The sequence below is a fragment of the Solea solea genome, chromosome 1, assembly GCF_958295425.1.
Source record: "Solea solea chromosome 1, fSolSol10.1, whole genome shotgun sequence".
In the NCBI taxonomy this organism is placed as follows: Eukaryota; Metazoa; Chordata; class Actinopteri; order Pleuronectiformes; family Soleidae; genus Solea; species Solea solea.
In genome coordinates, this window is record NC_081134.1 from 659682 (window position 1) to 719259 (window position 59578).

Sequence of the window (59578 nt, forward strand, 5' to 3'; positions counted from 1 at the left end):
CAGCGACGCAGAGTGCATGTTGCTCGTTCTCCATTCAGCTGGATTATGAGCTCCATCTCCGCGACGCACTATTAAACTTCCAGTCACTCTACTGGTCAGTGCTGCCACCTACTGTCTGTTCGGTGCAACAGCATGTTACTATGTTTCTATTCAACATGTGGGCTAATACAAAAACAACACAATAAATCAAATAGTGACTTTCACATTAACTAAATAAATGATATCTCAACAAAACCATCATAGTTTATTTTGTGAGTATCACATAAAGATTGATGTCAATTCATAGAAGTTTATTAATGTATTTATATACTTGATAAGCATTAAAGCCTCAGTGTGTGTGTGTGTGTGTGTGTGTGTGTGTACACACATGAAGATCAACATGTGGTGCTTTTGGCTGATAGAAGGAAATGAGAGTGCTGATACTTGGGGTTAGGTTGAGTTATATTAGGTTAGTTCATTCATGAAAACATGCATCGCCAGGTTAAAGGTCCAGTGTGTAAGACCTGGAGTGCAGCGTGCGTCATGAAGATTTAAATTAAAGATTTAAATGAAAGATTTAGATCTTTAAAGTTGCTAAAGCACTGGTTTAGTGCAGAAAAGTCATTTTGTGCAGTGCAACCACAAACTGTTCACAACACGACAGAGTGAGTGAAAGCATGACCTCTGTAACATGGTGATGAAGAACCTGATTTATGCACGTACACAAACATACTTGTATGTGTGGTATATAACATTTCTATGTCTGAATGATTTCAGTAATATTAAAAATGACATATGCAATAATGTCACAAGAACTGTGAGTTAAAACGTTGTTTCTTTACAGAACAAGTGTAACATTTGTCATTATTTTCACACCATTAAAACGGTATTTTAATTGTGTCTCGCTGGTTAAATCTTACTTGTCTTTATCTGAGTGTGTGTGAGTTTATTGGGTTTTTTTTCCCCCTGATTTGAGTGCATTTATCTATTCATTCATTATCTCTACTGTTCCTCCTGTGAAGCCATCGCAGCTGGTAAAATTCAACTCATCACAGCCTTCAGGGCCTTTTCCACTGTTCTCCAAAACCTTGACAGTCAAGGATGATGCAGACAGAGAGTGAGAGGCAGAGTTGTTATGTTGTGCTTGTGTGTGTGTGTGTTTGGTGTCATGGACATGGACAAAGGTCTTCATGTAGCCACGTCTCTGCATGAGCGTGTCTGAGCTCCATGTCTCTCAGTGTGCTGCACACTTTTATGAGCTATTCAAGGACCTCCCAGACCTGCGGGTGTTTGTTTGTGCACGAGTCCCTGCTGCTGAACACGGTGCCCGACAAATGGCACGCATGGCTGACTGGTCCCTGACCAGATCAGAGCGGCACAATAGTCTGCTGAACACGGCCCTCTCTCATAGCCCCGGTCCCCAGGTGGCAAGTACTGAGGAAGAGAGGAAGCTAAGTAGGTGGTTGGCAGCAACACTGAGGAGGAAGAAGAAGGAGCTGAAAAACAGGGGGAGGATGAAGGAAAACACTGAGGGCAGTAGGGGGGAGGAAGGTTTTAGGGAAATTTTGTTTGGAGGAGGAAGGAGGATGGATGTGGGAGGAGGGAGAGGAGCACAGAATCTCAAATAACCATTTGTCCCGTCTGCCGCTTGGCAGGCCAGCAGTGCTAATGAAGACTTCAGAGCAGACAGACTGTCCCACACTGCTGGAGACCAGGACCCGAGCGAGAGAGAGCGAGAGAGAGGGAGAGAGAGGGAGAAAAACAAAGAGGTGGGAGGGCGATAATGAAACAACCTGGCTGAAGGCTCCATCACAGGAGAGCTGCTTCTGGACATGAGGCTTTGTGCTTTTCTCTCCTGCATGTGTGTGTGTGTGTGTGTGTGTCAGGTGGACATGTGGACATGTGGATTGTAGGGAGCTGGATGACGACACTGGCAACGATGTGGTTTATTAACGGTTCACGAAACACATTTACTTTATATTTATCATCCTGGTCATTTCCCCTGGTTTTGTTTATGGTTCAACAAATGGAGAAAAAACCACGAATCACAGGACGGTTCAAAAGTGACTTCAGGGAACTGCAGCACTCCCCGACTCATGTGGGGACACTCGTGTGGGGGACACTCGTGTGGGGACACTCGTGTGGGGACACTCGTGTGGGGACACTCGTGTGTGGTGTGAGGGCCCTGTTTGTGTGTGTGTGTGTGTGTGTGACTTTAAAGAGCTGTTTGAGAGTGAAGACTCGGTTTTATGGTTAGAATTGGGTTTAGGTAAGGGTTCAGTTTAAGTTAAGGGTAAGGCATTTCCTTTGATGGTTAAGAGAGAGGAGACTTAGTTTGTGTCAGTATTAACATTAAGAAACAACAGGAGCGTTAACTGTCTGTGCTCCGCTCACACTCGGCGTCTGAGGGAAACGAAGCAGAGAGAAGCTGTTGAATGGAACACCAAACTGCACCAGCGCATTCTTTTGGTGATTTATTTTCCTCACTGTGTTGGCATGACAACACGTTACCATGACAATGCTCTCCTGTTCTTCTGTCTCCCGTTTGTCGACGTGGTCATTACCCGATTTGTTTCCTGGCACATTTTAATTACAATCATGTCATGTCCTGTTCTTAGTAGTTTATTTTATAAAAATAAAACATTTTGCTATAATAGTTTTATCAGACAAATACGTGTTTATGACGTATATTCATTTAGTAGTTATTCTGAAATAAAAGTGTTGTTGTTTTTGTGTTAACCGAGCGCTTGTGTTCATGTTTATCGCTCATGAGCTACATTTCCACCAAAAGCCTTTAAAAGTTGAAGTTGGAACATGAACTTAAAATGACCTTTAAGTCAACACGCATGTTATATGAGTATGGAATATATAATATATATATATATATATATAATGTAGCCTGAATTGTTGCTCAGTAAAGTTCTAAAACACTGCAGTGATTTTAGTTTCCTCTTCTTGGACATCGCTGGTGTACAGCAATCAAACTGAAAGAGGGAGGAGAGGGAGGAGAGGGAGGAGAGGGAGGAGAGGGAGGAGAGGGGGAGGGAGAGAGAGAGAGAGAGAGAGAGAGAGAGAGAGAGAGTCCCCGGGGCCTGATGTGAGTCTATCTAATGAAACAGCCCATAGAGGAAGCCCACGTCGCCATGGCAATAACTGTACATCTTGACTGTGGTCAGGACTAATCAGTCGAAGGACAGGACGAGCGCTCGTCTCAATCTTAATCTGAACACTCAGCGTTTCACAGAGCAATGTTTCCTCACTTATTCACTTATTAACTTATTACTTAAGTGATGTTTTAAATGTTAAATATGGAGTAGAACAGGTGGAATATTCATCACTCTTTTTCTCTGCAACACATTCACACTGTTTCTGAACATGTGACCCAGTCTTCTCTCATTCTGGGACATAAATGATGAAGCGCTTTCTCAGTAAAGCAACAGCATAACAGATCTATGGCAGATGAGTGTGTGAGTGGTTTCCTTCTGTGCTCATTAGAAGGTGCAGCCTCACTGAACCACTACGATGAGGTCTAAACCTCAATCTGGCCACATGAAACCAGGCCTAGTTCAATGACAGTGAGAAGCAGCGCGGGATCATGGGATTGTTGTCTTGTTGTCTCATTTGGTTCACTTGCATTTTGTTTTACAGCTCAATGAATAATCATGATCATGATGATCAAATACACATAATACAAGGCAAGAAACAAAAAGATAACACAGCAGCAAACTATTGGTACTGAAGTGAAGTGGACTCACCTCGATGTTACACCTGATGACGTCATTAAAAGGTGACCAACAGGAAATGGCCCATTACCTTGAAGAGAAATAACACATGTTATTGTGCACTGTGTATATAACCACAGCATATGTCGCTTTAATCTCACCTCATTTTTAATGTTGTCATCTTAACACATCATCATTTCAACACATCCTTCTGTTGAGTTACGCCGCCCTGCTTCTCACAAACTGAATTATTATTTGAGGACAACTGAAACCAAGTTTGACTAATATTTCACACATTTATAAATATAACTCCTCACAGATTTATGATTGAACAACAGTTATTGTACAAAAAGTATTCTCTTTAATCCACAAATGTAAATGCTTCAGAACTGAACCGTGTTTATATAATATTATTAAGAATGAGTTGAAATTACTGATTAAGCCCCTGTCAATGTTAAATGACAACATTTAATTAAATAAAATCATATCTAATTATATCTTGTTTTGTATTGTCATTATTTTGGATCGATTTAATTCATTTATTCTTTTTTTTTGCATTTGTGGTTTGCCATTTGCAAAGTCCTTGATACACAAATGCATCCTTTAAAAACTGCATTTGTCGGTGGCATGAGAACTAGCCGACGATAGGGACGATGGGGACGATGGGGACGATAGGGACGATATGGACGATAGGGATGATAGGGACGATAGGGACGATAGGGACGATGGGGACAGCCCACGGCACGGTGCTGTGACACTTGATTATTGAAACACTGCTAATAACTGGTGTACAAAAATGATCAGCTCTAATTCTCTGTTGACCATTTTGAGAGGTTCTGCTTTGCCGAGAATTCTCCTGCAACAACCTTGTTTTCTTTGTGGCTCTGCAAATGTGCAGCTCTGTGAGTGATAACACAGAGTACCTGCTGTACATGAGCCTGCAAATCTGTGCCAACGGCAATGGTGAAGGAGAGTTGCACATGGAAGCTGGCAAGTGGAGCATGTTCAGAGCCACAGCATGTGTCTCTGTGGATTGGAATCCAGATCACTGGACTGTGACAGGTAACACAAACTCAATGTTGGGCCCACTGTGCACATTTCATTTAAACTTCTTCTCCCACCTGTAAACACATGCAAAACTATTCAGGAAGTGATGTTAATACAGTCTTGTTGTTTTTTTGCTAAAGCTACATCCATCCATTTCAACCACTGACATGGTAGGGTACACTTTCACAGTCACACTGTATACGGTCAATTAACCTGTCACCAATCCACACGTCTTTGTATTATGGGAGGAAGTCGGAGTATCATCATGGAACCACAGCAAGAAGGTCCAACTGAGCAATGGCTGGAAAAAACAGCCCATCCTCCAGTTTAAAGTGAGAGTTTTTAAAGAAGATGAACTCTCACTTTTAATATCCCTCGTGTTTTCTATCGATAAGTCACTCAGACTTATCAGTTTCATCTCTGCAACATTTGAAACACATTTGTTCCATATTTACAATAACAATTGTACTTTGTCAGGCAATGTGCAATTTACATCTTTCTTCTAATTGTGAAAAGTGTTTACACAGTAATTAGCCTATGGCTGCTATCTGCCACTTTTACATTGAAATGTTTATCATTGTGAACTGTGAACTACACCATGCTGTGATGAGTCACTGTTAGGTTATACACCTGTTCAACCCAAACACATGGCAGCAACTCAACAACATGACATGGTGAAGACAAGTAGGTCCTAATCAAACTATTGTCTCTCTAAGTTAATGGCTTTAGACAAACGATACAGAAAGATCCAGAACTTCAGGAACCCACTGCTCATCGTTAACTGGACACAGGGAGGTCCCAGTTAGTCCTGGTGCCGGTCTTAGCCCGTGTAAATGGGTTAGGGTTGCATCAGGAACACACATCAGGCTGTAAAACACCTCTAGAGAGGAAGAAGCCAAAGGAGCAAAAGAAAAAACAAACATATCCAGACAAAATGTACAATGGAAAATAACTAAATGATGCCAAATGTATTTCCAATCTAAATATCCAGCCAGTATTAATTCATTTATTGTTGAAACCTATCACGTTCCATGCTTGTGCTTTGATGACAACTGTCACACATGTCGTACGTTTCTGTACATGGACGATGTTTGAAGTTCTCCCTTTAAACTGTAAACCCTCTCCCTGTCACACAGCAGTTTTTTGAATATTGCCTGGAAGTGAAATTTGCTTTGTAGATAAATATTTTGCCATTTTGAATTTTGTCATGAACATCAATTCATTTGACTTTAAAAACCTTGTTTGTGTGTTCTCTGTATCCTTTATTGTTTATTATCCTTATTGCTCTCTTCTGCAGTGTGTATAATGGTCCAACGTGGTCTTAATAAACGTCCACGCAGTATTCAGATGTGGAAAGGTGATTTAAGTGACTTTGAACATACACTGGTTGTTTGTCTGTTTGTTTGTATTTGATAAAGTGTTGATTTTTAGCATTAATTTAGCAGTTTTCTCTTGGATAAATATGCCTTGTTGATACCAAAGGTCAGAAGATCATAGAACACAGCAGAAGAACACACTGGGTGCCACATTATTAGACGGCATGTGTACCTAATAAAGTGACTGGTGAGCGTGTAGCTTGACTTTGTTGAACCGGCTGTTAAAAGTCTTGCAGTGGCTTCACGTCCTTGTATTTGAGGCAGAGAAAGACTTCTTCCTCTCATGTGGATCTTTGAATTCTTCCACTTTCTTTCATGTTCTTGTTTGTAAGGTGTCAGACTTACAAACATGCAGCATCACATATAAACGGTAACGACAAGCCCCCCCTTTTCTTATTTAATTGGCATTACAGGGGCCGGTTTGTGTGCTTTACTTCTTTTGTTTGGTGCTCGACACCAAGACTGACTCAATGTGAGCGATGACAAACTCAAGTGGGCAGAGTGCACACAGTTTGCTCATTAGCAGGAAGTTTGATTTATTTGTTGTTGTTGTTGTTTGTGAATTACTTTTACAAAAATGACTGTTGATAAGTTTCCTTCAGATCCAGGATCCTCGCCATTTCTATATGAATATTATTTGAGATTTCTTCTCTATTTTCCTTTTTTCTTTTGTTTTACTGACAGGACCAGAGCCGACAGCCTGACAGACAACAAGCTGTAGCACGGATTGCTGCATAATTTATTAAGGCAGATGTACAAGGCTGGGTTATTAGCTCCCCATGCTACACTGCTCCCCTGATTTACAGTTTAAGGAAGCAAGTATAACAAATAGAACACATAAACAAATCAAACTGGTGACAAGTTTGTTTGTCTGCGGGTGAAAATGTTTGCAAAACGGAAGAAGACGAGGTGGAAGAGAAGAGAAGAGAGGAGCAAAGGAAGAAAGAAAAACAACAATGTGGCCAATTAGCGGATGTTGGGATGATTGTTAATGACACAGAGGCACTCGGCATTGTGGGTGAAAGAGGCGTCACCTCTGCTACCTCTCATTATACGAGATGGATCTCACAAGTTTGCAGTGGCTGCAGCTATTAGGCAACAAATAGGTGGCTATCATGCAAGACACGCCACCAAGACAGCTCCGTCTTAATGAGAGCCTTTCTTATCCTTAATGAGCCTAACTGACTCTCTCCTCTTTCCTGTGTTCTCCCCTTTATCTCTCTCCTCCTCTGAGGATTTCATTCAGCTGTCTCCCTCTCTCCCTCCCTCCCTCCCTCCTCCCCCGCCTCTCTCTGCGGGCCCAGTGGTTTATGATGATGGAGCTCGGAGGGTAATATACATTTTAATGCTCCGTAATGGGAGGGGATGGAGGGATGGCAGAGGAGGGGAAAGAGGGAGAAAAGACAACAAGGGAACAGTGGGTGGATTAGAAAGAGGCCTCCTCCCCTGGATGTCTCGGCTTTAAATTAATGAGGAGGCTGAGCGCACCACGATAAATTTAGCTTTTCATGTTTAATTATGCTTTGACTGCGGTAGTTCAGTGAGGATAAATCACACAATTATTATGCTGCTCACCCATCGCCTGTGTTGTTTTTCTCCCTTTTCCTCTGTTTTTCTCCTCCCATCTATTTGTTGTTGTTGTTTATTAATAGTGCGGCATGCATGAGAGGAAATGAGGCCTAATGTTTCCATCACACAGAGTGTGCCACCGTCTGTGAGAGGGGAAGACAAATTGAGAAGTTAAAGCACAGGAAACAGATCTACAGGGTGAGGAGAGGGACGGACACGAGGGAGACAATGGGAGAGACTTAAAGGGACAGTTTGGGTTTTGACTTTTTTCATGAGCATTATTTATTACTTTGACCAAGTAGAAACCAGTCATGACGTGTTGAAGCCTCCAGAATAGTTATTTGGGTGGAGCCATGTTGTGGTTTTGCAGCTGGAAGTTCAGAGGTGTCCAGGCTCCTATTGGACGACACCAGCACCACCAGATGACAACGCTCTCTGAAGACTTTGGTGCAGGAGAGTGAGTATTTAACAAACTGTTGTTTCCAGCTGGGAACAGCAAACGGCAAAAACAAAACACGGAACATTCTCTTAAGATATTGTCGTGACGCAGCATAGATTGTAGTCTTTAAGCCTCAAGAGGGTAAAATCAGTTGTTTGTTTGTATAACACAGTGTGTGTGTGTGTGGTGAAGTCTACACTGACTTTATACAACCACACCTCATAAACCTGAGCTCTCCGTGGAAGCTGAACCACTGTAAAGCTGTTTAGTATTCAGTAAATCCAGACTAAACAGAAAAGTTTCCCTGGCACTTGTGTGAGCTGCTGATGTAGTGATAAAACCTCTTGACCATCTGCACTGTTCTCTCACAGCCTAAATGCAGTTTGCAGGGACAGATGTGAAAGACACTGTGATACAGTCAGTGTGACTCTGTGAAATGCTAAGCTACAGGTGCTGGAGTGACATAAATCTCCCCAATCTGCACTAATCCCCGATTTCACTCCAAAAGCTGAATGAGTGACTTTCCTCAGCAGGTCCCATGGTAATCACAGCGTTCTTCTTCTGCAGCAGTCAGTCACGCTGTCAGCTCAAGGCTTAGCCTCATACAGCACAAAGTGATGCTGCAGAAAGCCAAAAATCAATAGCTTCAAATTTCATAATTCACACATACAAACAGAGCTATTAAGACGTCATATACTAAGTGTTGTGTATAAGAAAGCGTTAGAAAGCATCAGGGAACGTAAGAGGACATAATCGTATGTCTTAACTGACATTGATGTTTGATTCTGTGACTGACATGTGGTTCATCTTGGTAAGATTCAGTGGTTAAAGCTGAGGTACGCACAACCTACTGTGACGTTGTCGATCAATAATTCCATAATTCAGCATAATGTAAATCTGGGTATTAAAGGAATACTCCACCTATTTGCACGTGGCTTTGTATTGCAGGGATAGCAGAAGCATTTTCTCTCCCTCAGTTTTCTACTGCGTTGTAAAAAACGTCGTTCAAGGTTTGAAAGTAGTTTGAAACTAAACGCCAGTTCTGCACTTTTTAGACTCACCCATAGAGGGACGAGACCTAAACACGGTGTCCGCCATCTTTGCTAACAGTTACGCTCACCGGCTCTTGCTGTGCAGAGGAAACCACCGGCCCCTGGTCGCGGGGGGCCGGTGGTTTACTCATCATGATGATCATAAGAGGGTTAATAAACTGGATCTTTTGAGGCCCATTTTCCAAGCTGCCTTTTCTCTCCAAACTCTTGTAGAAAATAGTTTCTGGTCAGCTGGACAATCATGATATCCTGGTGGTTTTTCAGTCTGGATTTAAAACCCTTCAAAGCACAGAATCAGCTTTGTTAAAGGTCTTCAATGACGTCCTACTGAGATATGATTCTAGTGATTATGTTATTCTTGTCTTGCTTGACCTTACCGCTGCTTTTGAAACAGAGGACCACATCCTTCTACTATTGCTTTTACAGCATCTAGTGGGAATTTGTGGTACTGCACTGGAATGGTTCAGGTCCTTGCTGGCTCTGAATCCTCATCTGCTCCCCTGTCATGTGGGGTCCCACAGGGCTCAATTTTAGGGCCCCAGCTTTTTTCACTGTGTTTACTTCCTTTGTGTTCCATCCTTAGGAAACATGTTATCTCATTCCACTGTTATGCTGATGACAGTCAGATTTATGTAGCCCTAAAGCAGAAGGATGCCCACTCTGTCAATTTAAAATTCAAAGGCAGACACAAGTGATTGAGTGTTTGGATCCAATGGATTTTAAATCCTTAAATGGCCATGCCCCGCCTTACGTCTCTGAAAACAATTACACCTCAGTTTTTCACACTGGACCTTTAAGTGTTTATAATCGTGTGTTCCTTGTATCAGTACCTCATACAACACTTACAACAAAAAAAGATTTATCACTTGAAATAATAATAAGTAAATGGCAGTTACCATTTACTCATTATCATGAAGCCTACTATGAACATAACTGTCATGTTTTCAGAGGTGAAAAACACTTCACCTGATGCTGTGTGTGTGTGTGTGTGTGTGTGTGTGTGTGTGTGTGTTTGAGTAAGTGGTCTTTAACAGACCGGTGCTCTCCTCTTGGTGTGTGTTTAAGTGGAGAAGTTTCCACTCCCTTGTTAATTCCACCAGATTAGCATATTGATGACAGTCAGGAGAGGATTGTACATGCCACTAGCCCAGAATGCTGCACACAGCTGAGTACAGCCAGAACGCCTTGGGCATGGTTCTGAGTATATGCATGTGTGTGTGTGTACTTGTGTAGCTGACACAGTGTAGTACATACACTGAGAGACGTGGGGTTAGTTGTGCGTTTTATGAAAATTGCCTTCATGCCAGGATGCCAAGTAGATCTCAGGCACAACATGCGGCCGAGGATCTGTGGAAATGCAATCAGTCGGCTCCGACAGTGGTCTCCCACCAACTCATGTGAAACTGCAAATCTCAAAAAACTGGCCAAAGTAAATTGGGTAAGACCAAGCTGGTCAGAAGCATCAACATTGATATGCCATGGAAAAAAAGCATGTTGAAAATAAGACGTAAAATCAAAGCACGTCAAAACCTCTGTGTGGAGACACGCACGGGTGCTCCAGAGTGGAGCTGAGCACAGATAAAGAGATAAAGTGATTTTTAAATGTAAATCACATGTAAGTCACACTGTCTTTGAAAGCAACAAGGTCAAATGAAATGACTGTTTAGATGCTGACACTACAGTACCCGCCTCACACGCCCTCGTTTTATTTGATTTTATTTCATCTGTGGACAGCATCCATTGTCTATACTGCTCATTCTCAGCCAAGTCATCTTTGTGATGATACTTATTATAATCATCAGGATACAGAGAGTACACAATTTAAGTACATGTAAATGTGCACTGACTGCACCAAGAACCAGCTGGAGACACAGACAAGGCCTTGTTTACACCTGGTCTTTAAAGGGGAATTCTGGTACCTGGTCCCTAGGTTTATAAATGTGGGTTTGTATGTGAGTAGTATTTGGCTGCAGTGTAATCTTAGAGTTACAGTTTATCCATAAAAAACAATAAATGGCTCTAATTGTTATTGTAAGATTGTAAGACTGTTATTCTGTTGTGTCTCCTCTGTGACTCTCGGCTGTGATGCATTCACTGATGCTTGTAAAATCCGCTCGCTCGCTCTCGCTCCCTGTTAAATATTGAGATTTAAGACATTTCTCTTTTTAACTCACAGTTTTACGATTGTTAAGTCTTTTGAACTGATCTGCAGACAGGAGAAGGGGAGGTGCATCAGTTGCAACCGTCACCAGACTCCTCCCACACAGGACCCACATACATTTGTGTGTGAAGATAACAAAAGGGTTTGAGAAATGCAGTCACTAAGTTACTCATACAACCACACTGAACCGTCGCATTAACTGTTGGTGCAGAAATGTGATATTTTGCTGTACAGCGAAAGGAGGAAGAAGGTAAAAATAATAATCTGAGAGAGAAAGAAGAGTCATTATTGAATGTGTTCTTCTCTCTATAACAGAGCTGATAAAAGCAGTGCAGTGGCCATATTGGTTCCCATCAGCTGAAAATATCACTTTGTGAGGATTTCTGAATAAAATGCTGATGTTAGCTTGATGCTACACACGAATGACCTCAGTGTAGAAGCTCCATGTTTTTGTAAGTGGGGAGAAAATAAGGTTTGAAAATGCTTTGGTTGAATAGTTGAAAATAGTCTCATCGCACAAATGGAAAAAAAAACAACCGGACAGAAATTAAAGTTTGTATCGCTTCGTCATCTGCTCACTCTCCCACACCAAAGTCCAGAGAGAAATCATAATTCATATTCATAAATCATAACACAGGTTTTGTTTTCCCCTGTTTTCCCGCTGGCAGCCATGTTTTCAGTGAGACCACGCCCCCGTGCACTGGTGACTTAAAGTCATCACAATTCAAAGAAGCTGAACTGTCACTTTAAGTGTTGCAGGTAAAACCCTCATATTCAAAAGTCTGTGACAAGTAAACAAATCAAAAATATAACAAATAAAAAACCGATGAAAAGAAAAATCCTTGCGTGGGATACCTCAGTGGCAGAATCCATTTGTAGTGAGCAGCCAGTTGCTGCTCATTCACACGTTGGCAGTGTCTTGTCTTCAGTCTGGTTGGTGAATGAATATTTTTGCAAATATATTGCATGATTTTACAGACGAGAGGCTGCGGCGGATACAAACAGTTAAAAAACAAAACAAGAACACAATATTCTGCAAGAGAAGCACAAAGTGTGACTGCGATCACCTCTTCTCTAACGTCCAGTAGCTCAAACAGGTCTGAAACATCATGTAGGATCACATGACGAGATGAAGACAGGAGGAAGGAAATGAAAGTCATTTCCATGCAGCGTGTGATCGTGTTGTTCTCTCACCTCTGCTGCGTCTCCACAGACGCTGTGTGCGCTCTTAAATGAAGAGATTCTCTGTAACTAAAAGCTTATTAGCTCATCAAAGCCTTTTGGTTTCCCGCCGCTCTCTCAAAGTGTCAATGTTAGCAGAGAGGATCTCATTAATTTTTGGTGGATGAAGAACAGTGGCCACTACTCCAGAGTAAACAGCGAGGTTTTAATAATAATGGGCCGGCAGCTGCAGCTCTTTGTCTCTGCTGCTGTTTGCTGTCCTCTGATGGCATAATAAGAAGAGTGTGGGAGCTGCTGCTCACTGGAGGAGACACTGGGAAGGTAAGGACCGTCTCCTTTGACAAGGATGCATCCTAGGAAACAGAGAGGAGAAGAACAAAAGACATCATTTCCAGCAGCACCTTCACAAACAAGACCAGTTTAGGGCGTGTGTGTGTGTGTGTGTGTACAGGTACAGAGTGAGGACGCTCACACGGATAAACTAATAACACACCTTGTCACTTACAGCAGTTGTTATGTTCTTACTCTTTGCTACACAAAAGAAGAGAGTGATGATCATAAGAATATCGATATCGATTAAATGTCCCATAGATAAAGATGCTGAAAATGACGAAGCTTCTTAACATTTAGACATTAACAAACACTTTCTGTGAAATACAGAAACATTTCCCAAATCTCCTCAGTAAATGAACTTTGTTGTATTGATAGTGAAGACAATTACATCAGGATATTTACTGTCCACTCCTCACCTTATTAAAAAGGTTTCTTGTGGACGTAACCAAACTATAATTAAAGGCCTAGACCAGACGGTGGTAGAAAGAAGACAGGCGGACATGCAGAAAGACCTGGTGAAAGACATCCTTCATCCTGCAGTGAGAGGATGAAGAGTCTGGCCTGTGGGATCACAGGACAGCACATATTAAAGGATCCATGGGACTCGTCTGCAGCTAAATAAATGTCCCCTGTAATCCATCAGCGTCCGTAAGATGAAGTAGACGAGGCCGTGTGCGTTTTATCAGGCGGGTAATTGTTCACATTGACACACATTCTCTTAGAGAAGATGGGATGGTGAGAGGCATCCTGCTTTATTAATGGCTTCTAATAAAGACAGGCATTCATCAGGCAGCATGTGGCTCCGTCTGACACACACACACACACACACATGTGTTATTTTCACTAACTACACTGCTCTAAATTCAATTTTATTAAAGAGTGAGTTCAGGGTTTTTTAAGGTTGTTGTTTGACTGTGATTTTGAGCAGGTGTTGTGTTGTGTGAGCGACACATGTGAACAGTCATCTCTACTAAAAAATCATTTCCAAAGGATTTATTTAAATCTCCAAAACGTTTTTTTTTTGTTTGTTTTAAATAAAAACATTTGCAGGAATTCCATGAGCGTGGGAATCCTGCAAGACTTTGTGGAAGTTCCTTCAGTGTTCAGGATTGTTCCCGTCGTGTCCTGTTTGTTTCTGTTTCACCTCTCGTCTCATTCGGTGTCATCTCCCCTCCATTCTCCCTTTTTCTTGCACCCTGGATTCAGGTCGGCTCATCAGCTCTGCAGAAGCCTGGAAACCCTGGTTCACAAAACAACGACGTCAGCGTCAGTTTTGCAAACATCAGTTTCTTTCCGGCACATTTTAAAATGTCTGCAGTTAAAACTTGACAATCAACTGTGTTTCCAAAGGTCTCGTCTACTGCAGCTTTAATCTCCCACTCAAGAACAAGCAGATCGTTCAAATCACTGATAAAACATGAAGCGTTTATGCTCAACTATTTTACTAAAGTCAGGTTCAAGTAAAAGAAAATACTCCCACGTGACAACAGCAACTCTTATGACCTTTCTTAAGAAGTTCTGAAATAGCTGAAGAATGAAACACTGACAAATAATTATGCAGAGTCTATTTCTGTGCATGTGGGAGTATTTTCATACTGTATCTGCAGTACAACAGAGTTTGGAAGGCGTGGCTTTAGTTTTTGTTTTTGTCGACTTTAAACAAAGATAAGTTTGCACACGTGAACAAAGCAGTGAAGCAGGTGCTGGAGAACATTAACAAGGAAAAAGACAAAAAAGAAACTGGAAGCTGGAAGTTTTCTGTTTTTTTTAAAAATGATTTCATTTACTGGCTGTGATTTTATGAAAGAGCTTTGGAAGTTCAGCTTCTGCAGACGCTCGGTTCACGTGTGCTGACTGTTTAAAAGTCGGTGGGCAAAGAATTCTGGGTCAAGAGTTTTTGTATTAACTCAAATTTACCGGCATCAACAGGAACGATGCATGATTTAACCCCAACTGTGATGCTTAAATGAGATTGTTGGCCGTCTCTACTCCACCTACTGTCTGTTAGCGCAAAACCATTCTTGCAAGATCGAGACCCAGAGTTCTCAGAATCAGGAGGTCTTGCGAAGTCTCGGGTCTCGAGAGAACACACACACACACACACACACTTATAGCCAGTGATGGGCTTCAAGATCAAGGCAAAGACAGTGTTATTTTAGACGTTCATCACGGCAGAATATTAATATATGAATATTGAATATTAATCAGTGCAGTGAAAAATGAACATATTTAAATAAATGTTTTAATCTCCTTACAGTTTTTGACATATCTATCTGAATTGTTAGGAACGGGTGAAGTATGTTAAATATTAAACATTAAATATGAAATAATACTCAAACAATGATCAAACTATGAATAGAATGTGGTATGTGTGTGCAGGGTCAGATTAGGACACTTTTCCTGCTCTGCCCTCCGTCTCATGCTCTCTCGGGACCCCAGTAATGACAGTGAAGGGGAACCGGGGGGTAATGGGGCACATTTAAATGTCCCTGTGATTCTTCCTTTGACAAGGGCTATACTTCCAAAGAAGTGCATGGATTACAGCAGACGGGTCAGATCGCCCAGCTGTAAAAACAGACATTACGGTCACTATGAGATGATCTCAAGGACAAGGGCTGGTAATGAAGAGAGACGGATGGCTGTTATTTTATTCCACCTTTGATTGGCAGCACAGATCTCTTTCCCTGTCTCTTTAAATCCCTCGCTGCCTTCCTCCTGCTCTTAATTCACCAGTTAAATACTGGTGTGTGTGTGTGTGTGTAGATGTATTTTTCCAACGCTGCAAACTCTCAGTAAACAGCTATATGTCAAGCTTGTTTAAACAGCTAATCAAACTCCCATGTTCAGCTGAAAATCCTAACAACTTCCTACAGTACCCGGACACCCTAACCACCACCACCAGCAGCAGCAGCAGCAGCAGCAGCAGCACCACTGACACCACTGACAACACTTTCCTCGCTTAATCTCGCAAATCAATGTCAATTACATACTGATTATGTTTAGCGCGCCTGAGCATTCGTCTTGATTTGGGAGCCGTGTAAGTGTGGAAATCAACAATCCGTGTACGTGCTGGTGGATATTGAGATGTTGAGAGAGTTGTTGGTGGAGGCGGTGGAGGAGGCGGTGGAGGCGGTGGAGGCGGTGGGGGGTAGTATTGTAACTTTAAAGGTCATGTTTGACTGTTTCTGCATCATTAGATATGAAGAGTAGTTGTGATTTACTGGGAAACAGAGAAAGGTCAAGCGTGACCAAACCCCCGTCCACCCCCGTCCACCCCCGTCCACCCCCCGCTCACTCGCTCTCAGGTCGAAGCTTAGCTTTAGGTTCCATGTCACACTGTGAAGACAAAATGGCAGCAGCCAAAGGGCTAAAGCAACACACACACACACACAGTGGGCACCTGTCTGACTCCTGTTCACGTGTCACTACAGCTTTGTGTTGCCATTTCATGTCCCGCACAGTTGTTATGGTCCAGTCGTATGAAGCTTAAATAAAAAATACAGACACATGGACCAACACAGCGGCGATCTGCGGCGATACGGCCTGTGAGTTCCTACACTGTGGCTGGTGACAGGGAAACATTTGCATTCATGTCATAAATGGTATTGTAAAGAATAAATAAACTTGTACTGCCAATGGAGGAGACACAACAACACAAACACAAAAGCCACAACAGAAGTCAGCAGTAGTTTTCTTATCAACCAACATCTGTGTGTGTGTGTGTGTGTGTATGACATGTTAGTTGTTGTAATGTTCAGTTCAGAGAGAGCGAGCGCTCCTATTGGCTGTGTCATTACAACTGTTTTGCATTAAAGTTCCTTCAGTGAATGAATTGGTAAAAGAGAAAGTCCAAATGAAAGACAATAAATCAAGTGTCAATCATCTGGTGAGAGAGCTGCTAATCTAAGTAGATTAATAACAATCCACTACTTCTCCAGCGGTCCTGAGTGTGCATGTCCTGTAGCTGCTCTTGGACTGCTCTCTCATTGGCTCCGCCCATAGCTGCTTCCCTGGCCAATCACATGACACTGTTGACGGTGTCATTCAAAATCACTCGCCTGGTGTCCAATCCCAAAGTGGGCAGACGTATTCGAGCGACAACATTTACATGAGACTCATGTTAATATGTTTTCCCTGTAATTCCACAAATAAGCCCCAGCAATGAATAACCACAATAACCACAATAACCACAATAACCAGAATAAGATAAATCTCCGTCTCTGTCACAGATCATGACGATCGCTCTTTAATCCACGTTTTTTTTCTTCAACTTTTCAGCTGCAGATCAGAGTGTGTAGGATTGCAATAAAGGATAATAATTACACCAATACACTCGTAGAAAGACCTTCACGACATAATGAAGTTTTCTTTCCATTCCCCAACACTTTTTATCCCCAGACACCTCAGATATTTAGCCAGCGAGCAGGAGTGATAAAGAGAAGAGGGGACGGATAAATCGCGAGAGCAGAGAATCGTGCAAACATTTGCTTCTGCATTCAATGTAAAAAAGGAAAGATAATTAGAATGACATTTAGCAGAGCAGGGTTGTCCAGCGAGCACATGCAGGCACCAGGCTTTGTTTGGCAGCACATCATTAAATATCAACATAGCATCAATTTGGCAGCTGCGACCATGAACTCCAGGCCGAACAAATGCTCATCAGTGGCTCTGTCAGTGGCAGCAGAGCCGGAGGTGGGCGGAGCATCGGCGGCTTCTCTCGGCTCCCAAATGAGGCAAAAGCGGCGCTTTCTGCTCGTATGCAGCTGACCCCTGACAAGCACTCTGTGACGGCCCGAGGTATCCGGAGAAACCCAGGATCTCACATTAGTGGGCTAGTTAGGTGTCAAATGTCTGTCAGCGCATCCTGCGCTAAAGGGTTGTAGTCCCGCGATGAGTCACGGCCGATCTGAGCTTTAATAAGTGACAACACTGGATCATCATAACGTATGTGCAACCATTTGCAAAGAGGGTAACAGGGCCAATATATGACATGATTCCCATCTCCTTTCATTCCTCCCCACACTTGAATTAATGATACAGGCACCCAGGAGAGGAAGATCTACTGCTCTCTGCATGTTATTTAAATGAGTCCTAACCCGTCTTTCCAGCCGGGGGGGGGGTTAAAAGCAGCAGAGCAATGAGAGCAGAGCATATAAGAGAACACGGCTTTAGCACGAGGGGCCAAGTGACCACTGTGTATGTTTTTGCATTAATGTGCACGGGGCATATTGATTCCAGATGCTGACTCTGAAATGGAAAATGAAGCCGGAGAGTTTGAGAAACGCTCATTAGACTCTGTGCATCCAGATAAAAGCAAGTAAAGCAAAAGAACCCTGGTCACGTACGTGTTTGTCTGAATGCTATGGAAATGCTCACGTCAATGAGAGTCTTGTTGAATGTGTGGTTGTCTCAGGAGGAAAGAGATGCATCAGCTTTCTATCTACAACCATACATACAGTAGACAAGTGGAGATGAGAGAACACAGGTACACACTGCTGCACACCTTGACTTTAACTCTCAGTGTAACTCGACACTGGCTCCATTTTCAGAAGATTTCTTCAAGAGTCTGAGGCACAGAAACATATTCAGCTGACCCTCTGCTCCTCCACCAGCAGAAGACTCTGAAAACAAGGCTGCAGCAGGAACGCAAGCAAAAACTGACTTAACAAAAATCTACACCTGTTTACGACCCGAACACATCTAGTCTTCACATTCTGAGGACACATGGACACATAAACGGGCTGTCCTCAGGACAATCAGAGACCTCCTCCTCCTCAGCTGACAAAGTAACTTTAACTTCTTACACTGTCGTATTAACACAGATCAACAGGTGATTTGTTTTTTAATGAACGCTATGGAAATCTTTTCCTCCTGCCCGGCAGCTCCATCTTCAGCATCCATATAATCACTATCCTTCCTCTGCACGTAACCAAACCATCTCAACCTTGAGCACCTTATTTTATTTGTAAACTGTTCAACCTGAGGTGTTCCTGTCTATCCTGGAGGTCTGCCACCTCCAGCTCGGTGTCCAGCAGGTCCATGGTTTGGTAGACCTTCTGTCTTGAATGGCTCCATTTCACTTTTGCTGCTGTCCTTTTGTCACACATCACTGCTGACACTCGTCTCCACCCACTCCACCATGCCTGCACATCTCTCCTGCACTGTCCATTGCATTGGATGATCATTGACCCGTCTCTGGTAATAGGTCTGCCAGGTCCTGTCTGTGTGACCTATGGTTACCTGCTCTGTCCAGTTTTCATCTTCAAATCTGTGAAGCATCCACTAAACAACTATTGGCCTTGACGGTACCACAGAATCTGGGGTCTATCGGCCTTTGCTGCTGTGATCATTCACTCACACAGTGGAGTAAAGGTCATGATCATCTCACAGCCAGTTCACTGGTCTTGATGATGTGCTTGTTATTCTCTAATGTGGAATGTTCCTGTGCTCCAGGTTCATCCAGCCTGTCCTCTGGCTTGTGTTTGTCCATCAGCCCATGTTGGACTTTCTCCTGCTTCTTCTGCTTCCACCAGACCCACAGCCTTAGATCAGGGTTGTCCTGTGTGCTGGGCTTTCATGGAATTGGTCTCTAAGTTTTGTAAAACCCACCTCCTTGACACCAAGATGGGTTTAGTTCAATGTTTCTTTGTTTGTTTTTGTGCTGAGGACCTCAAAGCAGAGACAGGTAAAACATGATTGAACACAAAATGGCTGAAATGGTAAGTGAAATGATTCTAATGAAATATAGATTGTACATTTAGTCATTTCTCTCCTTCTCTTTCTTAGTATACTAAACGTTTGGGAACCACTGCATTTGATACATGTACAGAAATTATGTTTCTAATTATTCATCCACGTGTTAGACCAACAGAAATGATGTCGTGATGAAGTTGACATGAATTGCTTTAATACTTTAATGACATGCAGCAAACAGAATAGTGTTGTGTTTCTCTCTTTAAAAAACAAGCTGCTCCATTTCATTCCTTTGCTGCTTTGACTTAAACAAAATCACTGCATTCATATCATCACATGACCGACTGTGTTGAACATTTACTTTATTCCTCCACTGACGTGCAGGCCATGGAGGTTAGTTGAAGTGAAATGCTTTGCACAATTGAGGAGATGTGTTACTATAGCAACAGTAAAAAAAGAAAGAAAGGGATGTTCCACAGAGTGAAATTCAGTAACAGGTGACATTACTTCAAACAGACAGTGTTTTCCTTTTCTCTTTGTCTCCTCCACTTTCTCCGTCTAAATATTAGTGAGGCTTTCACTGGGGTCCACATCCACCCCCGCCGCCCCCCGCCCAACCCCCGCCCCCCTCCGTCCTTGTGTCACCCCCGCACATAGAGCGCCATCACAACCTGCTGTGCAGTATTCGCTCGCCATCATTTCACAGAAGTTTACAGCGATCCAAAGTGACTCTCTGGAGCAGGCTGGAACAAAGGAAACCATGACAACAACAACAACAGCCGTGGATGTGCTCTTCCCAAACAAGTGGCACAAATCTATGACACTGAAAACCTTGAGTTTTACCAACTCAGGTCAAGACTGGTCTATAATTCTCAATTATACTCCTTTTATTCTCCCCTGAAGCCAGAGGTCTCAAACCTGCGGTTTATAAATAGGTTTTTCGTTTGTTCCATTTCAAAATGATGTTGACACACAAATATTAGTAGATTTGCAGTGAGTGGTATTTACACAAACCTGAGCTGTCCCTTTATGTTCTTTAATGTGAGATTCCAAACGCACTCAAGTGGAAAACGTGTAAATCTTTAAGACACTGATAGACATTATGAATTAGTGTTTTAGTTTTGGGGAAACACACAGTGTCCACAGAGTCTACACTCTGCCCTAACCCTCTGCTGTACTCTTCAGTCCGTTGTACATTGTGAACCGTGGCTTTTTCCAAATAATCTCATGTCAAAGACGTGAAGTGACTTTGGTGTTTCCTCCTGTGAAAGATTGACTGGCTGGAAGTTTTTGGTCTGTCATCTTTAAAATTCAGCGGTGAAAAAACAACAGTGTGGAGGATGATGGAAACTTTCTTCACTGACGGGCAGCAGGCTGTCAGTGGGAGTGTCTCAGTGACAGGCAGCCAGGCGGGGGGTGGGACGGGGTGGGACTGGGAACTGGATACTGAAACTATCTGAACCGCTGAGCCATTTATCAGGTGGACTGTAATGAACAAAAGCACTATCTCACAACTTTGTGTCTGCCGTTCGATACCATATCGGTCCATTGTCGCTATCTAGTTAGTGCTGCTCTGAGGGATCACCCTGTCTGACATTTGGGGCTTGTCACACACAGTGATTGATGATTGAGGGGGTTGCAGTAACACATCTACCTAAATGCTCTTTCTGTTAAGGGACTCTGAGGCTCTTGGTTTCCTCTCTGAACCTGAAGGAGCTGTCAGTGTTCAGTTAAAGCTGCATCGTGTTACTTTTGCTGATTTATGTTGTTGATGATATTTTTTGGGTCACATGGTGGTGAATTGGCTAGCATTGTTGCCTCACAGCAAGACGGTCACTGGTAAGGACCGTGGTTCATCTGAGGGCCTTTCTTTGTTCTCCCTGGGTTCTCCCTGGGTTCTCAGGGGTTCCTCCCACAGTCCACAACATGCAGATCAGGTAAATGAGACAAATTGAGCGAAGGTGTGAATGTTCGGTTGTCCCTGTCCAGGGTGTGACCCCCTTGTTGCCCCGTGTCAGCTGGGATTGTCTCCAGCCCCCCCAACACACTCATGTGGAGCATAAAGCAGAGGACAGTGAGTGAATGTTATTATTCTGCCTCAAGTAAATCACTTCCTGTGCCCAGTGCAGTGATGTCACCCGGTGACACGAGAAATAACTACAGCTTTAAATGTTTGCTGACAAGTTGGACTCTTATTTTTTAGTGTCTAAATCTTGAAGATAATACTTTTCTTTATTGTCGGTGAACTTCAGTCAGCAGGATTACATTACATTACATTAATATAATGTAATGTTATGTAATGACTTTTGTCATTTTCTATCAATAATTCCATCATCTCTCAACATAATGTAAAATCAAGTGATTTGAATAAGAACACGACTTCCTGTGGCTTCTATTTACAACTTCACACCTAAAAACGTAGCATCCCGGGAGGCTCAGAGAGCGTAGGTGCTCACACTACTGCAGGTCCCTGAGGTTAAAACATGGCGACTACAGCATTGGCAACAATCACCTTCATGTAAAACATGATGGGAGGAGCTCAGGGCGGAGACCTGTGAGCCCAAATACGTGACTCATTTTTTTAAACTTGTGAATAAAAGACGTTTTCCCAGCGATCTCAGTCTCAACTGTAGCTTTATGTGTGTTTGGTGTTAAGGTCAGATCTGTCGTCTCCTTTTAGCTCTTAATGTTCACACTGATGTTCAGACGAGATCGAGTGGAGTAAACATTATTAACTGTCGTGTTGTTGGTGATGTCATCGAAACTGTTAGTCTGTGACTTTAATTGAATGTGTTTGTTACACATTTTGAATGGATTCTCTCCAGAAGTCCTTAATATTTAACATTCACAAAAATGGTAAGGACAGACGGACGGGTGGACAGATGGACGGGTGGACAGATGGACCACCTGAAAACAAAATGCCTCCGTGGCAGCAACAACTATTACACCTGTAACAGAATCATATCCTTTAATTCTGATTTCATAATGTACACTGTAAAAAACAGCAGACTGGTTGTTTTATACAGTGATGTCAGTAGCACTTCATTTTATAATGAATAATAGTGAAGACTGCGTTAGTGATAAATGAACTCTCTCTCTCCCACACACACACACACACACACTGGCTGTCCCATGTTTCCTGGTATAATAGCAGAGCAGGTCAGGTGAGGAGAGCTTTACCATGCATGGTTGATGGGCTCAATTCCCTTTTTTACATGCACAAAGACAATTGCACACACACACACACACACACACACGCACACAAACACACACATGCACACAAACACACACATGCACACAAACACACACACACAGGGTCCCTAGCTTCCTCTCTCTGATTGCAATTAGTGAATTATGCACTTGGACTTTGGCCAGCTATGCAGGATTAAATTATTCATAAATGTTAATAGGCACTGCCTCTCTCTCTCTCTCTCTCTCCCTCCCTCTCTCTCTCCCTCTCCCTCCCTGCCTCCTCCTGGTCCCTAGTTTATACCGCCTATGCCGGAGAGATAATATTGACCTTTTCATTGGGGCATGTTATTAGGAGCTGCTCTCTATTAAAACAAATGATGACACTGTCTGTAAAGCACAATACAATAAGTCATTTCAAAGGGATTAGTGTAGCTCGCGCCTGCAGAGAGAGCACGAGTAAACTCAATACAGCTCCGGAAAGTCAAAGTAAAATGAACAATGAAGAATGGAGTAAACAATACAATCCTACATTTAGCAGCATGCAAAGCTCTATGATGCAGCCTTGCTTGTGTACTCAAGCAGTGTGTTTGTACACAACAACCATCACTACACAATACTGTCAGCAAAAATCCCTTTATCACCATTTCAGTGTTAAAATGTGAAGCTCAGCAGTTCTGTCAAATGAAATGTTGTGTTTTTGATTAAGGAAAATTGCTTCATATTTTATGCAGTTAATAGTCGAGTAGAATTGTCATTGGTATTGAAATGAAATGAAAACCACATTTCCTGTAAACCCTGGTCGGTTGTGGTTTAGGGGACTTCAAGGGCCCAAGGACTTGTGTGGCTAATTTATTCAAGTCAGAATTCCATTGTCTTGTTTTAAAAATCCTTACTTAAACCTTATTTATGTTGGCCATGTTTTCTTGCTATTAGAGACCCTTTACCAAGTGGTACACATTTTGTAAACCACTCACTCTCCTGCACCAAAGCCTACAGAGAAAAAACAAGTGCTGCTTGTCTACAGCTGCCTCTTTTGGTAAGTTTTTTGGACTTTGGTGCGGGAAAGTCACAAAACAAAATCATTATATTCAGAAGCCAAATACACAGAAGTATGAGTCCAAGAGAACCTTTGCAACATGATCCACAATCATCATCGTCAATAGACTTGTTCCTGGAGTCTTCATTGGACTAAAAGTTTGTCCAGTGTCCTTTACCAACAATACTCAGTCTTCATGTATCTGTGAAGATCCAGAAGAATCTCTGTGTTGCCAAACTTAGTGTCCTGAACTGAGCCTGATGTCGGGCTCTGTTGTGCACTCTCTGCAAAAACCTCAGTCTTGAGTGAATCCGGAATTAACTTAGTGGTCACTGCTCATGTTCCAAAAGCCAGCTATTAGCTTAGCATCAGGGCTCTGTCACTACTACTCTGTTAACACACTCTTGGTTCTGACCTAACCCTGAATCTATGTGACCTTTGAATGCCCAACAACCCCACCATTACCAATAATACTGAGCCAAACATGTCCTTGTATCCACAGTTACTGGAATTGTACTTGCACCGTGTTTTACACACAATGAGACTTGGAACAGAGACTTTTACCCTGATCAATGCATAGCAGCACTGTGAGGGGGGAGCTACGGAAACCAGAAGGGACGGAAAGGGACATTATAACCAAATGATAAGAAAATGTATTGCACAGTGCACATTACAAACTCTGTTTTTATCTACGTTATACATACATTTGTCAGATGTCATAACAGTGGAACGAGACGCCACATTTCCTAAAAGTACTCCACCGGGAAGAGACGCTGCAGAGAATACTTTCTTATCAATGCTAACGCAGCTATTCTCAGACAGGAAACAAGGAAACCATTCCAAGTCTGCACCTTTAACATCCACCCTGTGGTCCAGACAAAAGAAGGAGGATACGATGATCCACCGTATCAAAAGCAGCAGTCAAGTCAAAAAGCACAAGGATGACAATTTGACTAGAGTCTGTCGCCAGAAGATTATCATTAGTGACCTGAAAAAGAGCAGATTCAGTACAGTGCAGGGTTTTAAACCCAAAGTGGAACGTCTCAACAATGCTGTTTCTAAGAAGGATATTAACTGGTGTGACAATAATATGTTTCCAGCTCATAATATCAGCTTAAAATTTAAATAAACAGAAGGCTGGGATTTTGGATAAATCATTGCACTACTTTATGTTCAAAAACTTTATGTTTAAAAACACTAGGAACAGAGGGTCCTTATATTTATATATGTATAAGGATTATTTATTATATACATTTAATAAGATGTAAAACTGGTAGGAAAGAAAGTGGGCGCCCTAAATCTGACCTGGAATATTAAAGGGATAGTTTGGTTGTATGAAGTCTCCACTGAATACAAGTGCAAACGTGCTCCACCAGCATCAGGGACCAGCACACACACACACACACACACTCTCACAGAATAAAGTCAACACCTGAAGCAGAAGTATGTAAAAAAAACTGCAGATTTTCACCTCAAACTTCTTCCAATTATGTCAGAGAACTATCTTACAAAAATCTTCTTCATTTGCATAGTATGATGCAATACTGACATGGTTATCTGTTGAAGCTGCTATAGAAACATGGTGATGTGCACACTCTTATTCCAAGGCTACAAAAAACAACCGTGGTTATACACTTATTTAAACATGTTTACGAGTAATGTTTTTATCACATTTCTGCCAATAAACCCTCCTCAGTGTTACATAGTGGACCTTTAAGTCTACAACGTTTTCATTGTAGACTCATTTCCGCCTCAGTCTGAAAGCTCAGATGTGTCATTGTCACAAAGTTACCAAACAAGACAGCAGTAGACAAGAGGTTCCTGTGACCTCACAAGCTAAAGTCTTCTTCTTCTTTTGTTTCTGGTGTGCGACAATGATTCATTTACAAATATCATGTTAAGATCTGACAGATTTGGGAAGGCATAGATAGATTTAGTTGATGAGCCTTTTATTCATTCAGAGACTATAATCCGTTTTCCTTGTGTCCCTGCTAACGTTTTTTTAAATGAGAATGAGCATGCCTGTCTTGCATTGGTTCTCTTGACAGGGGGCCAGCAGGGGGCGCACACAGGTGACGGTATTTAATACAACCGCACTTCAGAAACCTGTCACTCTCAAATGCTCTGTATTGTCATGACAGAGCACGGAGTCTATAACCAGAGGAAACAACACATTGAAATGGTTTGAACAAGAATTTCTGTTCATGGAACTCTTTTGGGTTTTGACACAACTGGTGTGATTCAACTCAATTGTTATGTAATCAAAAAGCCAAACAAGGACAGCAGGCAACAGGAAGGTGACCCACAGCTGAAGAGAACCTGCACTGATCAATGTAAGACCACGACTTCTTGCTCAAGCACTTTGGATTACAATTGAGACTGTGGAAGAATCAGAAACAAGATGGGACCCTGTTACACCTCTATTCTGTCCTTGGTGGATTTGAGGGTGTGCAGCAGAATGAACCACAAATGTTTGTCCAATTGCTAAAGCCTTTCAAGCAGGCGAGTGACAAGCTCAGCGGCTCAAAATACCCCACAATCAACTCGCTGCCCTCTGGAAAAACACATCAATAAATCACTGTGTCGTAGCAGCAGCAGCTGCTGCTCCACGCAAATGTAAAACACTGGCACGCACACGAGACACGGGCTTTTTTTACATTTCCATTTATAAGACATTACAACATCATCTGATTTACTCCATTATTAAGTATTAAGTATTTCTTTGAACAAGATTTAGATTTGAAATACCAACAGCTGAAATATTAACATTTTGATAACAGAAATGACAATTATGGGATGGAACCTAGTGGAATTTTGTGCAGCACCACAATGTTTTTGTTTTTTTAATTATAAGTCACCATTATTGCAAGAGTCGGTGTGGAGACTGAGTGACAGCGCACGTGTACTTATTTGACTGTAGGCAAAGTTATTTGTTCAATACAAAGTCAATTAAATAAAACTATTCAAGTCAATTTTATTTATATAACCAAACATCATGAAGAGAATTTGCCTGGAAGGCCTGTACAGTCTGTGCAGAGGCCTGAGGGTTCTGCACAGTATCTGAGCTCAGATGTTGTTCCTGGAATCTGTTGGAACTACTCGCCTAGTTTGTGGGTTCCAGTGTGTCTCACAGTGTTCCTGTCACACAGGTTGTTAAGTGACTGAAAATCAGTAAACGCAATGACAGAATCCACAGATAGCTTAACATATAATGACGGTAAAGTGATGATGTTGTGTCATGTTGTATGAGATGTACAGTTGTACAGTGTGTCTGTATATAGGGTCAAAATAACCCAAGATCTGGATGTGATGCTGAGTTATAAGGAAGTCCAGATTGTGCAGTTGTACATGACACTGTCAAGATGGACCTGTCCCACACACACACACACACACACACACAGACAGTGACTGCAGCGCAGCATCCACTCGTGAAGCGACCTGCAGGAGCCCGGTTACGGTCACAGCTCCCTGGCATCGTCGTGTCCCAGGCCAGCACTCATCACTTTCGTGTTTCCTCACTGGTGCCCCCTCCCTGGTTCTCCCTGTGCCTCAGGCAGCTCTTCCTGGCGCATGGCACTTGCTCCCTGCTCCATTTATTGAAGCTGTGGAGCTCCGGCTGGAGGATGAGTGCTGGCCCGGGGCACAGCGGCGCGGAGCTCTCATGGCACTTGCTCCCCGCGCCAATTCCCCAGAGCTGTGCGCCACCGTGCCCGGGGGGTTGTTGCAGGAAGTAAGTGTCGTGTTGCCAGGGGAGAGTCGGAACACAGAAGTTCAGCCTCTGTATACCTGTGTGCACGTGATGAGTAACTCCCTGGCCACTTTTTGTAGATTTTTAAGTCAGCTTCAGTACAGGGGTTTAGTTCATCTTTAAGTGTCTAAAATAATCTTTTAAATGGACATTTGTGAGTCACATGAACATGGTGTGTGGTCCTCTCAGTTCCTGTGTTTCCTGAAGGCAGCTTGGCTGTCCCTCATGATTCCACTGTGGGAGGAAACTCGAGAACCCAGAGAAAACCCGCCCACATCGCACGGAGGTACTATATATGGAAAACCAACCAAAGTGTAGTGTAGATCCGAGCCCTGCTTTGCCATGCTGAGGCGAGGCGACACCATGTAGTAGTAAAGTGGTATTATTATGTGACAATGAATTTAAATCAGCACACATGCAATTTCTGCATTTAGTAAATATCAGCAATACAGAGAAAATGAGCTTTGCAAGACAATTTATGGAGTAAATTTCCCTAAATGTTCTGCTTGCACTCCTAAAGGTTTCAGGTAGGAGCCACTGTGCTCCTAGTAAAAAGAGTGAGTCTGGATCCCTGCTGTACTCCTGTTAACCAGGACTCAGTTTGAAGCCAGGGCTCTATCTTCGCTGCACATGTTTTACAAATGTAAAGAAAAAGATAAGAAAAAATAATGCTAGAAATGTTGAGTCCTTTGACCAAAAAGAAAAAAAAGACCATTTTAACTGAATCATTTGCTGTGATATGCACATCTCCGTTAGCTAATGTGTGCCTAAATTAAAAAAATCTGCAGGTATTTTCTTAAATTCAATTCAAAATCTGAATAAAGACACAATCTGCCGCACTCTCTCCTCACGATCATCGTCCTTTAACATAAATGACACGGCAAACTCATGTTGTGTTCCAGCAGTGGACTGTGTTCTGAGTCTCTGTGTATGGAAGGAAGTTTGGAGATGGTGATTTGCACATGGTACATTTCCTGAGGAACATGATTTTCCACTGCAGCGTGTACAGCCTCTTTTTCAACTCCTTGAATTGCAAATATGATGATTTCAGTGGAGCAGCGGTGAGTGAGGAGCTCATTTACAAAAACAGACACGCACAGAAAATGTGGTGTTTTTACATTATTATTAGATTTAATTTTAGATAAAAAAATGTTGTAGTCAAAGACACACAACCTCATATTACCAACATTATAAAAAACAGTTGCTGAAACGATGGACCTCAGGGTTGACTTCTCAGGATTAGTTACATCTGGCTAAGTTAAGCCACATTTGCTCAGATGTCCCTGATGTCTTCACTCTCGTCCTTTAACTTAAAATTATAAGTAAGAGAAATTCTGGCATGAAACGTGTATGTTATGGTTTGAGGTCAACAAAAAACACTTATACTTCTCATAGACAGAAGCTTGAGCTTGAGTTCTGCAAATGATGACGTACAAACTGTGTGTGCGTGTTTATTTTGGCTTTGTTGTACAAACTATGCACAACAGCTCGACCTGAGCTGCTGACTTTCCTCCTGCAGACTTCAGTTTTGACATTTATTATAAAAAAAACAGATCGAGGAAGAAGCAACAGCAGCTGCAGCCTGTTATTGCGTGGAGTATCTTTCCTGCGAAGAAGACAAACTTTAACTTACTGCCTTTATTATAAGTCAGCGGTGAGAGACCACGGGCACAGTCTGACATTTTGATGGAGACGTTGCGTGTGTGTGATAACATGCAAATTTAAATGACGCCGCAGAGGCTACAGCGCGGCTCGTATACGTCTCTCACGCTTCCTTCTCTCTCTCCCTCTCTCCCTCTCTCTCCCTCTCTTAAGGGCAATGATGCCTGATGCTATCTATTACACCGCTCTGTGTGTATTTGCATTCCTGCTCAGGAGACGGCATTTTTTTTAATAACATCACTGCAGATAATGTTTTACCGCCTGTTTTTTTTTTCTTTCTTTCTTTTTCAGATGATAATAAGCAGCTGCTGTCACCACCAAAAGAGAACAGTGGATGCAGAGGTGTGGGTGTTGAGTGAATTTCAATGATGTGGGTTGGTGGGGGTCTATATTCATTTGGTGGAGATGGTGGTACGCGTGGCTCAGGGCCTATCTGTGATCCACACCTGGGAGCAGCTTGACGGCCTGATGGAGGATCGTCTTCTACTTCTGTGCATCTACAGCAAATCTATCCATCCCTCCACATTCTTTCTCCTCTTTTTTTCCTCATCATTTTGAATGTATACTATTAACATTTATTGGTGAAGTTGCCTGTTACAGCTGAATATCCATCACCTCGCCCTTCCCATCCACGCATGTTGGAAAAACTATGCAGCCTTTAATTAGCATCGAAACCCAAAAGATGTTTGTCCATTGTGAGCTATTCTAAAAACACGGTGGCCTCTGTAGAGCTGACCCTACTCCTGACTCAAAACCCACCTGTTCAAAACTGCATACACTTAACTGTCTATTTCCCATTGTTTTATCCCAGTCCTGTCCTTTGTTTTTGTTTTTGTTTTGTCGTTTTGTGTTTGTACAAGCGTCTTTGAGTGTTAAGAAAAGCGCTATAAAAATACGATGTATTATTATTATTATTATTATATGAACAGAACAAGAGGTAGAATTATTTCTCGCAAATGAAAATAATGTCACCTTTAAACAACTCCAAACAGATTTGTGAACAACGCCTTAAACAACCACACAGATACTCAACATTTGTGGAACATGTTTCCCACTTCACAATAAGTGTCATAAAGAACATTAATAAAGGGTAATTGTGCTCAATAAATGCTGCATTCCCACACATTTTTGATAGTTAAGGGATGCATGTTTTATACTTTAAAATAAGGGTAACAGGGACCTTTAAACTCTTAACAGAATTGAATTGAGTAACATTCATTTTGTTACATCAGGGAAACACATTTGTAACTTTACAGATACAAAAACCTTGAATAAATGTGAGCTAAACAAAGGACTCGATTAACCTGAAAAGCAGAAATAATGGTTAGTTAAACCATTCATTAATATCAGTAACAGCATTAACACATGTTAATAAATGTACCCTAATTTTAAGGGTTATATATTTTGCTGTTCAGAGATACATGCACACACATGGACTGTCTAATTTACAACAACTATTTATATTAAATGTCTAGACTCTAGACAGATATGTATATATATATATATTATATATATATCATCCTTCCCAGATACTGTAAAGGGGTTTGGAAGAGTAAACACTGATTTGGCGTGTGTTTCCACTGCAGGGTGTGTGTTGGGTGAATGGTTGTGTCAGTTATGCAAATAGCTTGACATTACGCCAGATTGAAACAGTGCAGTCTGCCAGTAAACGTTGAAATTATTCATTAAAAAATAAACAATAACAGCCTTGAATCCTCTATTATGGTGTACAGTATATTTTAAGCTCTCAATTAAAATATCATGTACGCAGTGTACTTCAGAGAAGAGGGTCACCTCTTATTTGACCAACAGAAGCTTCTCCGTGAACGGTGACTTCTCATCATCTCACACTTCTCTTTCCTTTGAGGTGCCACAGGGCTCTATTCTTGGCCCTGTTATCTTATTAATATGCATGCTAGCTTTAGGGGCTATAATAAATAAGCACAATGTGTCTTGTAATTGCTATGCAGATGACTCACAAATGTAATGTCTTCATCTGAGACACTTCACTTCAGACCAGCTGTAAATGATTTTTTGGGTGATTTTTGACAGCTTCACTGCTACATATTTTCAACACTCTTTTGTCTAATCAGTGAACTCCTCCCCCTTTGATAAACTCTGGAGGTGCTGAGTGGCTAGTCTCATTGAACACCTGCAGTGTTTTATTTTCCACACAACCTTAGAGGGGTTTAGATCATCATCCATCATCTGTGAAGCTGTTCTCCTCTTCAGAAACTGCAGCGCTCGCTTGAAAGACTCAATATTAAAATAAACTTCATTCATACAACCACACTTCATAAAACCTCAACTGCCCATTTCACATTTCAAGAACATGGTGCATGTCATTGCTGTTTTATCTGGAATGGGTTAGAACATGTGTGTGTGTGTGAGGTGATGGTGTGGGGAATGCAGTACAACTACATCCACCAGTGTCGTTGGTCTGGCTACAGGAAGCTTCTTTCATTCCGCAGTGAAAACAAAAGTATCTGGCTTTAGACTAAACCCACTGTGACCCTGTGATCTGACGGAGAACCTCTTTGAAGCCTCCTGCCAGGGAGAATGACTTGATCAAAGCTCCATAGAGTCATAATGTCAATGTGTATCACAGGTGTGTGTCTTCTACAGTACAAGCAAACATGCTTTGTTACATCACAGCAGTGCTGGCTGCTACTTTGTTTTTCTGGGGTAATAACACTGGGCCACCGTGGAGGTGGATACATTGTAAAGTGCCTCAATGGTCAACACTATGTGTGCATGTCCATGTAAGAAGAAGCTTCATGCTCTCAGTGCCACTTTTCGCCTGGGTCATGTCTCTCTTTTGCTATAAATGATAAATGTGTATATACGTTTAATGTAAATTGAATATATTTGAAAAATAACACCGATAATTCAGAGCACCTATCATTTGTCAGAAACTGATGATTTATATTACATTCTGTACCTTTTTAAGATTTTCTATACTGGACAAACACACTGCAACAACCCAAAACCCCTGCAGAGGGAGAAACGAGCTGCATATTCACCAACGATGCAGATTCAAAAGCACAAAGGAAAACATGCGTGAGAAACACACTGCAAAAGAAAAATGATCTGCACAGAGACAAAACACATGCATCAACAGAAACACGCTGCAGAAACTACACCACACACCAAGCCGTTACAATACTCATAGATATAGATATGCTGGTGGTGGGGGAGGGGGGTCGTCATTCTTTTTATGGAAACTTAGACTAAACCTTTAGATGGACCAATAAGGTTGCCACCTTTTGTAAACACAATCCATCCATCCATCATCTAGACTTCACTAGGAAAATACTCAAATAGTCTGCAAAAAGTGATCAGAAGGGGTTAAAAACGCTGCCGTTTGCATGTCACCTCCATGAAGACCAGTTTTAAGACCGGTACCCCGTGTGCAGAGACATCATGGTCACAAGTTCCACTCCACCGCTGGCAGGTTGTACTCAATTCCCTTGTAAGTCGCTTTGGATAAAAGTGTCGACTAAATGACATGAAATGTGATGTAATGAAGAGCCACAGAGACAATGAGGTGAACTGAGATAAAAGTGTCTCAAAACATATTTGTTTCCATACCTGAGCATAATCTATGTATTTGTTCCATAGACAGTGCTGCCATTTTGTTATGATCTATACATGTTCCTGAAACCCCAGTTCACAAATACATGTATGATCCATGATCCATGATCTGAACCAAATAATCCATTCCTCAACTGCATCTAAGGGGGAATATTTAAGGGAATATTTATGAATATTTACTGTCCATCAAATAGTCACTTTAAGATATAATGATGACTCACTGCTTGGTAGTTAAATTCCTATTCCAGCCACCACCACCACTGTCATCACCCCACCAGAGTCCCCTCCTTAGAAACCATCCCTGTTGGCTGAGGACATGTGGCTGAGCCAGTTAGGCTAAATCCAAATCAATTCCTCTCCGATGGCCGTAGAAGAGTTACCAAATCGAGTTTATTCTCAGCTAATGCAATCAGCCTGTGGGCGGGGAGAGGATGACTGTGCCATCATGTCTCCCCAAATTTCATTTCTCCAGGCAGGCAGGCAGACAGACGGACAGGCCTGCTCAGTGGGGCTGGTGCTGGAGGGATGCCCACTGCCACCAGGCATGGAAGCATGAGCACAGTGCCAAATACCAGGCCTGTCAAAGGTTTCACAGGACGAAACACTGGGCCAAACCTGCGGGCTGGAGGGATGGAGCGGGAGACGGAAATGTGGTAAAACAGGGAGAGTTGGACCATTTGAAAAAAACAAAGAGTTTGGATGGATTATGAGGCTTTTCACTGTGTCCTGGTGCATCGAGGTAATGGTGTAAAGAGTGTCAAAGTGTCAACAATACAGTTTAATCTCAATAATAACTGTGTGGAAGCCTGGGATAAGAGAGGAGAGTTACCCTGTCGTCCAGTTAGTTCTGTATGTGAATGCTCTGTGTTTCTATAGAACTTCCCTCGACTCAAAGCTAAGTTACTCTACAGACCAGTTCACACGCTGCCGTCATCAGGAGCAACATGCCCAAGGACACATCAGCATGTAGACTAGTGGAGCCGGGAATCAAACCCGCAACCTTCGAGTTGAAACTCTACAACTGAAATACTAACCTTTGTTGGTCATTTGTTCTCTTTTTTAATGTTTTGTAAATTCCAGTAAATATAAAATAGGGGTTTGTTATAATCACACATGTACAGACTCGAGTCACATGACTTGGACTTGAGTCAGACTCCTGAATTTAACGACTTTAGACTCGACTTGGACTTTAACGTCAGTGACTCGTGACTTCACTTGGACCCAAAGATTAAAAGTATGTTATTAATGAACACTCTGTATCTTTCATTGTGTACATGTGTGCGTCTGTGCGTGTATGCGCTGTCGGCACAACATCCAATCAAATTAGATCCACGTTGTTTTGATCCGACAGCATCCATCCAATCAAACTGCAGGACAACAAATGAAGAGGAACTGTCAAACAACGCGCCAGTCATGAGTATGAGTGAGTATGAGAGACTTTGTTCCACATTTGAAGTTCCACAAAGACGTTTATAGGCTGTGAAGTGACTGTGTAGTTAAATCAATGAGGCTGTAAACTCGCTGTCAACGTAGCCCTGTCTGCTTCTCTGTACTGGGGGTGCAGTGTGTGTTGTCCCTCATAAAACCCGAAACTATCCCTTCAACCCGAAATAAGTTTTACAACATGACCAGTGCTGCATTCTGCTGCAGCAGCAACTGTAACATAATGTTTTCCACGCACGAGAAAATGCAATATGCCATGGAAATACAATGTTAGCACTTTTGTACAAATCACTTCAGTTGCATTAGTGTTTTTCAAATGTGTTTATCCTGTAAAAGTACATAGAAGTGCAATTTCAGCACTTGTTTTAATGAATAAAGTAAAGTAATAAATAATGTTACCTTTTTCTGCAGAAAGGACCATGCTGCTAATATATAATAAATAATATTTTGACAGCACGTCAGAATGTGATTATCTACGTATCCGTTAGATTAAAGGTCAAGCGTTAATGAATCAGTAAAATCTAATGGTGAGACTGCTCTTCTGTTAACCCTCCCTTTCCCAATTGTGTCAAGGATCTTCAGGGACCTTCGCATACGAGAAATGATATTGTATTTCTCCATTTGTAAGATTCCTCTTTAAAATGTGAAATCCACACTTGTCTATTTGGGATATTATAGAAACACGACAGTGGCCTTTGCCTACAATACACATAAAGGCTTAATCTAAGGTTACATAAAAACAGTTATAAGTGATTATAAACCTATGCAAACATAGTTATGGATATTCAATTTTATCTTAAAAACACCTTTTAATCATAATGGAGGGTTTTTAAATCAGGTGTTGCAGCTAGAGATGGAAACACTGAGCAAAAGTTCTGTCAGAAATTCAGGATGCTGTTCCTCACTGTCACATCACACAGGGTCAGGCCAAGGGAGTAAACACTCAATTTGCCTCTATTTCAACTTGATCCTCTCTCTCTCTCTCTCTCTCTCTCTCTCTCTCTCTCTCTCTCTCTCTCTCTTGCTCTCTCTCTCTTGCTCTCTCTCTCTCTCTCCCTCGCTCTCTCTCTCTCTCTCTGCACAAATGGACCATGGCAGCACCAACACTGAGTGGTCCATTTTCCTGGTGAGGTAACTGCTTCCATTAGTGTTCATCAACCTCTCCTGCCCAGGGAGCACTTTACTGACATCTGCTTGATTCTGACATCCACACACTATAAGGTAAAATGTTCCTGTAGAGATAGAAACAGAGTGAGACCCTCCTGGCTCTGCGGCTCCGTGAAATTGTGCCAAGGCTCCATGAGTATTAATTGATGGCTTTCGGGGCCACAGTGAGGTTATTAGTGGCTAAAAGGCTTTTTCTACACTCCTGTGGAGCCTCAGGCTAGCATGTGGCTACAATGATAATCTGTTTGTTTGCTGATAATGGCGTCTCTTTTTTTTATAACACAATGACACATCAGCCACTCATTGTCAGTTTGATGTGATTATAGTAGAAAGATGCAGCACACACACACACACATGGTGAATGGTGTCCACATTAGATTATGTGTGTATGTGACTTTCAAAGTTGGTATGTTTTATTGCCGAAATTCAAAAGTCCAAAATCCTCACAGACGCTTAGAAGGTGCTTTAGTCGTCTTACATTTGTTATGCTGAACATTTTAATCATTGATATTTGCCAGTATTGTTTCTGCCCACATGAGGAATCTTTCAATTTATGGACAATGTCTCTCTCCACCATCGATGTGACATTCCATGTAGAACAATGAGCGAGAGACAAATTATACGATCTCTGTCTCACCAAAGAAAATGACAAAGACTGACTTGACCAAGATCTCAAGGATAATCACTTGATCAAAGTGGACGCCATGTGTGAAGCAGCTCTTACAAGTTGCCCTCTCATCTTAAGCTGTGTCAGCACATTTGGCCCTTGAATTTGAGGGAATTGGCCCTGGAAAGTCCTGGAACATTATGTCAACCAAGGAGTGGGAACTCTGCTTAAAAAGTGTGCATCTGGATGAGCTTTTCAGCTTCACAGCATCAGTCATCCTCATGGACACTAACACACAGGAGGATGTTTATCCAAACAGCCAATAAAGTGTTCTGTCATGCAGGCGGCCACAGTTCTGGATCAAACATCGGAAGATTTGTTGTGGACTGTTTTTGCACTAATATTGAGAATGGAGACACTTTTAAAGTACGCTCACACGTTTGCATCACTTCAATGTTTGATGGTGGGCGGGTGCAATGCTAGGTGATGGAGATGCTCTTTCAAAAGTCAACAGAGCAGTCAAAGTCTTTGTAGCAAGAGCTGCTAATATTGCTAAAGCGACCTAAAGCTGTTGTTAGGTCAGTATACTATAAAAACATACACAATAATCAAATGTCAGGATCAGAATCCTAAAAAAACCCTCACACGATCATAAAAAACACATCAATCAGAGAGAACATGTACACACAGAGGTGTCTCCAGGATTCTCCTAAAATCATCCACTGACATCAAGCCTTTAAGTTTCATTTTTTCCTCTAGTTCATTTCTGGCAAAGGTGCAGCAAACATAAAAGGCTTTTTTTCACAGACAGTGAGACAGACAGTGAGACAGACAGTGAGACAGACAGTGAGACAGACAGTGAGAGAATACCCTGTGAACGAAGCTGATACAGCAGCAGCATCCAGAGCTCCTCTGACTGATAAAAGAAGAAAGAGAAGATGACTTCACATCACATTATAGTTGTGATGCTGTAAGCAAAGAGATAATGCAATAATGCACGATTTAACCTGGAGTACATTTTCTTCTGTATTGATTCTGTGTGAGTCAGCAGCTCATGTACCAAACTCTCACCACAGCTGGTGGTGTGTTTCCAGTGATGCCACCACCACCACATGAATGCACAAATACTCTCAGAGTCTGCTTCCACCACACTCTGTCAACTGCCTCACTATTCATCTGTCCATCCTCCAACTGGGCTCTCCAGGGTCGTCCACTGATCTCTGCAGATTCACCCCCTGGACAGAGCTGTGTTACTTCAACTACTATTAACAACAGAGTTGTTTGACTTGACCACTGTCCAGAAAAGTTACTCTGGCTACTCATCCGAGGTCGTTATCCTGTGCATCTGTAAGTGTTCGGCTCTCATCTATTCACTGACAATCAGCCTCACCTCTCTGTGGGGTTCAGGATCCTGATTGAAGTGTTGGGGAATACTGGAAAAGTCTACAGCCAGAGACTGACGGCCAACTCACAAGTACACAGTAAAGGCATCAACTGACACACTTCCCATTCCCTTTGGAGAGCCATCGAGTATCTACTGCACTGCATTGTGGGTCATTGTGGGTGACTTTGCTCACGTTTTGTGCCTCTGAATCTGAGAAATGCTCCACATTCTAACGGCAGCATGAGCACCAGCCCATACACTGCTCTGGTAACCTCCGATAGCCTCTTCTCGCACCACGTGTCAGAACTGACCATTGAGCAAACACTCGACACGAGATCAATTTTACACACAGGAAAATAAAATCTTTCTGCTCTCAGAACAGACGGTTGACTCTATGAGGCACTGACACACTGTCACCACTGATTATAGTGTAATGACAACCAGAAAAAAACATCCATCCATCATCTACTGCTTTATCTCCCACATGAGGGTCGCGGGCTGCTGGTGCCATTCCCAGGTGAAAGGCGGGGTTTAGGCCCAACACACAGACACAGACTCATAACCATTCACCACCTCACTCACTCACTCATTCACACCTGGGAGATTTTAGCAGTTTGAAGACTAACTGAGTAAAATGTATTTCTACTAATGTCTATGATATTTAAAGAAAGTATTCTCCATATTGTCACACTGGCCGAACTCTAACCAGCAGCCATATATATATATATATATATGCATTTGTGTGTGTGTGTGTGTGTGTTGGAGTAGTAGTAGTAGTTGGAGCGCTGCCATCAGTGTCGTGTGGAAAGAGCTGCAGTCAATGCTGTGGAGTCAATGACCCTGAGCCTGCAGGAGAAAGCCTCCACTGAGCACTGCTGGAGGCTGCTGCCACTCCACTCATCCCCCTCAGCCTCCAGCTCTGCTGCTGGGAAAACAATCTGTCACTTCAGGTGAGGCTTTGTGTCGCAGCTCAACAACTTCATTTCTTCATTTTTATGTAAAAAAAAAAAAAAATAATAATAATAATAATTCAATATTTATCAATAGTTATTCTCTTTGTGTGTTTTCTCTGTTCACTTTATATTCTCTGAATCTGACCTTTCTGACGTGTGTTGAACACCGTCTGCTGTTTGAAACCACCTGACTGTTCAAGTCATGTTATAATAAAGTCATGTTATAATAAAGTCATGTTATAATAAAGTCATGCTATAATAAAGTCATGTTATAATAAAATCATGCTATAATAAAGTCATGTTATAATAAAATCATGTTATAATAAAGTCATGTTATAATAAAGTCATGTTATAATAAAATCATGTTATAATAAAGTCATGTTATAATAAAGTCATGTTATAATAAAGTCATGTTATAATAAAATCATGTTATAATAAAGTCATGTTATAATAAAATCATGCTATAATAAAGTCATGTTATGTTATATATATGGACTTTGGTGCAGGGAGTGAGTGGTGTACAAAGTGAACATATTCATGGTGAGGCTGAAAATTCCACAGCAGCAGCAGCAGCAGCAGCAGCATCTAAATAACCTTGAGGAGATAGTTTTCCAGTGTTTTATACATTTTAGAATGTGCACATGGATTTTAATAGGAAGACATAAAAGGACTGTTGAAGCACAGCAGTCGAGCGGAGACTCATTTGTTACTCTCACCGTTGGAAGTGAGAGAGCGGATCAGACCACGGTGGCTGATGGGAAATGCGACAGCAGGAAGGGCGAACTGGAGATGATGTGTGTCATGCTGGTTGATCCATCCCTCCCCACGGGGAATGGAGTAGTACAGGGATTAACCCCCCACCCCACCCGCTCCCACTCATCAGCCCCACACTTTCACCATCTCATTGAGCTCCTCTCCTACAGCTGTGGCCGCGATGACGCACGGCGCGCTGACAAGGAACCGCTATCATCCAAACCATCACCAGCAGCGGGAGGTAAAAGCAATATGCTAAACACTCTATTTACCACATCGAGGGCAACACATGCTTAAGTGTGTGTGTTACGGCTCGGCCAGTGACCTTTCACCTCTGTAAAAGCACGTTTTAAAGGTTCTCTCTCTCTCTCTCTCAGAGACTGTGGATAAAACTAAAGTTCACCTCCCTCCATCAGTCCTGACATAAAACACATCGCTCCGTGTCTCCACAGACACGGAAACAGAACACTGCTCTATTCAAAAAAATAGAGTGAAATGAAAGTGTGAACTCATTTGGAAACAGTTTGAATTCAACAGACGTTTTTTTTTTTTTATCTAAAAGTTACTTAGTTCCATGTCTACAGATGTGCACATCAGCATGATCGTATTAGGATTTGTGTTTCTTGATCGTGAGTAACATGATTGTACAGTAAACAACATTGTTGTGCGTCGTGATTAAAAAAACACTCACTAAAAAGTATTTGTCATTATCCATATAACGTCATTCATATTTCACACGAGTCACGAGCTCGCCAACATACAGGCGTAATGATATACTGTGACGTGCCACCAGGGGGAGCCACAATCATTGAGTCATTTTAGAGAAAGAGAGCGAGAGTTTTTATGCAACAAAAAATACTGGAATACTTGGGAATGACGGTTATTTAAATCCTACTGAAGTGCTGCAATTACTCATGATTAAAAAGAAAATGATCATTTAACAGCCTTCCTAAAATCATGTCATGACACAATCTGCAACACTCCTCTGGCATTTAGTCTCAAAGCAACGCCTCGTCCTCCTCAAACAATCAAGAACTGTCCCACTGTACCACCGGTGCAAACTGTACACATTTAGATTATTGTTATTGTTTGTTTAATCACTTTGCTTCTGTGTCAGTTTGTGCTGCTGTTTAGTTTCCTTGTGCTTCTGCTTTTTGTTCCTGTGAACACCTGTGTGCCTGTGTGCCTCACTGAGCATCTGTAAGCCTTTTTATTCACGTTAAATCATCTTCACTGCACACACAGAACAAGCTGTAAGAAAGCTTGATGTTTAGAACAGACAGTAATACCTGACGCTCATATCTTCTCTCATAAATTGTGACAAGCCGACAAAAGAGAGAAAGTTCTGAGACGAAAGGAAAAGTGAGGGGGTGGAAAAATTATGAAAACGGCCGAAATTCAACTTCTACAATTTCACATTTGAGATATGTATTACATCATAGGTCTTTGGTTTAGTGAAACCTAAAAGAAACCACAAATTAAAAATGTTAATGGCTTCCATTCATAAGCGTTTAATTTCTCAATCTGACATTGGGCTTTTGATCAAATATGACATTTACTGAAGCAGATCTTTAACGATGGATCCATGGTTGTGTAGAAAAGGTTAAAAATCATTTCTAATAAGGATTTCAAATGATTCCGCTTTTAAAGTTCAAGCTTTTATGAAAAGTATTCAACAACTTTAATGAAATATGAAATGTTCACAATAATATCTCAGAAATTACACTCTTGACAAGGCACGTGTGTGTGTGTGTGTGTGTGTGTGTGTGTGTGTGTGTGTGTGTGTGTGTGTGTTACCAGATGCCTGTGATAAGGCACTGTAGTATGAATGCTAGGTGCCATAGGGCATTTGTATCAAACACATTCCCATCCTTTGTAAGCTTCTCACTTCTTTATTCTTCCATATTCATGGAAGGAAATCTTCTTTTTTCCTCTAACAGCTGAGGGACTTTGCATTGACTTCACTTTTTTCTGCCTCTTGGCAGATCAATCAATCTGCCCTTCCTCTGTAGAACAAAGATGCCACGTCTGAAATCGAGATAAAGCAAACAGAACAAATGTACCACCTCCAGAGCACGGCGTCACATATATTGGTAAATCTATGATAAAGTCACTAAAGGAATCCCTCTTCCTTGAAGACTCAGAGATACCGTCCGCCGCCGCTATGTCGGGCTGAGCGGACAAAGAGAATAAATCAGCATGGACTCATGTGGGAGTCGAGCTCTGAAAATTCACATTTCACTCTTGCTAACAAATTCTAGTCGGTTGGAAGCTGTTTGGGGAGGAAAGTCACAGGTGATTCTAAAAGATGCAAATGTTCTGTGGGAACTCTGAGGAGGAAACATGCACATCTTCTATAATGCACAACCCCCAATTAACCGGCAGCACAGAGGTGAGGGAATGTGCCGGTGCCAGTGTTCTCGAGCTCTCTGAAAAACCAGCGCTAAAAACTAAGACAGAGAATCTTTCTATGCAAAATTATGCACTCAACTTTCCACTCCACCTCCATGTATGACCAACTATTCATTCTTTAGAGCCCACCAATAAGGCTGGATACATTGATATATATGTATATATATATATATATATATATATGTATTAATCGCATTTAATCGCACATTTTTATCCATTCTAAATGCCCCTTGATTTCATTTTGTCCCATTGTTTCTCCTCATTTTAATGCTCTTATCAACATAGAAAAGTGGATCGCGATTAATCGCATTAATTGCGATTAAATATTTTAATCGTTTGACAGCACTTATATATATATATATATATATATATATATACATATATATTATGTGTATGCTCACTGATACATAAATGGCTGTAGTGGCAACCAAGGTTCAAGGTCTTGAACATATTCCGAGATGATCTCCTGCATAACTTGGTTTATACCGTTGCTTTCTTATCGTCTGGAAGTGTGGACATTCTTCTCTGACGTCTGACCTCTGACCTCAGCAGGGCATATTCTCTTCTTCTTCTTCACACCATTCTCTGTAAACCTTAGAAATGACTGTGTGTGTTTCTAAAACACTGACACCAACGACCATGTTCAAAGTCACCTGAGTCACCTTTGTCCTTGGTTGTGAGGCTCAGGCATCAGAGGGCGGTGATTGAGATCTCATGGCACTTACGTAGCAAAGCTGGAATGAAGAAGATGCTAGTTAATTGTGAAGCTGTCCAATTTGTGGATGCCCTGCTGATAAAGGTCTTCCAGACTCACCTTCCCTCATGTTTAACACCTCAACCGGTAATTAGACGCTAATTACAGACAGTAGTGTGCCTCAGAGCAGTAGGTACGCACTTCATGGAAAACTTTTGTTGTTGTTGTTGTTGTTGTTGTTGTTACTTGGATACTGTACATCCTTAGGCTTCTTTACATGTAAATATGCTTGTTAAATAAATCTATATTATACACTATAGGCATCTTTTTTTAATTGTAGCTACTGAGCAACACAGTAACACTGCAAGAAAAACATTATGTGTTCAGCAGCAAAGTGAAACTTCCTTTACTTACGACAAATGATCTGTATTCTGTGGTGTTAAAGGTGGGGCAGGCAACATATGTTAGGAGACTTCCATCAATAATAACAATAATGATAATGATAATAATAATAATAATAACATCAATAATAGTAACAATAATGATAATAATAATAACATCAATAATAATAATAATGATAATGATAATAATATCAATAATAATAATAATAATAATAATGATAATAATAATGATAATGATAATGATAATGATAATAATAATAACATAAATAATAATAATAATAATAATAATAATGATAATCACAACAATAATAATAGTAATAATGATAATAAAAATAATAACAACAACAACAACAACAACAACAACAACAATAATAATAATGATAATAACCTTTCAGACTGCTGCACCTCGTCTAGACTCTGTTTACCGTGACAGAAGTCTTTGACCAATCACAGTGCAGATCAGACGTCATGAACATGTACATCACTTCTGCAGTTGTGTGGAGAGCAAATGTTGTTATGAGATAACGAGGTTGTCTATCAGAGGCCTGCTCATCTACATGGAAGTGGGAGGCGGCCACACCATTCCCACATACCATCAATTTCAAATGAGAGCGAGATGCAGTCGAGCATTAGCAAGCCTCGACAACATGTGTGTCATGATAGGCGGAGCTTATGCCTCGGGTCACCTGCTCTGTATGAAGTGTGTGAAAGTGTCTGTGCTCATCTGGTGGAGAGGCATAGAATAATCAGCCTCCATCCCAAACCATCAACAGCTGATGATGTTTCTCATGATGTCGCCTATCCCAGCTTCATGCTTCGTTGATTAAAGGTGTTTTCTTCACACTATAAAGAAGCTTTCTGTGATGACAGATTCAGTCAGAACTACAGTGAAGGCAGCGCGGATGAAAACAGATCAGTTTGTTTCTGTTTTAGGTTTCGTTTTGTAGATAATTACCAAGTAAATCTATTATTTTCACTCATATGAGTAACTTTGTTTCCCTGGCTGCATCTTGAACCTTGACTAATTAAAGCGACTGTAACTGTCAGTTTTAAATAAATCAGCTTTTCTTATTTTACATCGAGCTGCTTCCTCGTCACCACTCGCCGACTCAAGCTCAGCTGTCACTCACAATGATTGTATCTCAGTCAGATACAACAGCAGAATACTCTGATTCACCAGACTATGAAATAACAATAACACAATTAATGGTTTGCCGTCATCGTCGTGGAAACACACATTCACTTCCAAATGAAATAAAACATTAACACTAGACTGTTGTGCAGGTTTATCCACCTTAGATCTCAATACACAGCTCAATCAAATGAAACCACAGAAATAATTATCACCCTGATACAATTACAAAAACACTGAGTCTATCATTATTCATCATTATTAAGTATCAGTGTCTGAGGCTGGATTATAAGACTTTGGTGCAGGGTAATGATTGTGTACAGTGTGTATATTAGAGAATAGTTCAAGTCTGCAGTGAGAAAACCAGAGAGAGCTCTTTGCACTAAAATGTTATAAAGCAAATACCAAACAAGGGAAATGTCTACATCACATTAAAGGGGAATTACGGTATTTTTCCACCTGTGATGCGTTCACTGATGCTCGTAAAATCCGCCTGCTCACTCTCACAGTGGAAACAGGTCCCTAACAATATTAGAGACAGAGCAATGTGTGTGTGTGTGTGTGTGTGTGAATTCAGTGAGAGGAGAGCGAGAGTGAGCGAGCTGATTTTACGAGCATCAGTGAATGCAACACAGCCGAGCAGAAACAACGCTGCGAGTCACAGCGGAGACAAGAGAGATTGTTCTATGTTTTATTCTGAAAAGTAAACTGACGCCGGATCGGAGATACTATGCAACCGTCCCGCAACCACTGCATTTTGGGGCTCACAATAACAATTGGAGCCATTTATTGGCAAAAACAAGCACTTTATATGGAGATAACTCAGAATCCTCTCTGCTCATGAACATAACTAGCAGGAGGAGAAGGACGGATGCAAATGGTAGCAATGGACAAGATGTTAGAGCTTAACAAAATAGTCTGTCCTCGGCAGGGTCCGGCATGTGTGAGATCTTTTTTATGGTAATCTTTGTTTTCGTGCTCCTTTCACGCACAGTTGAAAGGATGCCCTCGGTACAAGGTCCATTAAAAAAGTGCAGATCATGATTGCTGTTCAGAGATTGTTTCCTCAGCTGCAAATTCTAAACCTACAACAGAATGTTAGTTTGGCAAAGTGCAGCACACACTTGCTTTGACAAACATCATGTTTATTTCAGCTATTACCGCTCCTCCACAAAAGTGTGACTCATTGCGAGTCACCAGTTACTGTATTTAGCTGTCAGCTGAACAAAAAAGAAAATCTACTTTCAAAAGTTAGGGTGAAAAGGAAACTTTTAATCCATCCCTTTGCTCTCTGTGCTCAAATGTCTCCTTCTGTTCTCTCTACATTAACAGTGTTACCAGCCACAGTCTCAGTCTCCACCTCCAGTCTGTCTGGGAGCTGCCTTGTTATCCTATGTGCTATCATCATCATCATCATCATCATCATCATCAGCAGCAGCACCCTGCTCTCCATTCAGTGCAATTCATCCAAGCCTCCAGCTGCTCCCTCCACAGCCACATAATATTCAGTCTGCCTGGCCTTGGTCCAGCCGTCCCATGCAAATCATGGATATTGTGCTTTTATGAGGGGAAACGACGTCTACGGTTTGTTCAACATGAGGAGGTGGCACGCCAAGGTCGCTTTCAAGGTCAGAGCTCCATGCCATCGGGAGTCTAGTCTAGCATAGTGTCCCTCACATAGAGCTGATGGTTTCACTGCAGCTCAGCCACAAGCTGATTATACATCAATCTGATCAACAGTTTGGCTCTCTGCTAAACTTTAAAAATAGTATTTGTGAGTGTCTAATGATGGAGAGCAGGGTGGTTATTAATGACATGTGATTTGACACGTCATGTGACATCCAAAGCAACATGTCACACTGTACACAGACTAAACCAATCGAAAAGGATCAACCAATATCAGATAAAAGCAGAGTCAAGTTTCACACTGTTTTTGTCTTTTTTAATGATGCGTCATAGTACAGCTGTCATTATAGCTGTAGGATTTCAGTTGTCCAAATATGTAAGAAAAAATGATTTATGTTGTGATCAAATCCACAAGCTATCAAACGAAAGAATACACATTTTAGAATATAAAATAAGTTCCATTTTGGTGTGGGGGGGGGGAAACCTTTTGTTATATTTTGTATTGATTATGTTAAAACGACGTCTGACAGCCATGAAGGAAAAGAGTGTTTACTATTATTATAAGAGTGTGTGTGTGTGTGTGTGTGTGTGTGTGTGTGAGTGAAAGTCCAGCTTGTCCCTGACCGTCGTTTTTAAAGAGCTCGGTCTCTGTGTCGTACTTTTCACGTGTTTTGTTGCATCATCTTAAAATATCTGTGATCGTCGGGGAAATCCTCGTATTCTTTGTTATTATTTGTGGTGATTTCCCAGCATGGATGTGGTCAGAATTCATTTTGCAGTACGACATATAAACATGACATATTCACCATCATTGATTTATTTAAAAAAAGCTAAAGTTGTGTTGTGACGTGGGTTTATGGATTTAGAAGGTGTAAGGATGTGCGTTGTCTCAATAACACTTCCATAACCCTGTGATGGCCACATGTTATTTTTAGAGTGCAGACGGATGATAATGAGCATGTAAATGTTTGGTTTCCTTCCAGCGAGCCAGACTCCTCCCCCCCCACACACACACACACACACACACACACATTTCTCTGCTTAAATCATCCCAATTAGCTAACAAACCCAGACGGTGTCTCTGGGGAACGTGCTCCCTGCAGGAGGGCCACATTAAATGAATCAGACTGTGCAACTACAATTGTGTTTCTTTAAAAAAGGGAATAAAAAAAACTTTTCTCCCTCTTTTCAAAGTGTCAGAGTCCGGAGTGAGAGGATTTCCAGCAGTTACATACTGTATATGCTGGTTGTGTAACGTCGCTCCTTGTATGGACTGTGTGAGTTCTAATCTTTGTGGAACACGTGGAACATGTGGAACATTTCCAGCAGTTTAACCTGGTGTATAATGAGGATCTCCTCACAGAGCTTACAGTGCTTACATGCTATTAAAGCCACAGTGCACTGCTTTGAAATCCCTTTGTCCGCCTCTATATGCACTATTTCAACATCTTACTTGAAGTGTATGACTTCTTATAAGTGGAGCTTTTGTTCCACTCGACGGTGAGAGGAGGTCGTCACGAGGGAACTCAACATTCACAGAGTCACACGTCACATTTCCTTGTGCAGAATTCCTTTAATATCTCGTACTGAAGGACTTTCATCACTTTCACACTGTGTTCTGTGCAGTGTCAACATTCAGTCGACAGGAACACAACATAAATGACGTTTAGTACTCATTATTTTTATTTATTTTTTTAAATGAATCTCTTCACAGAATTTTATTTTATTTTATTTATTTTATTTTATTAACACAAGCTCAGTGAACACTGAGTAGGCAAAGCAAAAGCAACTTTATTTTCTAATGTCATTGTATTTATTGTATTATTAGCTAAATGTAGCTGTTAGCTTAAAAAGCATTCTGTTTAGTTTAGATAATGTATTATATTTATGATGCGTCACCTCGGTTACTTACAAGAAGCTTGGGCGAAAGTTTTAATATGAATTTTTAAGGTATATTACATTGTCTTTAAGAAGTCGTTTTCATGGTTAACCCTGAGGGATTGAAAATGGCCTTGAATTAAAAAGGCGTATCATTTCAAACTAAACCGGAAATCATCGAGCTTAGCTTAACCAGGAAGTGGATTTCTCTCCGTGTGGATTGTAGCTTTCACTGCAGTGTTACTTTCATGTTTTCATTATGAATGAATTGATCAGAGTGCAAAAGAACATGATGTTAGGTCACCTTTATTTATTTTCTTTCTTTTTTAAACTGTATTTCACTTACTGAGCTCAGTGAATGTGAATTGTCTGTGTGAATTAAAGAAGCTGAATCAGAGTGAGAGCGTTTTCTTTTTCTTGATCTCAGTGTTGAGACTTTGACGTGATGAACACGCTTCTGTAAAAGCAGCATCTGTTTTGTGTCTGGTTTCAGCTGGAGAAGTCATGATATACAAACTCTTCTGACTGTAACAACCAAACAGCACATTTCATATGATGTTATGACTTCTGGGTTTTGCTCACACACTTATATCACATGATGAAATACTATGTGTTGATTCTTCATGTGGAAATAAAAAATCAAGCCACACCATGTGAAGTAAAATGATAAACTCTCTCTTTGATCAACCTCTTCCTCTAATATTCCCTTTGCAGCTTCATTAGCACAAAGTATTGTTCATTTCATTTTTTCACTAAAGCCCCTGAGAACACAAGACCCCTGTGAGTGCTAATATAAAGGCACTGGAGCATGTGCCTGAAATAAACTTATTAACCAGCACCTATTAGACCAGCATTTTGTTTTGGATTGTATCGCCGTGGAAACCTTGTTAAAGCATCGCCACAGGAGCGCAGGAAGAGAGCGCCTCTGGTGTGAGCGGTGGACAGACGCGAGGAAGCGTGGACTCTGCTAAGACACAAATATTTATTGACTCTTCATCACATATTGACTGTTCCAAGAGTGAAAGCAGCCATTTACAACACTGACTACAATGATGCATCTTTAAATGGATTTGTTTATATTTAAGTTACACGAAACAGCACTGACCCAAAAATAAAAGAACATTTGATCAATGAGGTCGTGTTAATACTGATATTATGGTGCATATGCTATAGAATGATGGGATTATACTTGTCATGCTATGTTTCTCATAATATATTATATATTATTTAGTTTTGTATTGTTTGTAATTCTTCTATAGTATCTTCTATATTCTTATATTTATTTTATTATTTTATCTTATTATTGCATTCACCTGAGAAAGAAAGTTCTGTTTTTCTAAATTAACAAGATAATTATACATATAAATAAAAATAAATAGTAATAATAATTTGAATTAACTGTATATGTTCCTAAGAAAATGTGTTCTATTTTTTAATTAACAAATTAAGACAAAAAAAGAGTTAATTTAAAAAATGCCTTTCTTCTATTTTTGAAGCGCAATATACTTTTTTTATAGAAAATGATTTCCTGCTTGTCTGAAATGAACTAATTATTTTTTTCATTTAAATACATTTCCATTTTTTTCTATAAGTTATTCTGATACTTAATGTCCTGATTGTTTAACCTCATTTTGGGTTTGAGACAATTATATCAATTCAGAAAAAAAAGGAGAAAAATGATCTCAGAAAACAGCTTTTTTTCAATTTAAAAAGTGAACGCTATACTTCCAAAGGTTAGAAACAAAACAAACTGTATGTCTGGCTTTAAATGAATGGCTATACACGAGTATAAGACAATGCAAAGAAAAAGCATCTTTAATGAGGACAGTGGCGGCGGCGGCGGCGGCGGCGGCAGAGCTGCACACTTGGTCCGATGTACGTGGGTAACTGGTGTTTTGGAGCCTGTTAATGCTGTGAAATCACGTCTTTGTTTGTCCCCGTGTTCTCAGGATAATAAGATATCAGCGTGGAGCTCACAGCCCTGTGCATGCAATGCTCAACAGATAGATAATAAAGCAGCAGATATCCGACACTATGGATCCAATTAGAGCAGCAGTGTGGTTAGATGGAGAGAAATATTAAATGTGATAATATCTGCAGCGTCTGCCTGTGTGTCTGCTGCCTTTTCTTTTTTCTCCCGTTGGCCTCGGTAACACCTCTCCACAGCAAAGTACATATCCTGGCTCTAAGACACAGGAAATTAAACTTGTTTTCATTCTCCTGATAGTTCCTGCCAGGAGATTAGATCACCATGGTGAAGTCACCTCACTCACTGATGTAAACCCCTCGGGTGTCAGACTGTCCCTCAGAGGCCACCGTAAGGGCCTCTCTGCCACATGTCTTTCCTGCCAATAATCATCCCATTAAAATGAATGATTCTGCCCAGACCTTGTACTGTACATAATCATCAATTAGCCACTGGCGTCGAGATGGCACCTCTGCTAACCTCTGAGAGTCTGCTGGAGCCTCATTATGGCGAGTGGGACTCACACATGATCACAGCCGGCCTCTGGGCAATAATGGGAATTAAAACATCAGCCCTGTGTTCATGACTTTCATACAGAGCCCCATGAAATGAAATGTGAGCAGCGGAGCAGCGTCCTCCGCTCGCTCCACTGCTCGCTGAGAGGACGTCGCTCAAACCACCGAGCAGACAAAGCAACGGTGACACGCGTGGAACTGTTCACAGAGACGATGTCGTGGCAGACACACACACACACACACACACACACACACACTGATCTGAGTACCTATGTACCTGATCTGAAGAGTTCACCACTATCACAAATACACCTTATTTTACAACTGTTGTAACAAACTATATCGTTTACCAACTGTGGGAGGAGCCAGGTCACCAATCCATCTCAGGGCAAACATATAGAGACCATTCAGGAAAACCCACACACACACATGAGGAGAACATGCAAACTCCACACAGAAAAGTATGGACCAGTAACTCAACAGTGCTACTCACAAAACATATGAAAAGAGCCACAGCAAGCACAGAGTACTCCATGTCCATGTTACACTGTTTAAAGTGGAGAAAAAAAGACTAAAAAGCAAAGTTGGAAAAGTAAAAAATGTAAAGTTTTGCTGCACCAGGCTACCACTCTTAATGAGATGTTACTAAGTAACAAGTACTAAGTGCTGTATTGTGAGTGAATGGGTTAATGGCAAAACTGCAGTGTAAAGGTCTTGGTATACTTCCGTGCATCGCGCTCATGGCGTCATTTACGCAACTCGCAGGCTGCACGTGCGCTCCAGATTTTTGAACCACGTGCAGAGTGAGTTGGGAGCGCGAGGACAGTTCATGCACACACTGAATTTCCTCCAGAGTCTTGAAAAGTGCTATTTTAATTTGATGTATAAGGATTATTATTGTTAAACAATGAGTCTTGCAAATATCGCAGGTTTTATTCGCCATCAAAGTGACTCTTATGGGTCTTTTTAAGAGTTTGATGTGACATAATGAGGAAGGAAGAGCATAACACACATGTATTTGGGTTCACAGCACATTTAAATCATCTGTAACAGTGATTTGTGTGTATCTCTAATGTCTTACTCAATTATTAAAACATTCATTTAAAAGTAGTGAACCAAAAGCAAGGCTCAGCAGCAGACTGGATGTGTTTTTCACAATCTCATAAAGTAGCACACTATGACTGCAGTGTCTCTGAAACACACAGACAATCCTCAAGAGTTATGTTATCACACATTTACACAATCTGTATTTAACTTGTTCACTGACTCAACTCTGAAATCTGCCATCGACAAATATAAAACATGCTTTTACTGTTTGATTCTCTCACAGCTTTGAGTCCAATCACTTTGTTGTGTGTGTGTGCGTGTGTGTGTGTGTGTGTGTGTGTGTGTGTGTGTGTAGTCAGTGTTCAGATGTCGGGGGACGTTTCTTTGTTTCTGTACTGAGCCTCAGTAACGTGTCGGTCTTGACAGGCCAAACACAATCGATGCTGCTCTCATTTGTGAACTCTGGTTTCTCTAAGTGCTGAGGAATGTCGTATTAAACAGACTCTCTGGTACATTAATGGTCAGTAAATGTGAATGATGTAGTCTACAGCATTATGACCTCATCGTTGTTTCTTATTCTTTTTGTCGTACTTGCTTTAGCTTCAGGCAGAGAGAGTTAGAAAAGACAATGTAGTCTCATCACAAAGAAGACGACGGTATATTGACTGTTCACAGTAGTGAAGTTGTGTGACATTGCACTATTTGAGTTTGGGTTTTAACAAACAAACATCTTTAGTCGACTAAATTTACAGTCGAAAGATTATATTTAATTAAAACTAAACTGTGACTAAAACTAAATGACATTTAAAAGTGTAACTAAAACTGAATCAAAATGTGTTGTCAAAACACTGATCTAGTCATTTTATTTTTAACATATTTTATTAAGGTTTTTTAACGTTACATATTTTTGTTACATTTGCAACATCACAAAATTTCTAATTGTATTAAAAAACATGTTTGTTTTTTAAATATACCGGCGTGTTTTATTTGTTTCGTTCATAACACAGCTCATAATTTTAAGTGTAGTTACAACTGTGGATGAAGACTCTCTGACCTGAGCTCTTGTCACCATGTGACCACAGACACATGGTGAATTTGTGTCATTTACAAACTGACCCTTTTAACCCCTCCCTCACACACTCACACACACACACATCTTCAGTCGCAGCGGCAGAGACAGCGTGTTGCTGCGGAGATAAAGCACGTCTGTCAGTGACACAGCCACAGTAAAAAGCTGACAGCTGCAGATGGATTCCAGCAGCCACTTTCATTTGGTTTTGGCAAAACACTGAGATTCTCTGAGCCAGAGCGCGAGAGGAGGAGTTTCTGCAACAAAGCTGCTCTGGAATCAAAGCAGGAAGTGTGCTGGTGTTCACTGGGACCATCTGATGACCAGGTCGTCACGCACCCTCACCATGTTTTAAAGAACAAAGCAGAAAACAACTTGAACATGAACAGTAATGTGTAACAGATAAGTTCCATCTCACAAATGAGACTTTTGGCCGTGGTGTGGTCTCTGAGCTGATGTCCTGATTCAGCCAAGGATCATTCATGAGGGACAAAAATCTCTCACCGCTCTCTGCATCTGCGAGAGTGGTGTTAAAATCAATCATTTTAAGACTTTATGGCTTGTTTTAAAGATGTTAAAAGGGCTGGCACCCTTTGATGTAATTGAGTTAGTGCACTTCCTCACTACTACTGAGATCACTGAGGTCGACCAACTTGATGCTTGACGATAAAGAACCAAGATCTAGGCTTAAAGTGGAAGTGACAGGGACTTGGCCACAGCAGAGCAGAGACACCACAGTGACATCACTGCTGAACAACCACGTCTTCTCTCTGGCTGGAAATCCCAGTTGACTTTGACACTATCTAACATACCATAAAACTTTTCTTCTTCTGGTAAACGTTACATTTGTACATTCTATACAGAAGACATGTTTGCCTGTGATGATTTCGTTCAAACATGTCATGTGTTTGACGTCGTTTTAAAGTATTTCTGGTACTTCAGCAGATGGTGGATTGGTCAGGGGTTTGAGAGCAGGTTAAGAACAAAAACATTGTACGTACGGCTGTCGTATGGCGTGTTTCCACTAGCACGACTACGTTATATTGCTTTTCCATTAGCAATAGTACCTGGTACTTTTTTTTGAGCCGACACTATGTGTGACGCCGTCACAGGAAGAGGCACAAGAATCAAAACCAACAACGCCGAACTGTAGATCAGTTAAAAAGACTTAACAATCCTGAAAACGTGGTTCATCTCCAACAATTACCAAGAAAATGTCTAAAATATCATCATTTATTTATTGATCAGTCGTAGTCAACACACTGAAACGTGCCACAAATCAGGATTACCAACAAACATTCACATCCTGGACAGTTCAGCAGTTCATCACAGGGCCACACACATCGAGACAAACAACCATTCACTCTCACTCTCGCACCTACAGTCAATTTAGAGTGACCAATTGACCTAATCCCCTCCTACTGCATGTTTCTGGACTGTGGGAGGAAGCCGAAGAACCCGGAGAACCCGGAGAAAACCCACACACACACACACACACACACACACACAGAACATGCAAACTCCATGCAGAAAAACCCTTGTTCCAACCGGGGCTCGAACCCGGGTCTCTGCCAAGGCAAGAGTGCTAACCACGACAGCAACCGTGTGGCCACTAGTAAATGAATCACTATTTATTTTTGTATTGAATAATTTACTTTAAAATTCTTTAATAAAGAACTGTGACTTCAGCTTCTTAAATGTGAATATGTGGAGCTATGACAGTGGATTGAACATCTTTGCATCAACATCACATCAACACATTTGACTTAAAGAATTCATTTTGAGGACCGGGAAACAATGAACAATGATTCTCTGACACTTTATGGAATAAACAGCTAAAGGGATCAAGGGAGGAAACATTTGACATATTATCCAATCCAATCCAAGCACTTTAAAACAACCACAGTGAACCAAAGTCATGTACAGAAGAATAAATAAAAGGTATAGAAGCTCAGGCAGGGACGAGTGATGGACGACCCACTGACCCCCACATAAAGTGCATTACAGTAATCCAGCTGAGAGGTGACACGTGTGGATTACTCGTCACAAAGACCTGGTTTATTTCAGCCAGCGGCATCACAATGATTTCACCACAGTCCTGATGTGACTGTCAAACTTAAGATCGGAGTCTATTTTTACTCCCAGGTTTGTGATGGTCCAAAGGACCCAGATCTACAGGAGGGGTCCCAGCGGTACCACCAGAAACTGTCACTTCTTTGTTTTCATTCAAATGTAAAAAGTTAAGAGTCAACTCTGCAGATACAACAAGATCAAGTGTGTCCACGTTCATGTGTCTCCACACACACACACACACACACACACACACACACACAGTAACAACAATCCTGGACTCACCGACACTCACAGGAAATCCAATCACCGGAAACAGAAGAAATCCTTAAAACTTATAAAACTTAAAACTTTTGTTTGCTACAGATCGAGTTAGCATTAGCCATGCTAACCCTGGCAGGAGCCGGCGGGGTCCGCGGGGACAGAGGGGTCCGCGGGGCCTGGACACCTCATGAACCAGCCAGGCACCAACAGGCTCCAACTGGCTCCAGCGAGCGGGGACAAACAAACGCTCCACACTGACTCCAAAAGCTAGAACTTCAGTCTCACGAGCGGGACGCTTCGTTTACGAGGGCGCTTACACCGGCGGGGTGGAGCAGGGGCGGGGCAGAGGTGAGCTGGGATCCCCGACAGGAACGGAAGTAAAGTTTTACAAAAAAGTTTTTTTGTAAAGTTTTTGCATTAGTCGACTAATCGGATCCTCACGTCACCAGCACGCAGCTGCACTTAAAGAACCATCATCAAAATAAAGACAAATAAAGACAATTATCATGAACTTTGTTTAGTGTTTATGTAAAATAGAACTAAAAACTATGAATATATATATATGAATAAACATTAGCGTTATCACGTTTCCTATTCAAACATGACATCGCTGTTATAACGTTACAGCAAACACATAACATATGTAATCGTTAATATTAACGTTTTACAGCTTTAAATCACTGTTGATGTTCATTTGACCCGCTAACTAGCCAGTTAGCTTAGCGAGACGACTGTCAGAAATGTCATCAGTCACATGATGCTCGTGCTTCGCTGTCGTTCTGCCGTGGAAGAGAAGTTCTGCCTCACTGCCTGATTCACATCATCCATCTTCTCTTCATAAAAATACACACTTTAAAAACAAATATCAGACATCCTGATGTCCTTCACACGGCTTGAAGGACATCCTGCAAACATCTTGATATCAGAGCTGACTGAGGGAGCGTTTGTGCTTATACAGCAGCAGAGCAGTGGAGGGCGGGGACATGGGTCTGGTTGATGGACACATGTGTTTATCTTATCTCAAACTCCCACCTGTTTGCAGTCGTCTCACTGTTGCCTCCGTCTGTCTCGATGTAACGTGACATTAAACATGTGGAGACTGAGAAACATGGAGACAACATGAAGTCGTCTGATCATCAGGCAGAGGAATCTTCACCGTCTCGTTTTCCTTCTCTTCCACATCTGTGACTTTTGTGTTTGTAACAAAAGAGAAAAATGTGGCGTTTACGTGGATCAGACACGTGATGACACCAAACCAGGAAGTCAGAACCGGATCATGTGATGATGATCAGCATAAATCCTCCGTCTGCTTTATCGGTTTGTTTTTTCCTGATCGGACTTTTAATCCGATGACTTGTGTAAACATGGACACATGGATTTAATGTAAGAGATATTTGTTTATATACGTCACACACTGCAGCTTTAAATATGAGTATGAGATATGAATATGATTCACTGAACTACTGTACGTTAGAGGCAGTTTACAGAATAAATAATAATAATAATAATTATAATAATGCTGCATGCTGCTTCTGTGTCTGACCCTTCTGCGTGATGTTTGAGATCCTCCACGAGCGTGTTGGTGGTGAGAAGGCCGATGACGATCAGCAGATACTGGGGCTGCCTGTCTCACAGCAGACTGACAGACAGCTCAGGTATCGCACACGCTCGTCGTCGCTGATACGACATGAGCAGTGACAACAAACAGACAGTGTGGGAGATGAAATTACCAACAGCCGCCTGATGTCTCTGTGTATGACATTCAGCCTGGAGGAGCCTGCTGCGCCTCATCGCCACGACAACTGATGTTTCAAAAAAGGGAAGGAATGGAGGAGGGAATTGCCAAAGGGTTTAAAATGTATAATATGTATGTGGGAAAAGAGCAATAAGCTGTGAGTGTTAGCTCCTGTCGCTGAGCTACCTGCAGGGAAAGCTATTGGTGTCACCCAAAGAAATAAACCCGGGGAAAGAAAAATTGAATTGAAAGATGAAGAGCGCAAAAGAAGATGAAGTTAATAGTCTTCTTTATGGCATAACTGGGTTATTTTAGACACTCGCTTCACTTCAATCCTTCACACACCCCCCCCCCCCCCAAAAAAAACTTCATATAAATTATTCAGATAGGTGATGGGAGGGGGGGGGGGACTCATTTGCATATAGATAAAAGTCAGTTTAATATCATAAATTACCTTTTTATATGGCAATCTGCAAGATTTGGTTTTATAATCTCTCTATAGACGTTTCATTGTGTGTGTGTGTGTGTGTGTGTGTGTGTCTTCTGCCTACCTGGAGAGTGTGAGTGTGGGTGAGGGGCAGTGGGGGTGAGGGGTAGTGGGGGCGGTGTGGACAGAGATATCACACGGGAAAAGGTTCCACATTCGTTTTGCTGCCTCGCCTTTAATTAATAGATTATGTACACACACACACACACACACACACACACTCACTCCTGTCAGTCTCTCTCTCTCTCTCTCTCTCTCTGTGACTTCACTCTCTCTCTTAGTCTCGCTGCCCAGCAACCACACACACACACACACACACACACACACTGGTATCAGACATGGGTCAGTGAACAGTGAATTGGTAAAAGTGGTGGATGGATTCAGCCAATGAGCTTTGATGAGTGTGGAATTCAAAATATAAATTCATTCATTCATTCATTCACTGTGGACCACATGATCCCAGCTGACACGGAGCTAAAGGTGGGGTTCACCCTGGAATTCATTGTTCATTATGCATGAATGTTTCAACAGGAAGTCATGGTACACGGGTTTATACTTACACATACACATATACATATGTATATACAGTATATATACATATATATATATATATATATATATAGATATACATATACATATATATAGTTGTTTTTAGATGTGTGATTCCTACACCATTGTGGAGGAGTACCTTTAACCTTTTCACTCTTTCATTAGGTTTCTTTGCAGCGTAGACAGTTGTTTACCTGTTGTTTACATGTGCATACACCTGTAAGTATAGATGTAGTGGAACATGGTCTCTGAGCTGCCCCGTGATTGGACAGATTATTGGGATCATTATTGATCAGTGAGGACAAAAACATCCGGCCTACGAGACTCTCAACATTTCATTAAAACATTGATGTGTTATAGTATGTGCCGTTAATGATCTGAACCATGTCCAGCTGCAGCTCTGTTGCTAAGCAACAACATGAGAATCTTATAGTGTGTTGATCAGAGTTGAATGAATGTCTGAGAATTGTAACTGGGACAGGAGCGTTCCATTTCACTTCAGCCTCTACAGTATGGACTGCTCCCTCTGAGGAGGTGCTTACTGAATTTAGACTCAAAGCAGCAATAAATAATAAAAACTGAACACCCATGACTTTGCAACAAGTTAAGATTCAGTGCATTCTTTACTCACTTCTTGAATCTCATTTTCACAGACTTCATGTGATTTGTGGTGTTAGTGTTTTTATCTGTATTCTTTTATCATGTCTTCTTGTGTTTATTGTTCTTTTGGGTTTCGTTTATCTGAATTTGTGATTTTTGTCCCTGAGTCTCCTGTTTTTTTGCTTTGTCTGCACTTTGTAACTTGTCTTTTTAATAGTGCTAAATTATTATTATTATTATAGATTGAATTGTATGAGTATTTTTAGGTATTTTAGTATGGAGAGAGATTATTTCTGATGAAGTGCTAAATTATATGTCTGTATATATATTTATATCTATATATAATGTATATTTATTTTATAATAAAAAAATATATATAATATATAAAATATAAATAAAACATATTTAAATAAATGGTGACATGATTGTCTGATGTTTCCAGAACGTCATTATACAAAGAAGTCAGCAAATCTAAATGTTCACATTTCAATACATGTATACAGCATATAATCATATTCAATATCTGTTGAATATCAAGTTGTGCAAAAAGGAAGTTTATTATTGTGTCTTATGTAGTAAGATATAATAAAGTATAGGATCATTTTAAATGATGTACACTTCACAGTGTAAGTGCATTAATGTTTGCTGAAATAAACGTGAAACAGTGGAGTAGAAACAGATGAAACAGAAATATCAGCTGTTCATGGAGCGATGAGGAGACCGTAACCTTCCTCACATCAATACATGAATCTGTCGTCCTATAAAAACACCCCATATGTTGCACAAGTAGCTCATTACGACCTGCAGTTACATTTTATTGCAAAGCAACTGAAAGAGCATCAGTCTTTACAGCAAATGCCCTAAAATGACATTTACTTAGCAGAGAAAAAACCTCCAGTGATCATTATTATGATGGATGTAAAAGAGCGAGGGTTACAGGAGTTTATCTGGAGTTTATCTCCTGACAGACTTTCCTTCTAGAGCATTTATAAAACAAGTAAAACAAGAATAGCCACCAGGGGGAGACTCCACTCACTACAACCAGCTGTCAATCACAATGGTTTCCAATCAGTTCCACTCAAAACTATTCAGCATGGTGGAATAGTGGTTAGCACTGGTGCCTCACAGCTAGAAGGTGCTGGGTTTGCATGAACATGTCTCCCCCCCCCCCCCCCCCCCCCCCACCATCCTCCCATCATCAAACATCCAACTGAACACAAAATTCTGTTGTTTAATGTCAATAAAGATCCTTTCATTCCGTACTTCATTGACTTTTCGGCCTAATTGGGAACGAAATTTACGAAAGTGACATCATCTAATGAAGAAGAAACTAGTGATTGAGTGTTTGACATCAAATGAATGACGAAGAGCAGGGAAGTTGCTGAGCGATAAAACACTGGGTCTGAGAAACTATGACGGTGTCCAAGAACATGAGGAAATTCAGCATATTTTAAAGTGCAGGTGATGGACTTTCCTCTCTCACGTGACACCTGTCTGTCTTTAATAGGGATTTGCAGAGTGGAGAAAGAGATGTGAATCCGATGTCTCTGTCTAACCATGTCCTGGTGGGCGAGGGGGCGGGGCATGTGATAATGTACTCTGCACGATACTCGTGGTACGTTCACCTTGATGATCAATGTAAGTCATAAACGTCTCCAAGGTCCTCAGTGAAGCGAGACACATAAAAGCAGACGGGAGCGTGTTTGTGTGGCTACTGCAGGATTCCTCTCTTCACCTCGGGGGAGGAAACATGCAAATAAAATAGAGATTATAAAAAGGATAACGTGTGAGCTTTGGAAGATGAGAAATGAAAAAAAGCGTCTTTGATTTGTATGTCCAGAGGCGACACTTGAGATGAACGAAGCATGTCTTAAATTACCATGTAATAAAAGTTGTACCTCAGAAGGTGGGCTGGCTGCCTCACACACACACACACACACACACAGATTGCATTGGCAGTTTAACGGTACCAGAGTGTGTAAAAAAGGAAAAGGACACAATCAGATTCTCCCATCTGTGTCAAATCCTGTTAGTAATGTGG

General features: G+C 41.3%; 1 long non-coding RNA gene across 1 annotated transcript; it reads right to left on the minus strand.

Annotated features, from left to right (window-relative positions):
- Positions 1–12454: 12454 nt before the first annotated feature.
- LOC131470563 (uncharacterized) lies at positions 12455–54431 on the minus strand. The gene is made up of 3 exons (XR_009241899.1): positions 54188–54431; positions 14005–14100; positions 12455–12880 (listed from the first exon to the last, which is right to left on the minus strand). It is a non-coding gene; the product is annotated as an uncharacterized LOC131470563 (long non-coding RNA).
- Between the last annotated feature and the right edge of the window lie 5147 nt (positions 54432–59578).